Source organism: Cloeon dipterum, chromosome 1, assembly GCF_949628265.1.
Source record: "Cloeon dipterum chromosome 1, ieCloDipt1.1, whole genome shotgun sequence".
Classification (NCBI taxonomy): Eukaryota; Metazoa; Arthropoda; class Insecta; order Ephemeroptera; family Baetidae; genus Cloeon; species Cloeon dipterum.
The window spans coordinates 39470156-39540294 of NC_088786.1; the positions used below are offsets into that span (position 1 = coordinate 39470156).

The window sequence follows — 70139 nt, forward strand, 5'->3', positions numbered from 1 at the left end:
GGAAGAACGACGTGGAAGCGTGGTTTGAGCGGGTTGACGCATTCTTCATGATCCGCCGCATCAAAACCGATGGCACTCAAGTCGCTTGGATCAAACAACACCTTCCAGAAAATGTGTATCTCCAGACCCGCGACATTTTCCGTGACGCACCAGCTACCGACCAGTATAACTACGTCAAAAATGCTATCCTCAAGCGACTCGGCCCTACCAAAGACCAGAAACTGCAGCAACTCCTCGCCAAAGGAGATGATGAGAAACCGTCTGCGTATCTGCGCAAGCTTCAAAATTTGGTGGGTACAGATGGCACTGACGACATGGTGCGTAATATCTGGATAGGCCAATTACTAGACGACATGCGCAAACTTTTGGCTGCCCATGGCGATCGCACTCTCGAAAAACAAAAGCAGAGATCGCAGATGACATTCAAAACGTCACGTTGCACCACATCAAAACTACAGACGGACCACCAGTCTTCACCCGACCTCGCAGACTGGACCCGGAGAGGGAAGCCGCAGCGAAGGCGCGTTTCATGTCCTACATCAAGTCTGGCAAGATGCGACCTTCAAGCAGCCAGTGGGCATCAGCACTTCACACCGTGAAAAAAAACGACGGATCTTGGCGCGATTGTGGCGACTACCGTATGCTGAACGCAAGAACCGTGCCCGACAGATACCCGATTCCAAACATCCAAGACGCGACTGCAAAGCTAAGTGGCTGCACAGTCTTCTCAGTGCTTGACCTGCCCAAAGCCTTCTACCACATTCCCGTGAACCCATCGGACATCCCGAAGACGGCAATCACAACCCCTTTTGGCCTCTTCGAGTTCATCTACATGCCATTTGGACTTCAAAACGCGAGCCAGACCTTTCAGCGCTTCATGAATGAGGTGACAAGGGAGCTTCCATTCGTGTTCGTATACATCGACGACATCCTGGTTTTCTCCCACAACCCTGACGAACACGCAGAACACCTGCGTATCATTTTCAAGCGTTTACATTCATATGGACTTGTGCTTAATGCTTCAAAATATGCGTCTTTGGCGCATCCGAGGTAGATTTTCTTGGTTGCAGGATTTCTTCAGATGGCGCCCTTCCGCTGAACAAGCACGTGGACACCATCCTCGACTTTCCTCAACCAGAGACCCTGGGACAGTTGCGACGCTTCCTAGGATTCCTCAACTTCTACCATCGCTGGCTGCCCAACATCGCTTTGGATCAGGTTCCACTAAACCAAATTCTAGCGATTCCAGGCTTGAAGAAGCAGTCAAAAATCGAGTTCAGCAAATATGGAGTTGCCGCTTTCAACACGTGCAAGCAGAAGCTCGCGGCAGCAACCAAACTTGCCCACCCTAATCCAAATTGTCCTCTTAGTATTGTTACAGATGCTTCTGACTTTGGCATGGGTGGTGTCTTGCAGCAGAAAGGTGATGGCGTTTGGCAACCGCTGGGTTTCTTTTCAAAGAAACTTTGCCCAGCGCAGCAGAAATATACCACTTATGATCGCGAATTGCTTGCTATTTACTCAACTATTCGATATTTCAAGCACATGCTTGAAGCTAGACCCTTCTGCATTTTTACAGATCACAAACCTCTGACCTCCGCCTTCAAGGAACAAGGCAAGAACCGATCGCCTCGCCAGATCCGGCACCTGGACTTCATTAGCCAGTTCTCCACAGACATCCGCTACGTGCCAGGCAAGGACAACCTGGTGGCTGATGCCCTGTCCCGGATCGAGATCGAGGCTATGGAGAAGCTGCCAACCAACTTCGAGAACTTGGCGCGAGCTCAAGACGAAGACCCGGAGTTGCAGGAACTTCTTAAAGGAGGGACTGCACTCCACCTTCGACCCATTCCCATTCCTGACACAAACCTGTCCATCATTTGCGACTCATCCACTGGAAGAGCGCGCCGCCCATTTCTAACACGCGTGATTTCAGATTCCCTGCTTTCTCTGCTCTCCACGGACTGGCTCACCTGGGAATCAAGGCAACCGTGCGTCTGGTCTCACAAAAATTTGTGTGGCCAGGCCTCAGGAAGGATGTGCGGACATGGACCCAAGCCTGCGAGCGCTGCCAACTCTCCAAGGTCCCCCGACACGTCACGACACCATGGCAGACACACCCACTTCCTGAAGCAAGGTTCTCTGTTCTCAATTTAGATCTCATTGGCCCTCTTCCCCCTTCAAATGGTTTCAAATATTGTTTGACCATCGTTGACCGATTCACTCGGTGGTGTGAAGCAATCCCTCTGGAGGACGCCACTGCTGAACAGATCTGCCGTTCATTTCTTTCCCATTATGTTTCCAGATTTGGCTGCCCTGTGAAGATCATCACCGACCAAGGCCGGCAGTTTGAGAGCAACCTCTTCAGGAAGTTCGCCCAGCAGTTTGGAATCACCCTGGCCAGAACAACCGCCTATCACCCCCAATGCAACGGCATGGTGGAGAGAATGCATCGCACCCTGAAGGCCGCCATCATGTGCAAACAGAGGGACGAGACGTGGTTGGAAAGCCTGCCCCTCATCCTGCTGGGACTCCGCTGCCTCTACAAGGAGGACATCAAGGCGACCCCTGCAGAGCTAGTCTACGGCGAGACCCTTCGTTTGCCAGGCGAGTTCATTTGCTAAAACTGATTTTGCTGACGTCAGCGCCTCTGAGCTGCTGCGTCAGCTTAAACAGATATTCACTACACTTCGTCCTGTTTCAGCCGCGCACCACGCCGAGCCCAAGGTATTCGTCTTCAAGGAGCTGGACACCGCCCCGAAGGTCTTCCTGAGGACTGACGCCACCAGGACATCCCTTCAACCCCCCTACACTGGACCCTATGACGTGCTGGCCAGAGGCGACAAGACGTTCACCCTGAGGATCAAGGAGAAGGATGTCGTGGTTTCCAAGGATCGACTGAAGCCTGCCTACACCCTGCCCGAAGACCCGAAGTCAACCCCGGTCACCGAACCAGCGGTCGGCTATCCGGCAACCAGAGAGAAAGCAGCCCTGCCTTCACCACCATCAGCAGCTACAGCCCAACCTCAGAGATCCTCAACACCACGCCAGAAAGCTACAACACCTCATCGAGCCGCAACGCCAACTCAACCTCCGCCCGAGCCCACACAACCTCCAGTTGTCACCCGTGCTGGTCGACGCGTACGTTTCGTCGTGCCTTATCAAGCTGGACATCCTGTCTCAAGGAGGGACTGATGTGGTGACTACACAGGCAGGTGGTGCTGCGTACGCCACACATATTCGAAGACTTCAATTGCTCATCTTAATTAACTTTCCATCAAAATAGTCAATTTGCATATTTCATTATTTGTAATCAACTTAAACATTTATTCTGAACTTTATTTCATGCCATTATCTTAATTACTAAACTTAATACAATTAAATTACTCAAATCATCACGACGTCAACTCGACATTGTAATTTACCCAACTACCGTGTTAATTACGTTAATAAATTAGTGAGTTTATCCTGTTATTTGAAATCTTGTGTTTCTGTAACTGACCACAACTCCCACATAAGAAATAACAGTCTGGACGTCCGACGAAGGAATCCGGACAACAGCGGCGAATCTCTCGACTAAGATCAGCAGCCGCTGTATCAATTGGTGACGAGGATTACCGTGATAAATCGCGGTAAAAAGATCATCACGTGAGTGCAGCATGGCTACAGAACCGGTGAGCATGGCCGACGCGTCTCATCAAAAAGGCCCGCTTTTGTCTATAATGACAAGCCTCGTATTCAGGCGTTTGACCCGAACGAGGACATGAGCTTTCAGGACTACATGCAAAGGTGGGATATGTACTTCCGCTCGCGCCGCATCACAGCCCCTGAAGACAAACGAAATATTTTTGTTGACAACCAAGACGCGAAAACCTTTCGTGTGATTTTGAAACTCAGCGCGGGTAAGCCGATTGCTGAGATGTCTTTCGACGACCTGACTTCAAGGCTGGCCGTTTACTACCAACGGGTAGAACCAAAGCGCATCGTCTACCCAGACAAGTTCTTCAGGAGGTTCCATAGAAGGTGGGAGAACCGACCGCCGAGTTTATTGCGGACCTTGTTGAGCTAAGCGCGCGTGCCGGCTTCGACGATGACGACTTTAGGGACCTGTTCCTGGTGCCGAAGATCATTTCAGGACTCAGCGACGACGTGATCCGGCAGAAGCTGCTGACTGAAGACGACGACAAGATGACCTTCAAGTACGTAACGTCCTTCATTACAGCACACGATCAGGCGGCAGCAAGTGCCAAATCCCTGTCACATCCGGCTGTTAAAGAGGTCCTTAAAGTTGGGCCTTCTCGGAACAAGAAAAATTGGCAAAAGCCACCGCGACAGCGAGTTCGCTTTTAGCACGTCAGGAGCAGTCCTAGTCCTGCGAGCTGTAAGTTAAGAGGTCGGAGAGCTTAATATTTTCTAGTTTCGCTGTGTTACAGAAATTCGCAGCACTTACGGTGGGTAATTCTTGCAATTCTGATGCTTGGAACCCGAGATTTGGAGGTTCAAAAACTCAAGTCTTCTTTTTTAAATTTGGCAGTGAAATTTCTCAAAAACCAAATTAATATAAAACCAGTCAGAATCAAGATAACGAACGTATCGAAACGTGGGCATTTGTTACTCATTTGAAGTCAGTGCTACTGTTTTTTTCTGAACTGATTGGCGCAAAAAATATTCATGCAATGCAGATCGCAATTATCAAAACTCGCTTATTTATCAGATTTTCATAAGCCCATACAAAAGGTCTGTACCCTAGCTGACGCTATACTTGCGCTCATTGCGAATGTGGCATCTCGGCAGTTTCAACAAAATTCTATATTATAGCTATCAGCTCATTAGAAATCATTTTAACTAAATATGAACATCTTGTTGCTTCCTGTATTTTGTGTTCAAATAATTCAGAATTCAACAAAATCGGCTTCTCTAGTGATCAAGGATGCCACCTGATTGATTTCTTTTAAATTGTCTGGTACTTTGGCAATACTTTTAAGCAAAGTGTGGTAGATAAGACGACAAAGACTTTCCCTTTGGTTATTGTCAGAAAATTGAGTCAAGAATAAACCAAGAATGTCTCCACTTTAAAGATTCATTCTTTATTTAATTCAGTTCTAATATTGGGTCTTTAAATGCAGGTGGCAAAAGGAATAGCACACGCCATGAATCGGACATTTCACTGGTTGAATAAATCAAGTTCTTTGTTGTCAGCTTAATCCTAAAACTTATGCATAAGGTCGATTGTATTTATAAATTTGGAGATCTCGCTGGTTAGTACGGCTTGGAGCGATCTCTGCCGCCTCCAAATCTGCAAAAACAAAAATTTAGTTCATCACTTAATAAAAATTATTAATCAATTACCCGCCGCCTCCGCTTCCGCGCATGGGGCCGCCTCCACGGCCTCCACCGCCTCCACGTGGTGGTCCGCGGTCGCCGCCTCGGAAGCCGCCGCCTCCGCCACGTCCACCGCGGTCCATTCCTCCTCGGCCTCCGCGACCGCCTCGGTCACCCATGCCTCCGCCGCGGCCTCCACCTCGGCCGCCGCCTCCGCCCCCGCCCATGCCATCGGGACGGGAGGCGTTGCACCTGTTGCACTGCGTGCGCCACGCGAAGTTGGTGTTGCCGCAGTCCGGACTAGGACACTTCCAGTCGCCTTCTCGACTGCCAAAACCTCCTGAGCAAATTCAAAATTAAAATCGTGATTAGCAAAAGGAAGTTTTTGCATTTATATTTTAATTTGAATTGAAAATTTGGAAAATATGGTGTTCTTTGGATTCTACTTCTCAAGACCGATAAAATGAGACCAATTTTATGGTCATCGGACGAGCGAAAATCGCTTGTGTTGCGGAAATTTGGACGATAGTTGCCCCACCCACTTTTTCCTCCGTATCGCCAGCACTAGTCAGCTGATCACAGTTAAGTTAGTTCCATGTGATAGACCTATCCGAGCTAACTTCACTCCGAACAGCTGACTTGTGCGGGCGATACAGAGGTGTAAAGTGGGCGGGGCAACGATCGGCCAAATTTCCGCTACACAAACAAAATGTCAGTTTTCAACTTAAGCTGCAAAAATTATTTAAAAATCGGAACAGCCCGGACATAGTCCAGAGAAACTTTGAAACTCCTCAGCAATAAAAAAACCACAATTTTGTCTCAAATCTAACCTCCACCACCGCCGCCGCCGCCTCCTCCACCTCTGGAGTCTCTGTCGCCCCTGTCGCCGCCACGGTCTCCGTAGTCACGGTCGCCACGATCCCGGTCGCCGCCGCCTCTGCCACGGCCTCCGAAACTCATGCCGCCTCCTCCGCTGCCTCTGCCGCGGCCCCTGGAGCTGAAGTCGCGCTTTGTCGTCGCCAGCTGCACCTTCACTGTGTTCCCTTGGAATTCTTTTCCTAATGACAAACATTTAGAACTGAGAATTTAACAGGAAATTGATTTGTGTTACCGTCGAACCACTCGATGGCCGATCGGGCTGCGTTGGCATCGTCGTAGGTGACGGTGGCCTCGCCCTTGGACTCCTGCGTCGCCTTGTCCCTGTAGATCCAGATCCTCGGCTTGCCGCTACGCTTGTCATTCTGAAATTTAAAAATGATATAAAATTAAATGACTTAAGAAATTTAACAAAAGACTAATGAAAGCGACAGTGCAGGCAAAAAATAGTCCGGGACCAGATTTAAGGTCGCACGACCTGAGAAAGGTCGGTCACAGGGGAAGGTGAGGAACCGTTGCCCAGAATCGCCACATGAGCTCGAAATTAAACTGAAAAAACATTAAAAACGACCTGGGAGCGGCTCTCAGGTCGCGGGGTACCCTGAAAAAGGTCGTTAGAGTACCCCAGGACGAAGACCCGCACAAAATCTATCCGATAAGAGGTCGTGGTCCAAGATCGGATCAACGGCCGAATTTTAAAAAAATAAAATCATTTTCTCCAATATCGAAAAGCAAGAAAAAAAAACGGGAAAAAATTAATTTTAATTATTCTATGGGCGCGAAAATGATTAAAATTGGTTTCCAGACCGGCAGTGGTCCGGCGCTTGTAGTTGAGTCAATAAAACCCTAAAATTTTGCTGCGTTTGGAAAGAATTGAAAATTTTCGATTTCCCATCATGTAATCCTTACGGTGAAAGAGAAAAAATCACGTTTTTTTTTTAAGTTAAAAATTATCTGCTCTTAGAATATTAACCGGAATGGCTCCAATTTTGTCTTGAAAATATCCCAGATACATTTCCTGGACCAGAGATATGACCAGCGAAAGACATTGAAAATTTAGATTTTTTCAAAAATTAGGCAGGAAAAAAATCGTGAAAATTAGAAAAATGGTTCAATTTCGGAAATTTGTACAGGGGCGGACACGCCTCACCGAGGAGCTTCGATTGGTACCAGAATCAGCGCTGTCCGGTCCATTAGGCCACGTCTGGACCCCAAAAACAAAAGTTTGAAATGTCACATATGTTAAAAACAAGCCTTCAAGCGGATTTCAGGTGGGGGTACCCTGAAAGAGGTCGTTAGGGTATCCCAGGTAGAAGCTCAGTCAAAGACCTGTCCAATGAGGGATCATGGTCGATGATCGGACAAACGGCCGAATTTAATTAAAAATAAAACCATTTTTTGACTTTTTCGAAAAATTGTTAGAAAAAAAATCGTAAAAATTTGAATAATGGTCCGATTATAGAAAACCACACAGGGGTTAACGCGTCTCGTTAAGGGACATCGATTGGTGCCTCAATCGGCACGGTTCGGCCCATAGGGCCCCAACTGGGCCCCGAAAACAAAAGTTTGAAATGTCACAAATCTTTTTATGGATTTTAAAAATTAATAAATCGGCTCCTATGGGTCGTAGAGTAAAAAACCAAAGTTTATCAGACTTGCCGTGGAATTCTACATCTTTTAGAAACATTTTCGGCCACGCCCCCAAATTTTGCGTTTTTTTTTTAAATCACCTTTAGGCCAGATTCGGTTTCCAACTTAAAAAATACGCCTTCCCGCGACGAATTCGCAATTTTGAAGATTTTATAAATGGAAAAAAAATATTTTGCTAAATTTTGGGCTCGAAAGAAACCGTTTTAATTTTCACCAAGCGGCCTAGCGACCGTTGGAAGTGTTTTTATACCTTAATGATGCCGATGGATCCAAAGTGCTGAGCAATTTCCTGCTCACTGATGCCAGGGCTCATTCCCGAAATGAAGATTGTGTCTTCCTGCACGTGCAACTGGTCATTGCCACCTCCGCCGCCTCCGAATCCTCCTCCTACGAGCAGAACAAACAGTCAGAAGCCGGCCGACACAATTACTGCGCTTAACAGACTAAGGCCCTAATTATTATTACTTCTCGTTACCACAGACTCAAGCATTTGATTTGCTCTTTGCTTTGCTCAACCGATGGTGTCATTAGTACCTTTCGCTCGAACCTTTTTGTGTACCAAATCACCTTGCAAGATTAACACACTCTTTGCGTGATGCGGATTAACCTTTTTCACAACAAAATACCAAATATGTTGCGTGCATTAAAAAATCGCACCTTCGAATCGAATGAAATAATTTTTTACAACTCTGAAAGGGCCTTTAAATTACTTCTTGGACATTTATCAAATTAATTATTCGAATTTTCGCGGCACAAACAGAGAATAAATGAGAATGAGGCTGAAGTAGCCACTAGGTAGGCGTACCCGTTTCGGAAATTTGTTTCTTTTGTCGTGGAATACCAAAGAGTCGAAATAAAATCTATAAAATTGCACGCGGCTCGCATTACAAGCGTCCGCGTGCAGTTACCTTTGTTAAAACCTCCCCTGCCGCCACTGCTAAAACAGACCAAATTCTTATGAGATCAGGAGGTTTGTGGGCGATGCGTGCGCTGCTCTTCAGGCTTCTTGTTTGCGCGTCAAGTCATGCGTCGGTCAGTCAGTCGGGTGGGCGGACGCCCTGCCCCACAGGGCGTCCGCCCACCTTCCAAAGGGTCTCAAGAGTCAACAGTCGTTTTTTTTAAATACACTTAGCGTTTTGACACCTCTAGGGGACTTGGTTTTGACACCCTCTGACACCTTTTCATTGCGCAATACCTTTGTACCTTGATTGCAGATTTCTACATTTGAAAATGAGGGGAGGGACTCGAAGGGTTGAATTTAAAAAAATTACTGAATGACTGGAAAATTTACCAGGAAGCAGGAAGGATGTGATTCAATTATTATTAGGTGTAACCTCCCCTCCACCAAAGGTCGGAGGGGAAATTTCGTGCCGCGGAAATTTGGCCGATCGTTAGCCCACCCATTTTTATGAACCTCCAAATCGCGGAAAGAAGTCAGACGATTAGACGTTCAGCGTTCGTGCTGCGGAAATTTGGCCGATCGTTACCCTGACCACCTTAAAGCTCTCTGTATCGCCCACACGAGTAAGCTGATCGATGGAACTAACTTCATTCCCATCAGCTGACCCGTTCGCACGATCCGGAGAGATATGAAGGTGATCAGGATCCCGATGGGCCAAATATCCGCGACACAAACGACCTGCAGTAAACTTCGGTCCGATTAGCTGACTTCTTTAGGCGTCGCGGGAAGATGGTTAAATGGGTAGGCAAACAATCGGCCGAAATTCCGCACCACAAACGTTTTGCAACCCTGACCGAAAAGCAGGAATTTCAAAGTTACCAGACAAGGGGATACCAATAAATTTGTCAGATGTCGATGATGATATACTCTGCAACTCACTTTGAAAACACACTTTCGTTATAGAATACACCATTGCATTGAGAGAGGAATTTTCCTCTGTGAGAAATGTACTCAATCGTAATACCACCTTCTTCTGTCCGTGAAAAGAAAATGAAATTTTGCCTCACATTTATCTTCCTGATTGACTTTTGGCTTTCTTTTGGGCTCGTCAGCAAAATTTTCACTTTCGCTTAAAAATAATCAAGAGCGAGATCAGTCTCAACTTACTTGTATCCTCCTCCTCCGCCTCCACGGCCGCCTCCATATCCTCCACCTGAAGATTAAATTCGTTTAAATCATAATTTTTAAATAATAACTGAAAATTACCACCAAAACCGCCTCCACCGCTGCCATATCCACCGCCGGAGGAGCTATAGCCCCCGCCTCCGCCGCCTCCACCACTCTGGTAGCCGCCTCCGCCACCCCCGCCGCTCTGGTAACCGCCGCCGCTCTGGAACGAGTTGTAGCTTCCGCTTCCACTTCCTCCGCTGCCGCTACCTCCGCTGGCTGAAAGTCGAAAAATAATTGAAACCTAGCCAAAAATTATAAATCTAATCCTACAATATCCGCCCTGGCCGCCGCCGCCGCCCCCCTGCTGGCCCCAAGAGCTCTGTTGACTGCCGCCGCCGCCGCCGCCGAACGAGGACTGATCGAATCCGCCCCCCGAGCTGCCGCCGGTGCCGCCCCCGGAGCCTCCGAAACTGCTTCCGCCACCAGCACCACCGGTCTGTCCGGCGGGGGAGAAGGTGCTGTACGAACTGTAGCCCCCGGACTGGCCGCCGCCGCCGCCGTAGCCCCCGTATTCTGCGAACATAGCGGAAAGATTTGTTTTGACGCCGGATCCGAGTAAGAATGGGAAGTAATGGGGAAATTCGACTTGATTTTCGTGGAGAAAATATTCCGGATGAATTTGAGACCGAAATCGGCCCGTTAACGACGATGATGACCGAAATATTTAGCGATTTTACTTACGGTTGTCTCCCATTTCTAATTCACTGGTAAACAAAAACAATGGCGCCTGCCGCTTCTTTATCTCAGAAGGGGGAGGGGAAGAGGAGCTGCAGAGCTGTGGTTTGAATTCCTGGCGCGAAACGAGGAATCCGCAGCTGATTGTACTCGCATCACGTAAAATGAAGAGAATTAACTAGAAATTCAATCGACATCAATTTTCTTGAAATTCTTTGCATCATGAACAATGCGAGTCAGCTTTGTGAAGTGTCAATGACCGCGAGAACGAGGCAGTACGACCAGAGTAAGACACGCCCCCTTCCACCAGACCCAGATGATTTTTATTTATCTTCTCACTTCAGCTGTTTGCTTTTTCAGGGAGTTATTGGGCATTTAAAAGGTACGAAAATGGCATGGACAGCGACGAATTTCGGCAATTTGGCCCACTTTTCCCGGGTTTTGCTGATGAACAAGAATTTGGCACTCATCCTGCGCAACTTGTCCGTAAGTATTTGAACTGGCAGCTAATTTCGCCCTTGATTTTGCGCTTTCAATGTGTTCAACCTCTGGCTCTGCATCAAGAGCGAGTGACCTTGGAATCATAGGTGCATGCGATTGCTAATTTTCCACCTCTCTCTCTCTCTCTCCCATTAACTTCCTCACACTGCTGTTCAGTTAGTCGGAAGGTCGGAGTCTGCGGAGTTCTAGAAGCACGTACACTAACCACTTGGGCACGATCACGATGGCTAACCTCTTGCAAACGACCCTTTGCAACGTGATAATGGCAGATGACGCCGTCAACCACGCAAATAATTTCGTCCACCAGCTCGTTTTGTTTTTCTCAAGGCACATTTTAATCACCGAGTACATGATTATCATGGGTATGCAAATTAAATGTTCGCAAAAATTCGCTCAGCACCGCTTTCAATGTCTGTTCCTGCCATAAAGGATGTTCTGATTTAAACCATTGGTGGTGGTGGTAGTGTTTTTATCCTTGAATATTTTTATTTTAATTTAAAGACCGTCTCTGACGAATTTTCTGAGCCCACCAATCGATTCCTGAGGGTCGAATTAGGTTAAATCGATATTTTAAGCGACCGAAATGTCCAGTACGACGTGCGAATTTTTTTCCCGCCAAAACAATATGAATGCGAGAAGTGCGCATGCGTCAGAGCTGACAAAGAAGTCATTGGTCTCTCTGCAAGTGCTCAAACCAGCTCTCACGCATGCGCAGTTCTCTCGCATTCCTATTGTTTTGGCGGGAAAAAAAATTCGCACGTCGTACTGGACATTTCGGTCGCTAAAAATATCAATTATACCTAATTCGACCTTCGGGAATCGATTGGTGGGCTCAGAAAATTCGTCAAAGATGGTCTTTCATTGATTTTCTAAATTAATTAGAATTTTAATTAAATGAAGCCGTTTAAGTGTTTCAATTACGACGCAGAAACCTTAGAAATGTATCTGTTTGTCGGCCTCTGACCTCTTTTTTAATGCCAAAGAATATTTAGGTCTAGAAAATATCCCATTTTTCCTGCTTTTAAATTTAAAATAGTTCAAAAATTAAATTAATCCCGTCCCTGCCAGTTTCAAGGTCAACACGTGATTTATTTCTCTTGATAAAATGTTGACCCGGCTGCTTGTTTACATTTTGACGAATATTAAAAGATGGATCGAGATAAAAACACAGTTTGCCACCACCATGCACCATAGTGGCGCGCGTCAAATAATATTATTTTTAATTAAATTGTGCCATCTCTGTTGACGTGCCGATTCGCCCCACCGCCGCGTCGGATGCTCAGTTTGCTTGATTGTCATGTGGGAGTTGGTCAAGTCGGTGGCCAAACACTGCGCCCACAATGTCCTGCTGGCCGCCGCGGCCGACACCGAGCAAAAGTATCAGGTGGGCGTGTCCCAATCGCGCGAGCAGGTAAGTTTTTGCTAAAAATCGACGGTTGGTTAATTTATTTAGTAGGTAAATTAATTTTTTTATTTTTCCCAGAAAATTTTAAAGGTACTTTAACGGTCAGTTGAAATTTTCAGACGAGTTTTGTGCAAAAATAGTAAATTTGAGAAAAATTTCTGAATAGGAAAAAAACTGGAAATTTAATCAGCTTTCTGAATTTAGGCAGTTTTTGACGCTACTTAAAACTGCTGAATTTTAATCAGGCCAAACACACACCCCTTTCAAAAATCTGCAATTTTTGAAAAAATTAAAAATAACTTTCAAGACTCAAAAGAACTATTTTTTTATTTTCTCACGATTATATTTTCATAATTTTTCTCACTCCGCGAACAATTTATTTCCTTTGCTCATAAAAATTTGATTTTTGGGCCAAAAATGTGGATTTATTTACAAGCAGCAAGTTTAAGTCAGTTTTATTTATAATAAAGAAGAAAATTTAATTTTTCATCCGTCAAAAACTCACAATTTTGGGAATTTAAGCTCGATTATAGTTTAAAAATAAATTTTAAAACCTAACTAACCCGCGTTTTACACTTAGTTACCAATCGTCGGTTTTTTTTATTTTATTTCCCATTAAATTTTACCAGAAAAAATAATTTTATGCATTTATTTATTTATTTAATATATTTATTTCTTAATTTTTAATTTATTTTGAAATAATAACTTGTAATTAAATTTTTTAAACTAGATTAAATAAAAAAATATGTTTTAATCCCAAATTCACAAACGCATACCTGTTGATTGAACAATTAAGGAAAATCCTGTAACGTCGAGTGAGCGTATCTCATCTTAAAGATTACATTATTTCCCTGTCTTATATACCATATTATCAAAAAATTCCCACTCATCAAAGAGCAATTTAACTCTGAATCTGAACAATCATCCTTTTACGTCCTTTTTTATCTACAACTCTTCATGCCGAGTCACCTTCCTTGTTAATTTTTCTGTTTCGCTCGCACACCTATTACGATTTACGTTTTTCCCAGCGCTGACGTCATTGAAAATCACGCAAACACACCTTTGTTTTGTTTTGTTTTTTCTGCTGTAGCCAACTGTTTTTGTTTCAGAGTGCGGCATCGGCAGCCCCGATCACGCGGCCGCCGCCGCCGGTGTCACTGCCCCGAAGAGTGCGAATCGTCGAGGTCGGCCCGCGAGACGGCCTGCAGAATGAGAAGACCGTCGTTCCCACGCAAGTCAAAATCGAGTTCATCAACAGGCTCACGCGCTCAGGCCTCAAAACCGTCGAGTGCACCAGGTACAAATCGATGCCGACGCTTTTTGGTACTTTGCACAGCATCTTGTAATTTTTAAGAGGAATAATAGTGGATTTTTTATTTTAAAAAATTATACCATGAAAAATTAGCCTAACTTGAACAAAAAATCCAATATTTCGAATTTTACCGAGTGTGCCCACTTTTTTAGCAAAGGAAATTAATTGCTTGCGGACTGAGACAAATTATGAAAATTTAATTGTGAGAAGATAAAAAATAGTGCTTTTGAATCTTAAAAGTTAATTTTTATTTTTTCAAAATTTGCAGATTTTCGAAAGGGGTGTGTTTTTGGCCTGATTAAAATTCAGCAGTTGATAGTAGCGCCAAAAACTGCCTAAATTCAGAAAGCTGATTAAATTTCCAGTTTTTTTTCCTATTGAGCAAATTTTTCTCAAATTTACCATTTTCGCACAAAATTCGTCTGAAAATTTCAACTGGCCGTTAAAAAACCTTTAAAATATTTTTAGGAAAAATCAAAATGCCCAAAATTGAGTTTATTTATTCGAGAATCATCTCAGAAAAATTATTTTGATTTTGCGAGGAAATTCACTATCATTCCACTCTAATTTTTTCCAATTTCTTCTGCAAGAAATGAATTTTTTTCCAATTTTTCCGTGTTTTCCCCCAGTGAAAATCTCAAAATTTGCGGCTGGAATGGCCCACATTTCCTCTTCTGTGCAGATTTTTTTCTTTAATATTGCAATTTCTCCAAAAATATCTCTCTAGCAATAATTATAAATTTATTTTGGGCTGAGGTACAATCATTGCCTGCAACAAACTTATAAAAATTGTAAAAAAATGACTTGTCAATTCACCAGTTGCATAAACCCTAAGTGTTCGAAGCCGCCAACAGATGGCGCCACCGCAGACTTTCGATTTTAAGGCACTTCCGCTGCGATTTCAGACTCAATCTTATAGCTACCGTGCATTCTTCAATTAATTTGCTAGTTTTTGACGTGCTGAAAACCAAAATCGGTTCAGCCATTCGCCGTAGAAACGTTCAAAAAGATTTTTTTATTCCAAAAAATAGTTTTTCACGATTCTACGGCGATTGGCTTAACCGATTTTGGTTTTCAGCACGTCAAAAATTAGCAAATTAATTGAAGAATGCACGGTAGCTAGATTGAGTCTGAAATCGAAGCGAAAATGCCTTAAAACCGATTAAAACAAAATTTTTAAGAAAGTCTGTGGTTGCGCCATCTGTTGGCGGCTTCGATAACTAAGGGTTTATGCAACTGGTCAATTCGCTGATTTTTTTTAAATGCAACACCCTGATTTTTGTCCTGAAAAAGCTTTGTTTTATCTAATAATTTATTTCATTTTCACAGTTTTGTGTCCCCGAAATGGGTGCCCCAAATGGCAGACCACTCGGAGGTGCTCAAAGGAATCACCAAAGTACCTGGCGTCAGCTACCCTGTCCTCGTGCCCAACCTTAAAGGACTCGAATCAGCTGTGAGTATCCTTTTCCCTTCGTAAATTAAATTAAATAAAAAAATCGACACGAATTCGAGGATTACTCTGTCTCTTCGTTAGTCTTTAAGAAAAGAATTTCCTTCAAACTGGATATTTGTTCAAATCAGGGTTATTAAAATCGATTTTTTTAGGGGAAAAATATTTGTTTTCCAAAATAATTCTATTCGTCATCAAAAGTAGGAATTTAAATAAATAAAAATACTCTTTTGGCGGATTAATTTCGGAAGAATGCGGAAAACCCCAAATTACTGGTTTTTCCAGGTTTTCCTTATTTTAAATTTGTAAACCACGTTTCCAATGGTCAAATAAGGTGGGGTAAAAAAATTTCAGGTTGTAAAACGTTTTTTGACGTGTTAAAAGAGGCTTAAAGCAAAATGCACGTTTCTTTGGCGCGCAAAACGTTTGAATCTTTTGGTATAGCTACTGCGCATGCGTCGCCCCACCCCTCTGACGTCACAGCCATGCTTTTTGCTTGGCATTGGCAGCCGAGAAAAGTTGCGTCAGAGTCGGAGGGGGGACGCATGCGCAGTAGGAAAAAAAAAGATTCAAACGTTTTGCGCGCCAAAGCAACGTGCGTTTTGCTTTGCGCCTCTGCACGCACGTAAAAATAATTTTTTCGACCGAAATAATGATTTCGAGCTTCAGGAATCGGTTGAAATAGAAAAAAATGGTTTCAGTGATTTTTTTCTAATTTACTGACTTCCTTTGGTATTTTTTCTCAGCTGCTAAACGTGAGGGAACCATAAAAAAGCTCGGATCATGCTTTTTAATTATTATTAGAACCATTTTCAACTGCCAAAACCTTTGAAATTGACTAAAAATCTGAGCTAAACGCCCATTTGAGATTTTTTGTTTGTTAATTTTTTTATTATTGTATTTTATATTTTTTTATTCTACTAATTTTTTAAATATTTGCAACACAACAATCAAAAGAGCCGTAAATTTTTTTTAACTTTGCCTGAGAATGAGTTCGCTATTTTTGTACCTTTGAAACTAATTTTTATGAATAATTTGTTGATTCTATTTTTAGTTGGCGGCGGGCGTGGAGGAAATCGCCATCTTCGGCGCAGCCTCTGAGAGTTTCTCTCGGAAGAACATAAACTGCTCAATCGGCGAGAGTCTGGCTCGGTTCGGCGCGGTGGCGCAGGCCGCCCGCGAAAAGGGCGTCAGGGTGCGCGGCTACGTCTCCTGCGTGGTGGGCTGCCCCTACGAAGGGCCCATCGCGCCTGCGGCCGTCGCCAGGGTGACGAAGACGCTGCTGGACATGGGCTGCTACGAGGTGTCGCTCGGCGACACGATCGGCGTCGGCACGCCCGGCACCTTCGCGGCCATGCTGCAGGCCGTGCTCGACGCGCACGTGCCCGTCCACGTCCTCGCCGTCCACTGCCACGACACCTACGGACAGGCCCTCGCAAATATTCTCACCTCGCTTCAGGTCACTTGCAGTTTTTTTAAAAAATTATTTAAATGATAAATTCTACTAACTAATTAATATTTATTTGCTCCTTTTTGTAAAATCGATTAAATAATGCCTCTAGGAATTTTTTAAAATTTATTTTTTAGAAATTTTAGTTTCTACTGAGTTTTTGGGACATTTTCAAAACGCATTTAATGGCCTTCTCCTGCTCCAATTTCAAAATTAAAATGTGCTTTGGATTCCTCTCGTCAAGCCTAATCGAATGACACCAAAATCAAGGTCATCGGTTGAGGTCAAAGGTCATTACCGGTCAATTCACTGGTGTTCGAAGCCTCCGACAGATGGCGCCACCTTATACTTTCGTAATAAATTTAATTTTAAGGCATTTCCGCTGCGATTTCAGACTCAATCCTGCCACTGTGCATTCTTCACTTAATTTTCTTTCTCTTGACGTTCTGAAAACCAAAATCGGTTCAGCCATTCGCCGGAGAATCGTAAAAACCAATTTTTATGATATAAAAAAATACTTTCCGACGTTTCTACGACGAATGGCTGGACGGATTTTGGTTTTCAGCACATCTAAAGAATCGATTTTAGAAGAAAAAAGCACAGCAGCTGGATTGAGTCTCAAAACGCAGCGGAAATTCATCAAAACCGAAAATATACGGTGGCGCCATCTATCAATCGATGGAACAAACATTATTAAAATTTTAAATTCTACCTCCTGATTGATTTTCAATTATATTTTATGCTCTCTTTTGTAAAATAAACAAAATAACACATGTGGGAATTTTTTAAAAAATATTTTCTCGAAATTTCCATTTTTACAATTTTCCGGGACATTTTGAAAACGCAATAAATAGTCTTCTGAGGCTCCAATTTCAAAATTAAAGTGTTCTTTGGATTCCCCTCGTCAAGCCTAATCGAATGACACCAAAATCAAGGTCGTCGGTGAAGGTCAAAGGTCATTACGGGTCAATATCTATAAATTTCGAGTATTATTTCGTAGTTTCTATAAAGATTTGTAATTTTTGGCACCATCCTGATCTTCTGGTATCCTTTTAAGGTGCTTTAGAGGTGTACAAAAAATAAAGTTTGCAGGAAAAATGTACCTTTCCCCTTTCCCGGAAAATCTTGCCAAAATATGCACAAACGGGCCACTTCGGTGTTCAAAAAAATAATTTTAGGACCAAATAACCTTTATATCCAATTAATTGCCCTTAAGAACCTTGAAAATATTTTTAAAAAAATAATTCTTGTCCCAATTTATGCTCTCGACCTATTTTACTAATTAAATTTATCAAATTTTTGACTTCAGATGGGCGTGACGGTGGTGGACTCGGCTGTGGCCGGCCTGGGCGGGTGTCCGTACGCGCGAGGGGCGTCGGGCAACGTGTCCACGGAGGACCTGGTGTACATGCTGCGCGGCATGGGCATCGAGACGGGCGTCGACCTGGACCTGCTGCTCGACGCCGCCGACTACATCTGCGCCCAAATCGACCGGCCCACCAACTCAAAAGTCGGACGCGCTCTCTGCAGAAAATCATGAAATTATTTATCAGATTTATTGTTATAGCCGCCTTTCTGTGAAAGAACTCTGTAATTAATTATATGAAACATATGAGATTTATTTTATTAAATAAAAGTGTTTAAAATAATTCAGGCAATTTTTATTTTTAGAAGCGTATCGAAGATTCAAGAAAAATTTACAAATCTATTTATTCATTTTTATCTTGCAACGCGGTGGATTTTTAAAATAAACCGAAATAATTGCATTTAATTAAATAATATGATCCTCGGGAGCAGTGAAAATCAGCGTTTTGTTTCTAAAAATTTTAGCTCACCACATGTTGAAATTTTTAAACTTTTGAATAGGACCAAAAAATATATTTCGGGCGTTTAAATTTTAACTTTAAAATAATAAGCTATAGTTTATAAACAAGGTATCTTATTTAAACTTGTAAGAATACACGCGAAAAAGATTTTCGTTTAAAAACTAAAATATTATCGCTGGTAAGACCGTACAAAATTGACCAGTTGCATAAACTCTTAGTTATTGAAGCTGCCAACAGATGGCGCCACCTCAGACTTTCTTAAAAAAAATTATTTTAAGTGGTTTTAAGGCATTTCCGCTGCGATTTCAGACTCAATCTAGCTATTTTGCTTTTTTTAATTAATTTGCTAATTTTTGACGTGCTGAAAACCAAAATCGGTTCAGCCATTCGCCGTAGAAACGTTGGAAAAGATTTTTTTACTTCAAAAAATAGTTTTTCACGATTCTACGGCGATTGGCTGAACCGATTTTGGTTTTCAGCACGTCAAAAAATAGCAAATTAATTGAAGAATGCACAGTAGCGAGATTGAGTCTGAAATCGCAGCGGAAGTGCCTTAAAATCGAAAGTCTACGGTGGCGCCATCTGTTGGCGGCTTCGAACACTAAGGGTTTATGCAACTGGTCAATTGAGCTTAATTTCCACATATCAATGCATTATCTCATCTCACATTAGTTGATGCGTGTGTGTTTATTTTACCATCAGCATTATTTCTTTGAAAACCCTGTAAACCCCGTCAGCATTAACAGAGCAGCTGTTAGCGATCTTGGTTGAGATTTTTTGAGGGGAGAGATACCTTCAATTTATCAGGGTGCATTGGGGAGCCAGACCAGCTCAGTGGGTTAACGCACGAGGTGTTGACGAGGGTCTGGGTTCGAGACGGGACACACACATGCCCAATTCTCCCCAAAATGATTAGACTGGATCTATTAGAGGCATGTGTACAAAATAACCTTCCTATCACCCAATTTTTGCCTCTTAGCGTCTCTAATTTTTTGCGTACTCGTCATTTAATTGCCCCCTAAAAATTAAATAATTTAAATTAATTTTATATGCTGATGTAACTTTCTGGGAAATTCTACCCTGAATTTTTAATTGAAAAAATATAATTATTCGTTCGCGGTTTTTGACAACATTTTAAACCTCGCTCTGAGCTCATTAACAGGACAGGAAGCTCCAGGAAATATTAATTTGATTTAATTTATTCAATTTTGAGTAGAAGGCGCGCAGCGAGAAAGCCGATCAGAGGGAAAAAAGCGACATTCTACTCAGGAGACTTGGCCCCTTCGGGCGCCGAAGCGTTGAAACTGCAGTAGAGAGTCAATGAGCTCCTTCAATTATTTGAAACATGAAAAAATATATCTAAATAAATTTCATTGGTAATTTATCGCGTGGCAATCAATCCAAGAGACGAAGAATTTCATGGCGAGTCTGAAAAATTCTGGTTTTCCGTCATACGACCCATAGGAGCCGAGTTATTAATTTTTAAAGTCGGAAAAACGCGATGTGGGACATTTCAAACTTTTGTTTTCGGGGCCCAGGCGGGGCCCTATGGGCCCAACGGTGCTGATTCAGGTACCAATCGAAGCCCCTTGGTAAGGCGCGTCTACAAATTTGTGGTTTTCCAAAATCGGAACAATTTTCGAATTTTTAAGAATTTATTTCGTCCGATTTTTTGAAAAAGTCAAAATATGGTTTTATTTTTATTAAAATTCAGCCGTTCATCCGATCATGAACCACGACCCCTCGTCGGACAGGTCTTGGACAGGGCTCTAACCTGCGGTACCCTAATGACCTTTTTCAGGGTACCCCGACCTAAGATTTTAAATCAATTTAGTTCGTCCAGAAATTTTTAAAAATAAGTGTCTCGACTCGAAATTGTTTTTAATTAAAATTTAATGATTGCTTAGGCAGATCAAAGAAAATACCTGTGTTAAACGTTTTATTTTGATACGATATTAAATAAAATAAAAAGAAGAGAGGATCTGCTTCCTAAATTTATCACTCAACACACACACGCGGCGGAGAGCTTGCTTCGCGTTCGCGGCCGCTATTAAAATTAACTCTTTGCATTTCGTGACGCAGACGGTGTCTCTAGGCGCGGCAGGACCGCGAGTTACGCGCAGACGGACACAGCCGCACGCTGAACTAAATCGGGACACGGCAGTCCGAGAGATCCTCTCTCTTCTCTTCTCTTCTCTCTCTTCTCTCTCTCTATCGCGTGTGTGTGAGTGCGTGCGTGCGTGAGTAAAAAAAGGAAAGGCAGCCGCAAAAGTGCATGGCCTGAAGACGCATGTGTCGCCCTGATCGTGGACAGCAGCTGCCCTTCTGCCCTACAGCCCGCGGACCCGAGACCGGCGGCCTCGGGCATTTTGGCCGCCGCCCGCCACATGCGCTCCTCCACTCCGCAGACATGCTCCCCCACTGCTAAAAACAGAAATTGTGAGTCAAAATGATTGAACGAAACCCTGAAATTATTTTTTTCTAATTTGCTGATTTTCGGTGAAGGCGATTTTAGACGTTAGACCAGTAAAAATAAGCTTTAATTAATTTTAAACTGTTAAATACTTTTAAATTGACCAAAAATCTCTGCTAAACGTCCATTTCTGATTTTTTGGTCTGTAAATTTTCATATTTTTGGCTGTGATCGAATTTATTTTAAATTTTTTGGTTAAAAACTGACCTCTTTTTTGGCTAGAAAATTCAGTTCCGTATTTTTCATTAGTTTGAAAAAAGTTTGTACAAAAAAAAAACATTTTTTTTTAAATTTGACTTATTAAATTTTTAAATTTTTCAAAGCTATCGATGGATAAAGTAGTGTATAGTTACTTGTGTCTCTACTGCGAGATTGATTGATTTTCCCAATATTTAATAAAATGACACGTTTCAAACAAAGCAGAATAAAAAGCAACCGAAAATTCCAATTTTACTGCGTTTAATATTTTTTTAAATCATTAATAAAAAAAGGAGATGAAAAACAATATTTTATTAGATTTCTGCTTGTTAATTATGCGCATATTTTTCCTTTTTTTTTATCACGTATTGAAACTTCATTATATTTTTTCCTTTTCTGCATTTAATTTCACCCTGGAAAAATTTTAAACCCTTAACTCGACGGATTTTTGGACAGGTTAGGGTTCAAAGCACTAAAAAAAGGACCTAGCGGAAAGGAAATTGCGCAAAATATGTAAATTGACCTTCCTAAATAAAGAAAATCTTAAAAAAAAATCATTTTTCTCAATTATTTAATTAATTAAATGGCAAAATAGCCGAACGTACTGGAACACTGCAATGAAATTTCGTTTTGTCCATGAAAATTGATTCAAAATGTTTATTTCAAAATTTTCGAATTTAAAATCAAAATTTTTCAATTTGCAAAAAGCACATTTATAGGTTCTAGATGACGTTTTAAAATTTTCGAGCTGACTGCCAGCCAGGTCGTGTAGCTTAAATTTTGCCGCTATTGAAATTTAGTTTGCATTTTTGACTAACACGATTTTTTCATTGATGAAACAAATTTTTAAAAATAAAATTTCATTTTATTTAGGCAATTTTGCTCTACGATTAACTATTAAAAACTACCAAAGCCCGGAACCAATTAACCAACCCATTTGGGAAATTTCGGATTTTTTTTCTTGAAAGTAATAAACAACCGATTCATTGATTTTATTTTAATGTGTTTAAAAAGCAAAAATTCAGCGAAAAAAATATTTTTTAAAATTAAATAAATGATGAAAATAAAAAAGAATTACTGCTTGAATTCCGATAGTATTTTTTTCAAATTTTGTCAGGGCTGGGCATGGGAAAAAGTAGGTTTTTTGCAGGTTTTTCTTGGCAGTCTTCCCCGGGCTTTTTTTTCAGCTATTGAATTTTGCCAAAAAAAATTTTATACATATTTAATACGAAAAACCACCGGGGTCAGGTTGCGATCTGTGTTGGTTCCCGCTGGTCAGAAGTCAATATGGCGTCGAAATTTAAATTCTTTGAATATACGCCCATTTTCTAGCTGCGCAGTAGATTTGTGGGCATCTTAAGCATGCGCAGTATGTTCAAATCGCTTCTCCAGCTCACAGGGAGGCTGAAACTAACTTCTGCGCATGCGTGAACCAAATCAAAACCTTCTGCGCAGTCAAAATTCCCACCAGGGGTCCGGGTTGCGATCTGTGTTAGTTCCCGCCGGTAAGAATTCAACATGGCGTCAAAATAATGGAGGCTTTCAAGTTGCTTAAAAAAGTTGTTTCAATATTTGCCCATTTTGAAGCTGCGCAGTAAACTTGTGCGCATCTTAAGCATGCGCAGTAAGTTCAGATCGCTTCTTCAACTTACAGGGAGGCTAAAACTCATTTCTGCGCACGTGTGAACCAAATCAAAACCCTCTGCGCAGCCGAATTTTCCACCGGGGCCAGGGCTGCGATCTGTGTTTGGTTTCCCGCCGATTAGAAGTCAAAATGGCGTCGAAATAATGGCGGCCAATCAGGAGACAGTCAAGCGGCCAATCAGAAGGGTAAAAAAGGGGCGTGCCGAGCTAACAATTTCATTCCCGCGAATTTCGTTGCATTTCCATTGGCCTGATGCACCATCTAACGGTTAATTCACGAATTACCGGGCTAATCAGCTGTTAATAAAAACAAAAACATCAAATTTCCCGCCGTACTCTTCCAGACGCCATGTCTGCGCGTCGCGTGAATCCGAAACCTGTTGGAAAAAAATCATTTATAAATAAAGAACGCTTTGTACATAAATCCGAGATTAATGTCTAATTAAATTTTTCTAATTATTAGTTTGAAGAGAAGTGAAGATGCACTCGTCATTCATCAAGACCAAGGGCGGCGACCCGCTGTGCCCGCTGGGCTTCCACCCGCAGGTGCGCTGGCCGACGCGCTGCAAACGCTGCTTCAGGTGATTTTCACAAAAAACCCCAAACACCCTCACTGCAAACCCTTATTTTTCTCTCTTTTATTTCCAGGGACTACAAGGAGCACGGCGGCAACCGGAAGGACGACTCGTCGTCGTTGGCGTCGCTGCGGCGCGACGGGGTGACGACGGCGTCGACGCCGGCCCTGTCGTCCTGGTCGTCGCAGCCGGCCGTGCGGTCAGTCCTTTTGCTTTTGCACCTCTAACCTTTTCTCTCTTATTTGCAGCGGAAATTCCGCGCGCGGCTCGCTTTTTCTAAATTTAGCAGGCCGCGCACAGATAGCGCGTGAGAGCCGTCACCGTCACGCATGCACTCCATATTTCTACTTTAAAAGAGTAAATATTTACCTTTTCGTCAATGACTCGTAAGTTATTTTTTTAAGCAGGAAATTTAAATTTATTTTTAAATAAAAATGGGAAAGCAAGAAGTATGGGAATTAAGATTAACAAATTTAATCGTTTTTTTGTTTTTATACATTTTTTTGAACCTCTTTTTAATTTGCAAGTATTTTTAAATTTTTTTTTTAATTTTTATAAACGGCTCAGGGTGTTTGTATTTTCAAATATTTAAGCAAATTTTATTATTATATCAGGACAAATTTAAAATTTGGTTAGTATTTACTTATAAGGAAATAAAATTAACATTTTTATTTACAAAATTGTACGTTTAGATTGAAATTTAAATTCATTTTGACCAATTAATTTGATTTCTGGTCAATTTAGTTTTTTAATTTCGCATTATAGTTAATTCTAGTTACTTTTCTGATTTAAATTTAAAATAAAACTGAAAAATAAACGATAATTTGTGAGTTGAGCGATTTATTTTTACCTGGAAAAGGTCCTGCATATATATTTGACATCAATTTAACTTAAAAAAATAATCTTTCCTATTTTCTGATCCAAATTTTCTTTTAAAAATGGCTTGTAATTTATTTGGTCCACTTTAGATTTTTTTCGTAATTTTCGATGGTAATTCATCGCGTGGCAATAAAACCTAAATGACGTAGAATTTTACGGCGAGTCTGAAAAACTTTGGTTTTCCGTCGCACGACCCATAGGAGCTGAGTTATAAATTTTTAAAATCTAAAAACCACGATTTGTGACATTTCAAAATTTTAATTTCAGGGCCCAGGTAGGGCCCTATGGGCCGGAGGGCCCCGATTTAATACAGATCGATGCCCCTTGATAAGACGCGTTCGCTCGTGTGAAGTTTTTTTAAAATCGGACCAATTTTAGAATTTTTACGATTTTTTTTCTTCTCATTTTTCGAAAATGTCGAAAAATGGTTTTATTTTTATTAAAATTCAGCCGTTTGACCGATCGTCGACAACGAACCCTCATCGGACTGGTCTTGGATTGGGCTTTTACCTGGGATACCTTAACGACCTTTTTCAGGGTACCCTGACCTGAGATCCGCTCCCAGGCCGGTTTTTAACATATGTGACATTTCAAACTTTTGTTTTTGGGGCCCATATGGGGCCCTATAGGCCGGTTGGTGTCAATTAAGGAACCGCTCGATGCCCCTTATTTAGGCGCGTCTGCCCGTGTGCAGTTTTTCAAAATCGGACCATTTTTCGAATTTTTACGAATTTTTTTCTTCTAATTTTTCGAAAAGGTCAAAAAATGGATTTATTTTAATTTAAATTCGACTGTTAGTCCGATCGACGACCACGAGCCCTCATCGGACAGGTCTTTGATTGGGCTTTACCCTGGGATACCTTAACGACCTTTTTCAGGGTACCCTGACCTGAGAATCGCTCCTTTTCAAAAGAGTTTTTTAATTAAATTGATCGAAACGTGAAAAATATAAATATTTAGCAGAAAACCTCAATAAAGTTCATCACGTGCACCTTGAAAATCGTTTAAATTAATTTTCCAATTCAAAAAACTCCTGAAAATTTTATAAAATGATTCTCTAGTGAATTTTTGGTGTTTCGAGTCATGGTGTCGGAGCGTTGTTGGTGTTGTGTTGGCTGGCAAATGTTGCAATATGGCCATTATTTTGTAAATGGAGGCCGGCCGGCGGCCGGTCCGCGTTGCTCGAGACTCGGTGTCGGTTTGTGCCAAGGCTCGGTGCTATTCTTGGCTCTCTCTCGCTCACGTCGCATCCCTCTCTTCTCTATTCATACCCGCGCGCACGCAATAAAATCTGTGATCGCCAATCTGACGACGCGCGCGCTGGACCTCCCCTCCGCGCCACAGTGTGCAACACGCGTGGCTGGCTCATCGTCCTGCATCCGCCGTCCGCCACCGAGCTGGACGCCCATCGGACACGTGCGTGTCCGCCGCACGTTCCACGCGCTCAGATTTGTTGATGATTTCCTCCTGCCAGACAAATTTAAATTTAAAAAAATAATTAATTGCCGACTGGAGAGGACGTGCCAATTTTCGGCTATCTCTAGATGGAATATTCCTGGTGATTCGCACACCGTTGGATGGAAGGGATAAAAAATAAAACGATTTATAAATAAAAAATATTTATTTTTTAATTGAAATTAATTAAAAAAAATCCTAGCAATCGATGTGTTTCATCGTGGGGACGTGTATTTTTAAGTCAGAACCCAAATCCAGGCTATAAGTGAATTTATAGCAAAAATAATAATGCCAAACACTTTAAAATAGCGCATATTTGGGGGCGTTGGCGGGGGTGGAGGCGGGCGGGGGTGGAAAAGGAGCCTAAAAGATGTAGAATTTTATGATAAGTCTAACAAACTTTGGTTTTTTACTCTACGGCCCATAGAAGCCGAGTTATTAATTTTTAAAGTCCAAAAAACGTGATTTGTGACATTTCAAACTTTTGTTTTTGGGTTCCAGGCGAGGCTCTATGGGCCAAACAGTGCCGATTTTGGGCACCAATCGATGCCTTTAAATAAAACGAGTTCATCCGTGTGTAATTTTCCAAAATCTGACCATGTTTGGAATTTTTACGATTTTTTTTCACTCCAATTTTCAAAAAAGTCGAAATTGTCAAAATAAATGGTTTTATTTTTATTAAAATTCAGCCGTTCATCCGATTGTCGACCACGACCCCTCGTCAGATAGGTCTTTTATCGGGCTATTACCTGGTGGTACCCTGACGACCTTTTTTCAGGGTACCCCGACCTGAGATCCGCTCCCAGGCTTGTTTTTAGTGCTTTTTCAGCACTTTCGGGCACATTTTGCGATACTAGGTGGATTATTTCCTCCATACCTCTCACAGACCTTCCTCAGGTCACGCAACCTGAGGATTTTTTTTCTTTTTGCCTGATTTGAAATTAATTTCCCTTTTGCAGATCGAGAGAAAGCAGCACGAGCAGCAGCGGCTTCAGCTCGTCCTTCGAGTCGGACAGCGCGCGGACCAGGGCAACCAGTGCGTCGTCCAGCGACCTGAGCAAGTCGGTCGACTCGACCGACATTTCCGTGACGCTGCCGAGACGGGCCGCCGCCTCATGGACCAGCACGCCCGATCTCAAGAACATGGACGAGGAGACCACCTCGGTCACCATCAGGATGCCCAGGGTCCGCACCAGGGCCGCCGTAGCCGCGGCGGCGCATCAGGAGACGCCCAAGGAGGAACCAAAAGCAGCAGAAAAAGGTTTGTACCATTTTTTATTAAATATACGAGAGTTTCTAAAATCTTGTATTTTGCTGCCGCAGTCTCATTACGAAATATTTTTTAAAGACTGTCTCTGATGAAGATTCGGAGCACACCAATCGATTCCTGAGGGTCGAATTAGGTAAAAAATATATTTTTTCCGACCAAAAGTGCAGCGCGAGGTGCAAACCATATGTTTCCCGCCAAAAGAATTAAAACGTATTTGCGAGAACTGCGCATGCGTGAGAGCTGGCTGGATCTGACAAAGAAGTCATTCGTACAGGTGGTCTCTCTGCAAGTGCTCAAACCAGCTCTCACGCATGCGCAGTTCTCGCAAATAACGTTTTAATTCTTTTGGCGGGAAACATATGGTTCGCACCCCGCGCTGCACTTTTGGTCGGAAAAAATATATTTTTTACCTAATTCGACCCTCAGGAATCGATTGGTGAGCTCAGAATCTTCGTCAAAGACAGTCTTTTAATTGAATTCACCCTCTGAAAAACTGTTTTTCCCATTTGAATTTTAATAAATTTCGTTTGAAAATTGCAGAACCAGACTACAGATCGGCCCACTACACATTCAGACGCCGCACCCTGGACCTGACGAAAACCGAGTCGACGGAGAAGAAACCCGAACTGACGAGTTCTGCGAGCGTCGACTCGTCGGACCGGCCCAGGGTGAGACGAGCCCTGACGCAACCCTTGGTGGAGGAACCGCCAGTTGGGGCCAGAAAACGCGTTTCCGCCCCCGAACCGGCAGCTCCGCCACCCAAATCGGTCTCCAGCAACAAAGCAGGTACAAAAATATGAAATATTAATTTTATTAAATTATTAATTGGGTTTTCTGGGCAGATTTGGACTTTATGATGAAGGTGAAATCGTCGTCCGCGGCGAAAAAGACTGACCTGACGACGCTGGCGGTGCCCAGTGCGAAGGGGCGCGAGAAGAAGACTAGCAGCAGCAGCAGCAGCGACGACGAAACCGACGAGTCGGACGATTCCAGCAGCGTCGCCTGCACCGAAACCACCGAGACCACCATCATCGACCGCAGCAACGACGATGAAGTCGCCGTAAGAGAATAAATAATCTCCATTTTTGCTGGAAAATAATTAAATTTTAGGAGCTGAAACGCGAGCTGGACACGTGGAAGGCACGCTGCGAGAAGGCCGAGAGGGAAAAGAGCGACATTCTGCTCAGGAGACTCGGCGGAACCAGGGAAACGGCCCCTTCGGGTGCCGAAGCGTTGAAACTCCAACAGAGAGTCAATGAGCTTCAGGTAAAGACGCAGAATTTTATGGCGAGTCTGAAAAATTTTGGTTTTTCATCGTACGACCCATAGGAGCCGAGTTATAATTTTTAAAGTTAAAAAAACGTGAATTGTGACATTTCTAAAATTTATTTTCGGGGTCCAATTGAGGCCCTATGGGCCGGACGGTGCCGATATTGGTACCAATCGATGCCCCTTAGTTAGGCGCATCCAGCCGTGTACGGTTTTTCAAAATCAGACCATTTTTCGAATTTTAACGATTTTATTTCTGTTGATAATTCTAAAAAGTAAAGAAATGCCTTTTTTTATTTAAATTCGGCTGTTAGTCCGATCGTCGACCACGACCCCTCACCGGACAGGTCTTGGACGGCGCTTTGATCTCCGGTACTTATATGACCTTTTTCAGGGCACCCCGACCTGAGATACGCTCCCAGGCCGGTTTTTAACATTTGTGACATTTCAAACTTTTGTTTTCGGGGCCCAGGCTCGGCCCTATGGGCCGCACGGCACCGATTTTAGTACCAATCGATGCCTGTTAGTAAGGCGCATCCGCCCGTGTGCGGTTTTACAAAATCGAACCATTTTTAGAATCTTTAAGAATTATTTTCTTCGGATTTTACGAAAAAGTCCAAAAATGGTTTTATTTTTATTTAAATTCGTCCGCTTGTCCGATCATGGACCACGACCCCTCGTCGGATAGGTCTTTGATTGGTCTTTTATCTGGGATACCTTAACGACCTTTATCAGGGTACCCCGACCTGAGATCCACTCCCAGGCTTGATTTTAATGCTTTTTCTAAAGATTTTTAAATTGAATAAATTGAAACATGAAAATATAGACAATTTAAGCCGAAAACCCACAACTAAATAAGCTTTTTTGGTAATCAAACTCGTGCGCCTTGCAAAGAGAGGAATGCTGTGCCGCGAAACAGTCTTGCAGTGCAAGTTGCATAATATATATCACGCCTTTAATTTTTACAACCAACTCAAAAATTATAATTTTCATCTAGCAAGCTGCCGAGGACTTGCGTGACGAGCGGAAGAGTCTGTCGCTGCGGGTGAAAGAGCTGGAGGAGGAAAACGAGTCTGCAACCTCTCGAGAACCGGAAATGCGGCGGACAATCGAGGATCTGCGCAACAAACTGTCGGCGGCGGAGACGCTGTGCGAGGAGCTGATGGACGAAAACGAGGAGATCAAAAAGGAAATCCGCGACCTCGAGGAGGAGATCGACGAGATGCAGGACAACTTCCGCGAGGAGCAGGCCGACGAGTACACGTCGCTGAAGAAAGAGCTCGAGCAGACGGCCAAAAACTGCCGCATTTTGCAGTTCAAACTGCGCAAGGCCGAGAGGAAGGCCGAGTCGCTCGAAGCGACCAAACTCGAGCTCGAACGCCAGCTTGGCGACAAGGGCGGAAACGTCCAGTCCATGGAAAAGGTTAAAAAACAGTTTAAAACTAATTTCGAATTAATTGCACATTAAGAACGTCTTTGACTAAGTTTTTGAGACCACCAATCGATTCCTGAGGGTCAAATTAGGTAAAGTAGATGTTTTTTGCGTTAAAAAAGTCCAGTGCGACGTGCGAACTTTTTTCCCGCCAAAACAAATATGAATGCGAGAGCTGGCGCTTGCGTCAGAGCTGGCTGGATCTGACAAAAAAGTCATTCGTACAGGCGGTCTCCCTTTAAGTGCTTAAACCAGCTCTGACGCAAGCGCAGCTCTCGCACATCGTTCATACTGTTTTGGCGGGAAAAAAGATTCGCACGTCGCGCTGCACATTTTGGTCGGGAAAATGTCCACTGTACCTAATTAAACCCTCAGGAATCGATTGGTGTGCTCAAAAACTTCGTCAAAGACGGTCTTAAAAATATCAAAATGGCGTCTTTTAGGGTCTAGCCATTTTTTGGAGCGAATTAAACATCCAATTACTATAAATATTTCAGATTCGGCAGTTGGAAAAAGACTTGAAGCTACAATCCGAAGTTTCCGAGCGTCTACAGAAAGAGACGGAGGATTTGAAGGCTCAGTTGGCCAGGGAGAAGTTGAAATCGGCAGCCAGCAACAAATTGGCGCCACCTGCCGCCGAGCCAGCCAAGAAACGAACCCCCATGCTCGGAAAGTCTGCTTCCGGAGAGGTGAATTTGGTTTTAAATTTTGCTTTTATTTAAAATTTAACTGAAGACGGTCACGAGAGCGTCTCTGACGCGAGGAGGCTCTCAGGATGACCCTGTGCAGCTGCTGCGGGACCTGCAGGACGCCATGGAGAGGGAGGCTGACATGCGCGAGCAACTCCGATTCGCTGAGGAGGAGGCAAGTATTTTATTTTCAATCTTATTTTATGTAAGACAAATTGGCACATTTAATACGACTTTTTTGTCGAGGACAATCGAACTTTTAATTTTCTGGTCAAGGTGTGGGCAAAATTCCTGCACGACTTGTTTTATGATCTCGATACACAAGAAAAAGAGCAGCAGTTGAGCACCGACGCGCCTCCTCGACGGGAAGACGGCGATGGAATGGAGTCTGCAGAGCCGCAAGAGGAGGAATCTCAAGAAGCGGAAGTGGACAAGAGGAGAGTGGTGCGGCTGTTGATGCAGATGCTGGTTGGACAGCGGAAGCCCAGGTCGTCAGACCACGACGTCGAGTTTGATCTGTGCCTGTCGAGCCTTTTCTTGGACGAGGGGAAGGAGGAGAAGGTGGAAAAGGACACGGAGGAGAATGGAAATGAGCATGAAGGAGAGGAGAAAAAGCTAAAGGTTGGAGAGGGGAAGGAGGAGAAGGTGGAAAATGAGACGGATGAGAAGGCAAATAGGAAGAATGATAAAGAGCAGGAAGAGGAGGAGAAAATGTTAAGGGTTGGAGTGGAGGAGGAGGAAAAGGACGTCAAAATGAAGGAGGGGAAAGTGGAAACGGAGACGGAGGAGAAAAAGGAAAAGGCTGGAAAGAGGAAGGATTGGAAGAGGCAGAAGAATGGACCAGATAAAAACACAAATGAAGAGGAGAAGGTGGAAAAGGAAGAGGAGAGTCAAGAAATGGAGGAGAAGGTAATGGAGGGGAACACCGTTCAGGACGAAAACCAGAAAAAAGAGTTAGGAACGGAAGAGGAGAGGGACGACCCTGACGATATTCACCAAGAGGAGGGGAAGAAAGAAAAGGACGGGGAAGCAGTAGCAGAGGAGGAGAGGGCGTCGTCGGTGGGCTCGATGCTGTCGTGGGTGGCGCAGAGCCTGGGCAGCATCCTGCCCGTGGGCGCGAGCCTTGCAGCCCTGCGGCCGAGCACCCCGAGTGGTCTCCAGCAGCCGCTGCAAGGTAAAAACGCAGGGCCGTGCTTAGTCTTATAGCCGGGCGTGTGCTTTCTCTGTTCGCAGGGCCAGAACATGCGCAAGAAATGCTCCAGATTGGAGGATGATAACGATTCTCTAGCCATGCAACTCAAGAAAATGGCTATGAAGGCTAGAAGTACGTGTACTTAATCGACTAACAAAGATAAAAACAAACTTAAAAAAATCAACCAACCAACCAACACACAACCTGACCGAGACACTCTTCTCTCTGCCGCTTTCTTGATTTTTTAAAACTGCTTCTTCTCGTTTTTTTCCTAATCCACTAACTGGTTCACGTCTTCTCTCCTATTTAACAAAATGAAACACATATTATGAAATTTCCTTGAGCGTATTTCTGGACTCGGAAAATTACAACCTTTTGGCATTTATAAGAGGAAAAATTGTCAATATTGTCAACTCCTGATGTCCAACGAAACTGATGCACCTCCCCGCATGAAATTGGATATGCATAAGATCCTGTGGGATATCAATATAGGGTTCTTTAGGATGTTCATATCCATAGGATCCTTCAGGATTACCATAGGATCCTTTTGGATGACCATAGGATCCTTCAGGATGTTCATATCCATAGCATCCTTTAGGATGTCCATTGGATCGTTCAGGATGACCATAGGATCCTTCAGGATGTCCATAGGATATACGGATGATATACTTTTGAACTGCCTATGTCATCGGCGGATATCCCCTCCCAGCAAGAAATTGGGTATCCTTTTGGATAACCAAGGGTTATTTTGGGATGTCCTAAAGGATATCCAAAGGATGATATCCCGGCAAGAAATTGGTTATCTGCCTATGACTTGGCTGTTCAAAAGTATATCATCCGTATAATCCATTGGACATCCTGAAGGATCCTATGATCATCCTGAAGGATCCTATGATCATCCTGAAGGATCCTATGGTTATTCTGAAGGATCCTATGGATATGGACATCCTTTGGAATGTCTATGTCATAGGCGGATATCCAATTTCTTGCCAGGCTGATGTATAAAGTTCTAGATTAATTCCCTGTACAGGACTTCAGGGTCACCAACTAGCTAAATTAATAAGTTGGTGACCCCGGCAGGTTGACACCCACTTGGTGACCCAGAAATAACCGCAACAAACCAAAATTTCATCTAAGAAATACGCTCGCTCTATATAATCAGATTAATTCACCCTTTTTTAATTGAAAAAAAGCACTTTCGTCGTGTGTTTCATTTTTGGTTCGTCCACAATCACTCTTTCTCATGCACCGGAGTTTGCAGAACGTCACACATTCCTTTTGTTTTCTCGAATAATCTGTCTATCGCTCGTCCGCACGTGTTAGTTTTCTGCAGCCACGTTTCTCTGGCCTGTTGCAGGGCGTCCGAGTCCGAGCCCTGGCCGCCTGTCCACCCCGGAGCCGCTGCTGCACGAGAAGGACGAGGGCATCGCCGAGGACGACGACCCCTCCGAGCTGCGCCTGCAACTCGAACTGAACGAGCAGGAGGCGGCCGTGTTGCGCAGGAAGGTCGAGGAATTGGAGAAGCTCAACGAGAGTAATCAGAGGAAGATGAAGGAGCTGCAGGAAAAGGCCAAGGCTGCGTCCACGCCCACCTCCCCCAGGACTGTCAGGAGCGACCTCAGACCCGCCACCAGTTCTGCAGCCGTGCTTGAAAAGAAAATATCGGTATTGTTTTATTTTAATTTAATATTTACTTACAAGAGGAGGAATGCTATGGCCTAAAAGAAGTAGAATTTTACGGCGAGCCGGATAAACTCTAGTTTTTTACTGTACGACCCATAGGAACCGAAAAACCGCTATTTGTGACATTTCAAACTTTTCATTTTTGGGCCCAGGCGGGGCTCTATGGGCCCGATGGCACTAATTCTGTCACCAATCGACGCCCCTTGATGAGACACGACTGCTCGTGTGCAGTTTTCAAAAATCGGACCATTTTTCGAATTTTTACGAGTTTATTTCTGCCCAATTTTCGAAAAAGTCGAAATTTTCAAAAAATTGGTTTTATTTTTATTAAAATTCGGCCGTTTGTCTGATCGTTTACCACGACCCCTCATCGGAAAGGTATTTTATTGGGCTTTTACCTGGGAAACCTAAACGACCTTTTTCAGGGTACCCCGACCTGAGATCCGCTCCCAGGCCTGGTTTTTAATGCTTTTTCAGTAATTTCTAGCACATTCTGCAATTCTCGGTGGTGATTTTTCATCCTTACGTGTCACCGACCTTCCTCAGGTTGCGTGACCTGAGGAATATTTTTAGTTTTTTATCGGGCGCCGTCGCTTATATACAATTTTATTTTTAAATCGAACGCATTTAAATTTTTAACAAAATCAGTACCTAAAATGAGACAAATTGTCAGGTTTTGGAGGAAGAATCGTCCGAACTGAGGAAGAAGCTGATCGAGAAGGAGCGAGACTACGAGCGGCTGCAGACCGAGCTGACCCTGGCCCACAAAAGGAGCAAGACGAGCGCCCGCAGTCGCTCCCTGGACAGCAACGAGCAGGCCCTCGACCTCAAACGGCAGCTGCAGGTGCCAAAAATCTTAAAAAGAATAATTAGAAAAATTTAATATGATTGATAAATTATTTAATTTAATTTTTTTAAATATGAAAGCTATTTATTTTTAAAATGAAAATATTTTTTTAATTTAATTATATTACATCCTGCATGAAATTATTAATTTTTCGTTTAATTTGTTTCAAAACTAATTTAAATTTTTGCTGCTTTCTGACACATTTTATGTTGTCAAAGGCTAAAATGTCTGATAAGCAAAGGATTCTTATGTTTTAAAATTTAAATTATTTGATTTTCAAAATTTCAAAAAAAAATCAATTCAGGTGATCGAGGCCGAGGCGAACGTTCTTCGCTCCAAAACGCAAGATTTGGAGGCCGAGAACGAAAAGCTGAGCACCGAAAACAAAAAACTGTCGATCAAAGCGGCGCGGGGAGCCACCCCTGCCAAGGATCCATCCGAAGGGAAGGAGCTGAAAGAAAAGGTCGTTATTTTGGAGAGAGAATTGGCCGAGCTGCGGAGCAAGGAGAAGAAGCCGGCGGTGCTGGCGCCGAACGCGGCGGCCGTCGAGGTGGAGCGGCTCAAAAACCAACTGACCAAAGTGGAAAAGGAGAACGAGCGGCTGAAGGAAGGGGGCGCCCGCCTCAGGACCAGGACGCCCAAGCGGCCCACGGACCTCACCACCAAACTGCAGATGAAGAAAATGGTCGACGAGCTGGAACTCGAGGTTGCAGAGCTGCTCGCCGGGCTCAGCAAGGCGCAGGAGGGAAAAGCCGACGCATCCGAAAAGGTTCGTAATTGTTTTTTTAATGATTTTAATTATTTTTCTCTGGTTTGTTGAATAGCAAACGGCGGCGGCCGGCAAGGAATTGGAGGAAATACAGAAGGAGAGGGACAGTCTGAAGGCAGAGCTGGCCAAGACCAAGGAGTCGCTGCAAAAGGACAAGATGAAGTCCGACACGGACTTGAAGAAATTAAAGTCGGATGTTGTTAAGAGCAAGGAGGAGGTTGCGAAGCTCCAGGCTGAAAATAAATCGATGAAGGAAAGCTTGGAAAGCCTCAAAACTAGCCAAGGTGAGGCCTTTTTTAATTTATAAAATTTATTTATTTAAAAAAAAACGCTAAATTCAGCTAATTGAAACCTTTAAACGCCAAATGGAGCGTAAGCGTGTCAAAGTCACCTTGCGGCCCATATAGGAGAATTTAAAATAAAAATAGAATAAAAGAGAGGGACTTTTTTGGAGATTTTAGGGACTCTTGGGGTGGCGTGGGCGGACGGGGGCCACTTCGGGGTCTATTCCACGCAGAATTTTACTGCGAGTCCAAGGAATATTGGTTTTTTATTCTATGACCCATAGGAGCCGAGTTACTAATTATTAAAAGTAAAAAACACGTGTTGTGGACATTACAAAATTCTGGTTTTTGGGGCCCAGCCGGGGCCCTGTGGGCCGGAGGGTGGTGATCCTGGTACCAGTCGATGCCCCTTGATGGGACACGTCCTTCCGCGTGTGTTTTTTGTAAAAATCGGACAGTTTTTCAAATTACTACGATTTTTTAAAGGCCCGAATTTTGGAAAAACTCAAAATTTAAAAAAAATTATTTCACCATGACTCGAAATTTTCCCGCTGATTCCGCTTAGCCATCTCGAATAAGTTTCAAATGAAGAATATTTTGTGGGATTTTAAAGAAAATCTAGACAGCCGTTGATTCTACAAGCCCGAAAATAGTGTTTTTTTCACCCATTTCAGCAATATATCTCCGGTCCAGCTCTAAAATAAAAAAAATCGATTAAATTCGCTTTCTAAAGAATTTAATTACTCGTCTTTTAACATCAAATTTAATCATTTATTCCGAAAATTGAGGGACTAGTAGGGTTTTGGACATTTTAAAAATTATAAGAATTAATTTTTGCTAAATTTCGATTTTCAAGAGTCAGCAAAGAAGACGCAGGAGGAAAAAGCACAGGTTCTATCGGAATTGGAGGAGGCGAAGGCGTTGGCGTCGGCGTTCCAGCGGGAAAGCGAGGAGAAAATCAAGGAGGAAGGCAAGAAGAACGAGGCCGAGCGGGCGAAACTGCAGAAAGAGCTGGCGGAAAAGACGAAAAAACTAATGGAGGCGGAGAAAAAGGCCAAGGAGACCGACGAGAAGCTGAAGAAGGCCGAGAAAATCCTCAGCGGCAAGAAGGACAAGCTGGCCAAGGCTGAAAAAGATGTAAGAAAAGAATTCGCTCGATCTTTAATTCAATTTCAGCAAATTTTCGACTTTTCACAATTAAAAGCTGGAAGCCGAACGGGAAAAAGTGAAACAGAGCGAAAGCACGCAGAAAGAAGTGGCGGTCGGTTGGCTGCGCGAGCGCGACGAGCTCAAAGCAAACGCCACCGAAATGTCCCGAAAGGTCGAACAACTGCAGGAGCAGTTGTCCGGACGCGTCCGAGAGGTCGAAACTCTGGTACGATAAATCGCACCTGAGTGGTAGAACAAAAAATTAGCTCCCCTTTAGCGTGTGGTTTTATTCCTAATTAAACAATTTCAACCCTGCCTTTGATGCGTTTGCCTGCGATTTTTGAAACTCTGCGGAAAATAATCAAATTTTGTACATCATAAAAAATAATTTAGGATTTATTAATTGATTTTAAAATTTCATTTTATTAATTTTTAATTGTAAAAATCATTCTTATTTTAATTTTTTCTTATAAAAATTAAATTAAAATGGCTTGGAGCTGGAAATTAAAATTAATAGAGCACTTTAAAAATAATTAATTCATGAAAATGTAAAAAATTAAGAAATTTCGCTGAAAATTAAAATATAATTTTAGGTTTTCTCTAAACTTGCACATTTTAGCTGGATTTGTGTGGTTTGCTGGCGTCAATTTTGATTTTAAAAGTGCCGAAATGCTTTTAAACCTGACTAATTTAAATTTAAATAAACAGGAAAACAGCCTGGTAAGCGAGCGGGAGCGAGTGTCCGAGCTGATGAGCTCGAGCGAGTCTTCGAAGCGAGCGAGCACCGCCGCCGTCGAGAAACAGTTGGAGGCGGCCCGCGAAGAATTGGCCGCCGCCAAGACCAGGGCGGCCGAAATCTCCAGCCAGCTCGAAAAGGCCGAGAAAGCCAAAAAGGAAGCTGATGATAAGGCTAAAAAGGAAATCTCAGATCTGCAGGTTTGTTTTCTTTTAATTTATTAAATTTTTTAGATTTGAATTTAATTTTCACAGAAAAAACTAAGCGACACTGAGAGTGGCAGGTCAACCGAAGTGAAGAAATTGGAGCTGCAGGTGAAAGAGAAGGAGCAAGAGGTGCGGTCGCTCAACAACCAGCTCAAATCTGCCCAGCAGGACAGCGGCGCCTCCAGCAAGAAAATTTCCGAGCTGCAAGACGAGTTCGGAAAGAAAATTAAAGGTTTTTACAATTCTAATCGATTCCTCAGGGTCGAAATAGGTGGGGTAATTGATTTTTCTGATAGAAAAACGTTTTCTGACGTGTAAAAAGAGGCGCAATGCAAATCGCACGTTGCTTTGGCGCGCAAAACGTTTGAATATTTTGGTCGCTACTGCGCATGCGCCCCCCTCTGACGTCACAAGCTCTCGCAGCTGCCAATGCCAAGCATGAAGCATGGCTGTGACAGCTACAGCTGGAGCTTGCGTCAGTAGAGACATCTGCGCATGCCCAGCAAGTCACGTGACTCTAAAACCCGTCATTTTATTTTCCAAGAGTCTCTTTGCTAACTCCCCTGCATGCTCTTGACCAGTGAGATGGCGAGATTGAGTCACGTGACAACTGGAACTTCGTTTGTTTCTCTTGCTGGGTATGTGCAGATGTCACTACTGTCGCTATTTCCAGCTTTATTAGAGACCAGAGAAGCAGACGCAGTTCTAGCAGTAATGTAACCAAATCCCGCCATCTCATTGGCTAAGAGGAGGCACACGGGTTATACTTGCTTCTCCCTCCTCTTGCAATACCCCCACTCTGAGAAATGTGACATGCGCAGTAGAGTGCGTGCCAGTGCTTGGAGGGGAGAAGCCAAGAGAGATGCGCCAATGAGATGACGGGATTGAGTCACGTGACTGTTCGAACTGCGTTCACTGCTCTTGCTGTGAATGCAGATGTCTCTGCCATCGCCTGCTGGCTGTAACGTCAGAGGTGTGTGCAGTAGCAATACCAAGAGATTCGAACGTTTTGCGCGCCAAAGCAACGTGCGTTTTGCTTTAAGCCTCTGCTTGCACGTAAAAAATCATTTTTCGGTCGGAAAAATGCTTTCTCCCCCTAATTCGACCCTCAGGAACCGTTAGGAATGTAAATCAAGCGGCTTAAGTTGGTCTTTAAGCAATTTTAGGCAATATTTTGGAATTTTAATTTAGTTTGAAGACAAATTAAAAATTTTCAAAAAAAAAATTCAGAGTTGGAGAAAGATTTGGCGGAGGAAAGACACGAATACGAGGACCTGACGGTGCGTTACGAGCAGTTGGAGACGGAGCACGTGGTGACCAAGGCGCAGCTGACGATGGACAGGGAGAAGGCCGAGGGCAGCGTCGACATGGCGCATAGAGAACTGACCACCTTGGAGAGGGAGCTGCAGACCCTGAGGGAGACCTACAACGCCAAGCAGGATGAGTGGATCAAGGAGAAACTCGACATGCAGGTATAATTTTAAATTTAAAAAAAATAAACAGACAAATATTTAATTTTGGTAATTTCGGCTCAGGCGTTGGTGAGGGACTTGGAGGACAAGGTGCAGCGCAGCGGCGGCGAGTCTCTGGACAACAAGCGTCTGAAGGCGCAGCTGGACGAGAAGACGACCGACTTTGACAAGACGAAGCACGAGCTCGACGTCATGACCGACCAAAACTCGAATTTGCGCAAGGAGGCCGACGATTTGCGGCGCAAACTCGAGGACTACGAGCGCGTGGCCAAGATCCAGAGGAACATGACCGCGGACTCGGCGGCGCTCGACAAGGAAATCAAACAGCTCAAGAGCAAGTACGTCCGAATTTTTAGGCTGTATTTTTAAAAAATTAAAATTCGATGGGATTTTTTTTAGAATGGCGGCGGAGGAGAAGTCTCACAAGGCGGAGGTGGCCCAATTGAAGCTGCGATACGACAGCAGAGTTGCTCTGATCAGCGAGGAAATGCAGACGCTGCAGAACCAGGTGTCCAAGTTCAAGAAAGAGCGGGATTCTCAAAGGTTTAATTTTTATTAATTTAATTATTAAATTTATTAATTGATTTAATTTCCAGGCATATGCTGGAAGCAGCTCAAAAAACGATCGGCGAACTGAAAGCCTCAGGAAAATCCTTGTCGACTTCCGCGTCCCACATGGAGCCTGGAGATGAGGTGAGAGAAAAAAAATCGAAAAATTCATTTTCCCTGGTACAAAAATCGGTCAAAATGCAAATATCGACATGAAACCAGGCCAATCGATGCCTCTCGGTGCGAAATAGAGGGCTGAGCAGTCAAAATCACCTTCTGACTCATTGGTGAATTTAAAAAAAAAATGTGTATTTTTGCGCGGGATTTTGGTGATTTAATGGTGGCGGGGGTGGACGGGGGTTGCTTTTGGGTTCATTCAACGCAAAATTTTACGGCGAGTCTAATGAACATTGGTTTTAACCTCTAAAATTAATAGGAGGTGAGTTATAAATTTTTAAATGTTGAAAAACGTGGTATGTGACATTACACAGTTTTGGTTTTTGGGGCCCAAATTGGGCCCTATGGGCCGCAGAGCAATGATTCTGGCACCAGTCGATGTCCCTTAATGAGACACGTCCGCCTGTGTGCGGTTTTTCAAAATCGGGCCATTTTTCGAAATACAACGATTTTTTAAATTGCTGATTTTATGAAAACCTTCCGAAGGTGATGAAAAATAGTTTAGGGGTTGAAATTTAAAATTCAATGAAACTGCCCCTCTGAAAAATTTCATTACGCTACTTTTGGCACCAAATTCTCCAAAATATCTTTGAGAAAAGCCGAGATATAAGGGTTTCAAGTTCGAAAATTGGCCTTTTTATAGAATTAACATGAAAAGTGACAATTTTTCGGAATTTTCGACATCCACTTGGAACTTTTCGGTTTTCTTGCTATGGATTAATTAAAAATGACACCAAATGAAAAGAAACCGAGTTTCAAGTCCGTCAGTGCCATAGAAAAATTAAAATTATTTAATTTTTAATTTTTAACGAATTACATCTCGACACGAACGCGATAATTCAACGGGTTGATGGATTTCAAATCATGACGTCTCAAACGAATCGTCTCGCCAAGCCCTACAACCTGATCTATCCTGATGACCTTTTTCAGGGTATCCTACCCTGAAATTGGTCCAGGAGCCACTTTTCGTGATTTTTCCTTCGCCATTCTTTTGCGTTCAAAACCACCCCTTTTTTTCTCATGTCGATTTTTATTAATTCAGTCTGAAGAAACCCGCACTAAAGTGGCCTCTCTGGAGCAGTCCCTCGCGTGCATGGAGGACGAATTGTCCGACGCGAGGCTCGAGGCGTCCAAGCTGAAAACGGAACTGGTGTCCGAACGCTCCGCCTGGGAGGTGAAAATCAGCGAAATGCAGTCTCGACTCAATGAGGTAATTATTCAAATTAAATTATAAAATCATATCCCTTTAATAACTTATTTATTTAACTCCAGTTTGAAGAGGACCGGTTGATCAGTTCGGGAAGGACGAAAATTCCTGGAATGCGGACGCGAATCGAGCTGGCGTGGCAGAAGGAGCGCGACGAGCAGCACCGTTTGCTGCAGGAAACGTCCACCCTGGCGCGCGACCTTCGGCAGACGCTCTTCGAGGTGGAAAGGGAGAGGGACAAGGAGCGGCTCGAGTCGAAACGGAAGATCGACCAGATCAAAAGGTCCATGGAGGAGGAATTGGAAGAAAACAGAAAGAAAATCACAGAGGTACTTTATTTTTTATCATAGAGGGAAATAAATTCACAAAACTTGTTATTAATTAAATTTTTCTAACTATTCGGTCCTAAAATTTATAGATTTTAACCATTTTGATCTGCTTAAAAAATAAAATGGCAGTAATTTTCGGTTTTTACGACAGTATATCACTCTTTTGGTATCCATATCTCGCGATTCAGGAAAAAATTCGACAAACCCCACGGTGAATCAACGCAGAATTTATCCAGGAACATTTTGAGACCAATTACAAGGCGATCGGATCAAAATCCTAGGAGGAGTAGAATTTTGAAGTTTGAAAAACGTCCTTTTTGCTCTTTCTCCGTAAGAATATTTTTGGAGACGTAAAAATTGCCCCTATTTTTCGCCAGGGGACCAGTTCAGGGTTCCCATCCCTTTCATTGCATGCACAGGTATAACATCGGTCTGCAAACCGATTTTCAGATTTTTCGCGCCCATAGAAAAATTAAATTTCATTTTTTTGCCTTTGCAACACTTTTGCACACCCGAAAATGGTTTTATTTTTCTTAAAATTCGGTCGTTCGTCCGATTGTCGACCACGACCCCTCATTGGACAGGTCTTGGACGGGGCTTGGACCTGCGGTACCCTGACGACCTTTTTCAGGGTAGCCCGACCTGAGATCCTGACCAAAACCCAAATTTATTGCTTTTACAACCGCACCGATACTCTTTCACGATTTTTCACCCTCAACTGTCACTAACCTTTCTCAGGTCGCGCCACCTGAGGACTTATTTAACGCGGATTTTTGCTTATTTTTGCCTCCTATAATAAAAAAAAGTCTAAAACAAGTACAAAATTAATATTTTTTAATTAATTCTAGATGCAGTACGATTTGTTGGAGTTGCGCGACGCGCACGCCAAGGTGCGCACGACGAACGAGAAGCTGCGTCGGGAGCGCGAGCGTCACGAGAAGGAGCGCGACGAGAACAGACAGATGACGAACGCCAGGAAGCGGCAGGACGCCGACGAGGAGCGAAAGGTCAACGCCCTGCTCGAGCAGGTCGACGAACTCATGCGGCTCGCCCCTGACCTCTTCCCCCAGAGGGACGCAGGGGGTGGTTCCTCCCTCCTGCCCAAGGCGCCAAACAGGAGCAGCAGAGTGAGTAAAATTTATTTTTTAGAGTGAAATTGTCGGAATTTACGACCCTTTTTCCCTTTTTCAGACCAATCTGTCTCGGGAACCTTCCCCTGCAACCGGAGGACGAGGTGAAACCTGATTTAAATTTTTTTAAACATTTCTAGAGGTTAGAATTACATTTTAGAAGCGTCTGTGGGAGTGGAGGACCGGAAACAGCTGCTGCAGTCGACCCTTTCCAGACTGACGGAGGCGACCTCCGAGCTGCGAAGACACCAGAGGCTCGGCGAGGACGAAAAAGACAGGGAACGAGCTCGCAGGACCCTTGGATTCAGAAGGTTTGTATTATATTACCTGAATTAAATTATTTATTAATTCGATTTTGGTTCAGAGCCGCGTCAACGGAGGCTGATGCGCCCGAAGAGTCGAAAAAGGGCAAGGCGAACGGCTCAGGGAAGAAGGGTCTTTTCCGGAAGTCGCTCTCACTCGAGCAGACGGGTGGAATGGCACAAGACCAGGTTAGATTATTTGTTGAAAATTATTCGAATTTTCCGGGATAATCAAAAAAGTAAAAATTCCAATTTTCTCCAAAATTTCCGTGGCTTGACCACATTTTCTTGGCACATTTCGATTTATCTGGTCGAGATCTGTACAACAACGTGAGAAACCTCTCAGGGAAACTCTTTGTTGTGAAATAAAATGAGATTTCAAGTAACGAGACAGAAGTTTCGAGTATGGAGAGAGTTCTGACTTTGCGGGCAACTTTTCTAAAAAATTTGCTCGGCTAATTAAATCAATTTTGGCTTCAAATGAATCCTAAGGAATCCGTTCATGCACTGGCATCAAGCATTTTCACGATTTTGCAGTATTTTTATTGTTATAAAATTTTAAAAGTGTCTCACCAATTGTGAATTGTTCGAAATAGAAAATCTGGAAGGGCGAGGGCGGCAGCAACAGCAGTCTGGACGTGGGCTCCGAGGTGTCGCTGGATTCGCGATTCCTCAACATGCCACGCAGAGAGGTCAGTCTGGACAGGCTGTCCACCGACTCGACGCAGAGCGACATCGTGCAGGACAAGAAGAAGAAGGGCTTCTTCGGCAAGCTCAAGAAGCTCGCCAGCTCCAGAAGCATCGACAACGACGCCGACCGTCAGGTACACAGTTTTAATTTTATTTGAATTCTTTATTTAAAAAAAAATACTTTTTTCTGATTTAGCAGACTGGTGGTGGATCGTTAGGCGGTTCTGGATCTGACATTAGCGTCGACATTTCCACTGCAGATTCAGGCAAAAAAGACAAAAAGGGCAAACTGATGGGCCTCTTCAAGAAAGGCTCGGCAAGAAGCTCCAGGTATACCAATTTTATGCGTTTAAAACACGTCGTAAATCAGTTTTATTTTATATAAATGATCTTTAAGAAACCATAAACATGTTATAAAATGATGATTTCTAATTTCCTTTGCTCAAAAAGGGGGCGTAACCGGAAAAATCGAAAATTTTGATTTTTCCCAGCTTTTGGTCACAATTAAATGAACAAAAGTTGGTCAATTAGGGTTTAGTTTTCATGTAATAACATTTTTAAATAAAATAAAAATCATTTTCAGCGTGGAGAAGAGTGGTGGGGCGGCGGAGGACTCGATGGCGGGCAGCACGGACTCGCTGCAGCGGCCGCTGCGTGCGTCGAGCGCGTCGCGGCCCCTGGCGCCGTCGAGCGCGGCGCCAGCGACGCCCGCGACGCCGGCGCCGACCGCCAAGCGCTACGTGCGTTAGCTGTGCTCTCCCTGTTGTCAAAAAACTGTCTCTGTTTGCGTTACACAAGCATTGTGATATATTCAAGAAGCAAAAAAGTGCCTCCATCATTTTATTCATTGTTGTTTTCTCTCTCTCTTCTCTCACGTTACCATGTTGTGCGATTCCTCGCCTCTCTCTGCCACGATCTTGTTACTGTTCCACTTCTCTTATTGTAAAAATCATTAAAATGTTGAAAAATCATTTGCCGATTCAGTCAGGTGAATTAATAAAGAAAGTACGGTGACACTCGCGTGTTTTTTGTTATTTTTTCCTTAATATTTTGAATTGAAAAATTTATATAAATTAAAAAAGAATAGGAACGCAATTTTCTGTTCTGATATTTTATTAAAACTGAAAAAAATCTGTCTAAAAACGACTTTAGCATGCGATTGAAATATTTTATAAAAATCACCGGGAGCAGAGGATTCAAGCGACGCGCAGACAGCAGACATGGCGGCTGGTGGAGTGCGGCGGGAAAGTTACAAACAAGCTGATTAGCCCGGTAATTGGCGAATCGACCGTTAGATGGCACATCAGGCTAAAGGAAATGTAACAAAATGCGCGGGAATGAAATTATTAGGTAGGCACGCCCCTTTTTTCGACGCTTCTGATTGGCAGCTGGACCGTCTCCTGATTGGCCGCCATTATTTCGACGCCATATTGACTTCTGACCGGCGGGAAACCAACACAAATCGCAATCCGATGGTAATTTCAGCTGCGCAGAAGGTTTTAAATAAGGTCACGCATGCGCAGTGATGAGTTTCAGCCTCCCAATGAGATGAGGAAGCGATTTAAACATATTGCGCATTCCTAAGATGCGCACAAGTTTTCTGCGCAGCTTCAAAGTGGGTGAATTTTCCAGCAACTATAAAAAGTTAATATAATAAGCTCCTTGAAAACCTCTATTATTTCGACGCCATATTGAATTCTGAGCGGCAAAAATCAACACTGATCGCAACCCAGGCCCCGGTGGGAATTTCGACTGCGCAGAAGGTCTTAATTTGGTTCACGCATGCGCAGTAATTAATAAGTTTCAGCCTCCCTGTGAGATGGAGAAGCGATTTGAACACACTGCGCATGCTTAAGATGCGCACAAGTTCACTGCGCAGCTAGAAAATGGGCGTATATTCAAACAACTAATTTAAGCACCTTGAAAGCCTCCTTTATTTCGACGCCATATTGAATTCTGAATGGTGGGAGCTAAAATAGATCGCAACCTTAATTGGTACCCGGGTGATAATAATTAATTCGCGAGAATTATGTTCAAAAAATCAATAGAAGGGCCCAAATAATTTTCCAATTTTTAGTATCAATATTAATATTAGTTAATCTACACACTGTGGGTATATTTCGACATTTCCGAAACAGTGAAATGTTTGGTAATTTTTCCCAATTAAAATGAATAAACGAATTAAGACATATGTTTACATTTATTAGGAGCAGAATGTTTTTTGTTTGATTAAATATTTAGTAAAATTTTAGTTGTATTGATTAAATTTTTAGTAATATATTTCAATTAAAACCAACCATAAGTTAAATAGATCTCGAAGCGACAATTTTTGGTATAAATTGGACAAAATATATTTCATTATTGCATGCGTCTACATTTATTATTATTTTTTTTTATTTCAATGGGGAAATTCGACAAACCCCACAATCAATCGATGTAAAATTTATTTTCAAACATTTTGAAACAAAATAGAAGCCAACTGAACTAAAATCCTACGAGGAGTGTAGCATTTAGAATTTTGAAAAATGCGATTTGTGCACTGCTTTCTTTACGACGGGAAATGGATGATTTGCCATATTTTCTGCTCAGTTTAGGGTAACCACCTGTTTCATTGCATGCGTTGGTCCAACATCGGTGTGCAAACCAATTTTCAGATTATTCGCGCCCATAGAAAAATTAAAATTAATTTTTTCCCAATTTTTTGGCTTCATTTCAAAGGCGAAAATGGTTTTATTTTTCTTAAAATTCGGCCTTAAGTCTGATCATCGACCACGACCCCTTATCGGACAGGTCTTGGACGGGGCTTCAACCTGAAATATCTGAACGACCTTTTTCAGGGTACCTTACGACCTGAAATCCGCTCCCAGGCCGATTTTTAATGATTTTTCTGTAATTTTGAGCACATTTGACGATGCTTGTTGACGATTTTTCACCCTAACCTGTAACCGACCTTCCTCATGTCAGTTAAAAAGAGGCAAAAATTTTGTTGTGTAAATTGGACAAAATATAGATTTAAAAACTTAACATTAAACATTTTAATTTAATTATACGCAGATACAAATAAATTAGATATAAAAAGGCTTCATTTATCCAGAATTAATGAAATTCTTTAAATTAAATGCCTCTTGTTTTTTCCCATAAATATTTGTAATAAAAAATGTGTAACAATAATTTTTCAATGATTTCCTGTTTATTATTCCTTTTTTTACGCAATTAAGACGCAAGATAATTTATACAATCATTCTATATCGCTGCGGCACTATTATTTCTCAAGTTTTTACCAACGTGAACGTTGGCCAATGCCAAGAGGTGAGGAGGAAATAAATTATTTAATTAACTCAGCAGTACAATTTCAGTTGTGCTTGGACAAAGAAGGTGGATTGAAGCAGCGATAAAAGTAGGTTCTTTAAATAGTATTATTGTAATCTACGCGAAATTTATTTTTATAGACTCTCTGTTATGTATTAAGTCAACTCATTTGACAGAAATTGTTTTTTTAATAGAAAATTCAGGAAAATAACTCCAAATTAATCTAGGGCAGCTTTATTGATTGACAATTCCAAGATTTTAAGCGTTTTCCGATTAAATTGTTCCCGAATTTCTATAAAAATCATTTTAAAAGAATTAATTTATTATTCTGGTCAATCTCCGTGGAAAATAATTGAAATTTTTACTCTCTTCTAGAAGTAAAACAGCCTTTTACAGGATTGAAATAGTTGAAATCCAATTAAAAATGTTTATTTTTTATTCCCAGAGTGGAAAATCCTGTTTATTTATCCTTAGCATTCATCATGCTACGAGGAATCCCGATGCGCGAGCTGTTTCTCCTCTCCATTCTCGGTATGGACTTTAATTTTTTTTATAAATCATGCTGAACATTTAAAACGTGATGCAGGGTTCAACTTTGCATGCGGGTACTTGTCCGTGGTACACTCCAAGAATGGCACCAAAGCGTGCCTCACTGATGATCACCAACATGCGATCGCTTTCATCAAACACTGGAATCAACCAGGTTTGTTTTATGACTTTAATATTATTTATTTTAAAGACGGTCTCTGACGAAGTTCCTGAGCACACCAATCGATTCCTGAGGGTCGAATTAGGTAATATGGATATTTTTAGCGACCGAAAAGTGCAGCGTGACGTGCGAACGTTTTTCCCGCCAAAACAATATGAACGAATTTGCGAGAACTGCGCATGCGTTAGAGCTGGCTGGATTTGATAAAGAAGTTATGGTCTCTCTTCAAGTGCTCAAACCAGCTCTCACGCATGTGCACTTCTCGCAAATACGTTCTTACTGTTTTGGCGGGAAAAAAGTTCGCACGTTGCGCTGGACTTTTTGGTCAGGAAAGATGTCGATTTTACCTAATTCGACCCTGAGGAATCGATTGGTGGGCTCAGAAACTCCGTCAAAGACGGTTTTATTGGTTAAAATTACACAAGTTGATTCGTTAATGAATGTAATTTTTTATTTCATAACGGCTTACAAATTATTCGTGTGTACACCGTTAATTTTGTAAGATAGCGGCGTTGTTATTAGTCAATAATGCTTCCTGTTTATCATTTCAATGTTATAGTTTTCGCTCAAACAAATAATTTTTTTTAATAAACAGAAGCAAAGAAACAGCCTGATAACATCACCGATGTGGAAATCTTTGGTCTGGACGGAAATACGGTCGAACTTTCAAAATTCGACTGCAATTTGGTGAAAAAAGACGGCTGCGAGCAGTGGCAGACGAACAATTTCGAAATGAAATCCAACAACTACGATAATTACCCGCCTGTCACCGACTTCCGTTGGCACGGTATATTATTTCAAATGTTTATTAAAATAATTATGTAAAATAGTTTTCGTTTTATAATAGACCTGCCAGTTTATTCCGGGAATAAAGATACTTTGCTGCTGATGAAGAAATTCAGTATGAGCAAACCAATCACCGCACATTTCTCAATGTTGACCAATGATCTCTACCAAGTTCTCTTTATCGACCGGATGAGGCCAGATTATGATGAAAGACTCGGGTTTAGCCTGAGAAGAAACATCCCTCACAAATTCAATAAAATTGGTTTCATCAGCGACGTTAATCGGAATAACAGCTGGTTTTCTTATGAATCTATGGTACGTATATGCAGTACATATGTGAAATATTAAAGCTGGAAGTACACTTTCTAGTATAAGAGAACCTCCATGCAAGACCACTGGAAAATCACGTCACTTAATTTCACGAGTGGAATGGAGGTTGAACCATCGGAAAGTGACACTGAACTTGGGGATGGCCATACTTATTTTAAAATAATGAAAAGATAGTATGTTAAAGTTGAAGATTTACTTCAATTGATTTAATCTAATATATTTATTATAGCTCTGTCCTTGGGGATTATCTCGTTCCAAGCATCAGGGTGTTAGGACCTACTCTGGTGAAGTATCATACTTGTAAGATTTCCGAATGTATTTCCGTTATGCCCCTTACAAATTTTTCTGGCGACTGCGCTGTGATTGGTCAGAAAGTTTCACAGAATAGATTCACAGTCAGACTATTAGTCGCAACCGTGACCGCGGACAATTCAACAACCGAAAAATTCTTGTTGGAATAGTGCCATTTTAATCTGGAAAGAATTCAAGCAGGCGACAGTAGAGACATCTGCTGCTGATGGCGAGAAGAGAAACACAATACATGCAGTTTCAGCAGTCACGTGACTCGATCCCGCCATCTCATTGGCTAAGAGCCATTGCGCATCTCTCTTGGCTTCTCCCCTCCACTCTCTCCAAGAGGAGGGAGAAGCAAGAAATGCGCGCGCAAGCTCTTAACTAACGAGATGGCGGGATTGAGTCACGTGACCCTCAGCTGTGTCAATGCCGGCTGTGACGTCAGATGGTGACGCTTGCGCATTAGCAATCAAAAGACAGTGGAGGGGAGCAGGAAGAGTGATGCGTGCTTTTGATCTTGGCCAATGAGATGGCGGGATTGAGTCACGTGACTGTTTAAACTGCTTTTTTAGCTTCCCTCGCTGTTACCGCTGTTACCTCCTTTCCAGACAAAAAGAAGCAATTTTCAGACGTGAATTTCTCGGTTGATGATGTTGTGAATTAAAACTTTTGGGGTTAATTCTCTAAAAATCTTTCCAGACAATCTGCTCGTGCCCACCAATTCGAATGCTTCGATGGAGCGAGTGCTGGAATTAGAGGACATAAGTCCATTGTGCGTTGACGTCGTTTACCTTTTGAAAAATAAACTCAGCCGTTCGGAAAGCGTTTTGAACGTCACACTGACGTTGCCGAATGGCCGAACGGAGCATTTCACCGAAGCCCCGAACAAAGCTGCTGCCACCTGGCACGTGGCTAGGTTTGAGAATCCGAATCATCGATTGCTGGGAAAGGTGACAATCAGATTGGACGTTGGATCGAAAGATGTGGAAATTGGTGGAATTAAATTCTGCCCAGGAGGTGCCTTTTCATTTGTATTCTCATGATTTTTTTTACTTTTAATTTATACTCATGCAGGTTACTCGTTGGTCATTCCCAAGGACCACAGCGTACAGGATAATTGTCAGATAATGGCTGATGAATCCAAGTTAGCGAACACAGAACTCAGTCATTCTTCTGGATATTATAGTCTAAGTCAGGGAATAAGAGACGACCTGCTCGAGAAAGATGCTAACGACGCGTTAAATAGAAAAGGTTGATAATTTGAAATTGTTTAAATAGTGATTTTAATTGATTTTAAATCAATTTTAGTGGCAGCAAGTATGGAAATTTGCGAACGAGTGGGCAAAAAAGAGTGTTTGAGGCTGCACGCGCATAAACATTGCTTTGCAGGCTATTCAGGCGAAGACTGCGAAACACGTAATATTTATTTTTACGCCTTATTGTTAGAAACAAATCTTCTGACTATTTTTTCCTCACCAGCTTGTTCTGGCACCCAATTCGGAGTGGATTGTGCTGAAGACTACACTGCTGGCCGTTGTTTCAACGACGAATTCAGTCGGCATGACGGATCTTGCAAGGTTGCTTGCGCTAACGAGACGCTTAGTTTTCCAAATTGCACATCTCGTAGGATATAATTAAAAATAAAATTATTCTCATATTTATTTCTTAATGCAGCAATTCGAATGACGAACTCTAGTGTGGTGAGCGTTTCGAGAACTTCCATTAAGTTGAGGATTCCAGACAGCATCGAGCTCGATGGTCATGACCACATCGCTGTGCGTTACAAAATAGTATGTATCATAAACCTATTTTTGGGCAAAAAAAATCCTGGGAGCTTCCATTTGCAAAAGAAAAATATCTATTTACCACAAAGAAGACTGAAATTTTTCTAAACCACCGGGGGAAGGATTCACGCGACGCGCAAACATGGCGTCTTGTAGAATAAGGCGGGAAATTTGAATATTTTTGTGGTTTTTCTTTACTCACAGCTTTTTAGCCCGGTAATTGGTGATTCGACCGTTAGATGGCAAATCAGGCTGTTGGAAATGTAAAAAATACGCGGGAATGAAATTGTTAGTGCGGCTTGCCCCTTTTTTACCCTTCTGATTGGCCGCTGGACTGTCTCGTGATTGGTCTCCGTTATTTCGACGCCATATTGACTTCTGACTGGCGAAAACCAACAAAGAATTCGACCCGGACCCCGTTGGGAATTGCGACTGCGCAGAAGGTTTTGAATTGGGTCACGCATGCGCAGTAGTGAGCTTCAGCCTCCCTGTGAGATGGAAAAGCGACCTAAACATACTGCGCATGCTTAAGATACGCATACGTTTACTGCGCAGCTTCAAAATGGGCGAATATTCAAATAACTATAAATTTTGACGCCATATTGACGTCTAACCGGCGGAAACCAACACAGATCGCAACCTGGCCCCCGTTGGTTTATCCCAATTAATAAAATTAGGAAAAACTATTATTTATCAGTAGAGTGAGAAAATTTAACTTGCATTTTTTCCTTGCAGAGAGATCGTGATTGGTGGTGGACCACGGCTCATAGCGTGAATGAAGGTCGATTTATTACTCTAAAAAAGCTGGAACCAAACGCGGAATACGAGATCGCTATCGGTGCGTACGAATCCAAATTGGAAATGTCCCTGGAAAAAGAGATAACTGGTGAAAAGATCTATGTTCGGACATGCAGGCCGATTGGTGAGTTTGAATTTTTAACAAAATTAAATTGAAGAATTTCATGTTTGTCCTCCTTAATAGATGGCTCAAATCTCGAGATCCAAATTGACGACTCGGGTGCAGCTCTGTTCACTGCTGCAGTCGACGAGGATTACTGCCACCTCGAATCTTTCAACCTTTTCGTCACAACTTATGAAAACAGAACCGAAAAGTCGCACAAAAGGTTCCCCATGGTGAACGAAACGCACTTCGAGCATAAACTACCTTCATGCTCTTCTGGATCCTACTACGACGTGACGCTCCTGGATATTAACAGAAACGAAGTCAACGCCAGACTCAACTGCGCCTCCGAAAACCATTTATCACTTTTATCACAGCCCAAAAGTAAGTTGAAAGTTATAATAATTAAAAAAACCTAAACAATGGATTAAAGACTGTCTTTGACGAAGTTTCTGAGCTCACCAATCGATTTCTGAGGGTCGAATTAGGTAAAGTGGCCAAAAAGTCCCCAGCGCAAACTGCGAACTTTTTTCCCGCCAAAACAATATGAACCTATTTGAGAGAAGTGCGCATGCGTGACAGCTGGTTTGAGCACTTGCAGAGAGACCACCTGTACGAATGACTTCTTTGTCTGATCCTGCCAGCTCTCACGCATGCGCACTGCTGGCAAATAAGTTTATATTGCTTTTGCGGGAAAAAAAGAACGCACGTCTCGCTGGACTTTTTAGTAGGGGAGCGGTAGTACAGCCGTCACAGACCGTTTGTGCAACAGCTGACTGGCCGGCAAGCTACCCTAGTTTTGACGCATGCGCCAGGCTTGACCAATCAGAGCGAAGAACAGGTTCGTACTGCTTTTGGGCGCGAAAAACACATTTTATCTATTCTTCGTACGTCACACTGTACTGCAGGTTGGAAAACTTGGTCCCCTAACCTAATTCGAACCTTAGGAATCGATTGGTGTAATGAAAAATTCGTCAAAAAACGTTTTCTATAATTAAATTAAATCCACAATGCATAAAAAAATTATTTATTCACTTGTTTTTTTACTTTCCAGATCCAATGGTTCCCAACCGATGCAAACCGATCGGTGAGTTGCACTTTTTAATGTTTTTATCATTTTTATTTTAAACAAAATGTATTTTATTAGACGAGTCGTCAGTTAAAATCACCATTGGGGATCCATTTAAAGTGGTCATCAGCAGCTCCGAGACTAACGCCGCCGCAGACAGAATGAAACTATGCACACCCGAATTATTGAAAGTTTCCAATCCCGAGACGAAAAAGATCCATTTCACCAAGCAAGTAAAAGGTTTCGGGTCCGAAATTGATTTCGGAGATTGCGCCCCTGGCTCCGAGTATGACGTCACTCTGGTGGACGAGCAGGAAAACGAGTTGACGGTCGAACATTTGTGCCTGAAAAGCGAGCACAGAAGTGAGTTTTTTCATATATGTTTTACGGAGTTAATTTTTAATTTTTACAATTCAGTTTTTCAACGAATTTCACCGCGAGTCAAAAAAATTGGGGCCAGGAAAATCGAGCTTTATGTGTTGAAGAATACGACCGTCAGTGGTTTAAAAGCTAACCATTCCGGACAAATCGAAGTCCAGTTCTTAGAGCAGGTTGATCGTTTTATTTCACGGTAATAGAACTAGTTTGTTGACAACTAAATTTTTCTTCAGGGTCAAAATAGTGATGCGTGGAAAAGCGTGACTTACAACGTAAGTTCAACGGAGGAAACTCTCACTCTGAACTCGCTCAAGCCTGGAACGTCTTATTTGATCCGATATGTGTGGATCGCACCAAACCACCCCACAATCAAGGGAAAAACCATAAAGCAGAAAACGCTTCCCTGCATCCCAATAGGTAAAATATAAAATTGATTATTTTTATACATAGTTTTCATTGAAAATCGACACTGGAGATGAAATATGTTTTATTTACCGTCTTTAACGAAGTTTTTGAGCTCACCAATCGATTCCTGAGGGTCGAATTAGGTAGAGTAGACATTTTTTCCGGCCAAAATGTCCAGCGCAACGTGCGAATTTTTTTCCCGCCAAAACTTTTGCGAGAACTGCGCATGCGTTAGAGCCAGCCCCTGCTCACTCATATGGCGCGAAAATGCGCCAGCTAAGAAGTTCTGCAGCCACACACAGGTGGCAGGTCGATAGCTTTTTAAGCCAATCAGAGGCCGTCTCGGAGTTTGTTGCCTGTTACGCCCACGAAAAACTCTGCACTTACGCCCCTCTTCGCCTCCCTCTGACCGTGGGCGTAACCGGCAACAAATTCCGAGACGGCCTCTGATTGGCTTAAAAAGCTATCGACCTGCCACCTGTGTGTGGCTGCAGAACTTCTTAGCTGGCGCATTTTCGCGCCATATGAGTGAGCAGGGGCTGGTTAGAGCTGGCTGGATGTGACAAAGAGGTCAATCGTACAGCCGGTCTCTCTGCAAGTGCTCAAAACAGCTCAGGCGCATGCGCACTTCTCTCCAAACACGTTCATATTATTTTGGCGGGAAAAAAGGTTCACACGTTGCGTACTCTTTAGGGTCGAAAAAAATATCTACTCTACCTAATTCGACCCTCAGGAATCGATTGGCGTGCTCAGAAACTTCGTCAAGGACGTTCTTTTCATTTTAAATAATATTTCAGATAAAAATATGGTGGAGATGAAATACGAAGTGCCGATAACTATGGTGACAGAGGTACAAGCCAACGTCACGGAGCTGGAGGATTTGTGCCACGTGAGGAATATGAGGCTGACCTCAGGTGGAAGGACCTTATTGGACACCAGGGTGTTCGAATCGGTGTTCACGTGGAATTATACTCCATGCGACCACGGCCGTGAATACATCTGCACGCTCCTAGACGAGCAGGGCAACTCCGTGATGGCGAACGGCACGTGCAGGTCCAGCCACGAAAACGACCTGCCTGACTATGTGCCCCACATGTCCTCATCCTCGCCCTGGGCCAACCTGACGCCAAAGGCCGCCCTTGGCACGTTCTTCATTCTCGCATTTTTCCTCTCGCTTTGCTGCTGCGCGTTTAAATGTGCCAGATGTTTGTGTTGTTGCTGCTGTTGTAAAAAAGTAATAAACAAAATAACTTAGTTCCTGTTTAAAATGGGGAATTTACAGATTATTCAATGTCGAATATATGTCCCTATGCGTTTATTTTTGTATGCATCGCTTTTAATAAACAATTTCCAACCCAAATGCATTATCTGTATCTTAAATTTCCACGTTCTAGAGAGGTCCAACAGTTGTAATTTGCTTTCCAGTTTGCTAGAAATCAAAAAGACAAAATTTATAGGTAAAATTTTACAAAAACCGGCTTGTTTCCCAGGAAATTAATTAAATTGGCGTGTACTTACTATGCATTTGACGTAATAGCTCTTGCGAAATTAAGCAGCTAAAGTGAAAGGTGAAAGCCAGCTGAGCGAACGGAAATTAGGCTAGCCAGCCGTCGTCGTCTGTTTGACAGTGTAGGGGCGTGGCGCCACCGTCCAGCTGCACAGCTGCAGTCGCTGCTGCTCAGTGATAATTAAATGGCGCATATGGCTGCCAAAAGCCTTAACGGCTTATTAGAGAACGAAAGCCAGGAAGCCGCCGATCAAAACTTACATGTCTACGTTTACTTTTGATGACAGATATACATTATGTTGATGTACATTCACAATTTTCCCGCTGGTGCATTAAATCACGTTCATTTATGTCCTAACGCAAAACGAAAAAATGCAAGAAATAACCAGTAAATTGCGTAAATGCGTAAATTATTAAAATATCATAGGAGAGTTGAGTATCTGAAAAGCGATTAACGCGCTGATTCGTTGCCTCCAAAAACACGATAGAGGTAAGAAAAGGAGTTAATAACATAACTCGAATTTTTAAGTAATTACTAATAGAAGCTATTTTAAGAAATTATTTCAATTGAAAGCGCAATTTAATTTAAAAAAGAATCCAACAAATAGTGGAAAATATGAAAAAACAGAAGATACCGCAGCTTCAAATTTTCTTCTCCTTGTCGCACACCCCACAGCAAACGGAGGAGGAGAGATGTTGTAAACACATGCTTGACTCTTGACTTCACACCTTCACAGTTCTCAGGACTCAGGATTATGCGAATAATGCATGCAGAAAAGTTCCGCGTGAGAAATTTTCTTGTAAGTGACTTCTGACCCAATCAGGAACTAACTCTGGGCATTAAAATTTAAAAATATTCTTGGATGAAGAGTCATTTAAGGAGTCCAGAGTCAAGAGATGTCGCCAAGCAGAGTCAGAAAAGGAAAAACTCCCATTCAAAAGCCGCTGTGCAGACTGTGCGAGTGTCCGACGTCGGACGGCCACGTCCTCGCGTCGCAGGTGGACGGGTTCAAGCTGAGGAAATGGGCCATGGAGGTCATGAACCTGACGGAAGAAGATGAAAACCTGCCGGACGTGGTCGAAGAAGACGCTTTGATCTGCTATTTTTGCATCTGGCAGGCAGAGTGAGTTTTTCAACTAGCTAAACATTTATATTTTGACATTTGAACTTGGTTTTGTAGATTTGGGGATGAGTCTGGAGACGAGGCTGTGGCTTGGTGGCCGAAAAACCTTGATTTGGAAGAAAACGCAAAGGTGCTGCGGGAGAATTATTCAGGTACTTGGGAAATTTTAATAAAAATAATATACAGTGTAGTTTCCATTGTTAAAAATTAACAGTTGGAGATGTAGAGCAGTGTTGGGTGCAGTTGGAAGAGGCTGATCTCGCCAAATACGAAAAGAAAATTCCTAAAAAAAGGAGTAGAGCGTGTCTTTACTGCGGCAAGAGATTCAACGAACTTATGAAGCACGTCAAACTGATGCACAAAGAAGCCATCAAATGCGAAATTCGGGGCTGCACAACTTACTTTCACACCATGGAGGAAAAAGAGCAGCACATGCAGCAGGATTTACACAAAAAACGTGAAAAACCACGGGAAAGCAAGAATTTTCGGTGCAAATTTTGTAAAATCGGCAAATTGTGTTCCTCACTAAATTCGTGGAGGAAGCACATGTTTCGCAAGCATCCAGGACTGGTGGCGTGCACGCGTGTCGGTTGCAAAGAGTATTTCAAATCCAAGCCTGACATGATTCTCCATATCAACTCGTTTCACAAACAAGGCATGAAGCAAAATCTTATGCAGTGCGAGCATTGCGAGTATTTCACCACTGTGAAGTCTAACTTGAGTATACACCAACAGTCGAAGCACTTCCCAAAGATGTTCAAATGCGACAATTGCGACGCCAGATTTGGCTCGAAAATCCTGGTTACTATTCACTACAAAAAATTTCATAGATTCGACAAGTGCAAATCTTGTGGCCAGGACGTTGCTTACGGAATCAAGGCAGTCCACAGAAGAACATCTGTTTGCTCCAAATGCAAACTCCATTTGAAGTGCTTTGGTTTGTATCAATTGCATCGGAAGAGCTGCAAACAAGCCTCCTATATATAGTTGCAAGGAGTGTGGAGAATCGTTCAACGTGTTTTGGAAGTTGAATCGCCACGTGAAAAAATTTCACCCTAAAACCCCAAATATTCGCTGTGACCATTGCGACTATTCCACATTTGAAAAGAGATACATGGAGGGGCACATGCAATACAGACATTTACCAAAGACAATTAAGTGTGGAGAGTGCAACCATTTGTTTGCCTCTGAATCATTTCTCAAGAATCACATGTACAAGAGCCATGAAGACGTTCGTTGCGCAGAATGTTCCCAGGAGATGAGCCGTCGAGCCATGTATGAACATCAGACCATCAAGACTTGCCGCCGCTGCGAGTGCGTATTCAAGTGCCGTGGACTTCTTAAGACGCATGTCTGTCAGTAGCGTAATAATTTCTATTGTGACAAGTGCCCGAAAATTTGTAGGGAAAAGAGAAGTTTGTATTCTCATATTGTCAAGAAGAACATTGATGTATAAATAAAATGAATACCGGGCATGAAAAAGAGTTGCGTATTAATTTAAAGAAACTACCAGAAATGTATTCATTTTACGATAATTTTTCTTTTTTTTAAACACGAAATTTGTGCAAAATTTCTTTTAAATTAATATCGAATCTAACAATTAGGAACAATGGATTTTCCAGGTTACCGTTTAAATTGAGAAAAATCAGCAAAGAATCATGTTTGCTACTTAAGTACAATTTATTTATAACGAATTTTCCTCAAATTTTTACACTGCATGAAGGATCGCTGAGATGAGTAATCAAATAAATCGAACATTCTTTTATTTTTTTCCTGGAAATTTGTCAACATCTTCAATTTAACTGTTCTGTTGCGGTCCACGCGGTCCTGATTACAATTTTGCATAATTTTAAGACACCGGGAACGTAACCGATTTCCGAGTGCCAGTGAAGTCCAGCAATTGTAATTTGCTTTCCGGTTTGCTAGAAATCAAAATTGCGTCAGGTGCAATTATTTTAATTGCTATTTGCTCGGTCAGGTTAATGTCATCTTCCCAAATTTATTTCAAAGACAATAATTAAAGGTATATCTTTAAAAAAAACGGCTGTTTCCCAGGAGACAAGTATTTTTAAAAACATCTGTTCTAATCCGTATAAAGTTTTACCTTGGTAAATGAAAATTTCCGTAATGGAGAGCCAGTTTGTGATTTATTTCTATAGAAATTTAACTTATTAAATTTCCATCCGAGTCAAACAGTTCGGAGATCTAATACGACTTCTTATCTTTTGCATCCTCATCATTTCCAACTACAATACACTTGGATTGACAGTTCTCTATAGATTTTGAATAATATATATTTGCATGTACTTTAAGTATTTTTTTGTTCATCCATTCCCATGTCTTCAACGTCCCAAAATAGATAATATTAAGCCAAGCCCGCGGCCACCACCTTTGAAGGTCCTCATAATTATTGCTTCTCCTTCGCAGTTTTCCTTTTTACTTATATTTTTCCTCTTTTTTTCAGGGGTATAGCTTGTTGGAATAAAAGCATCTAGTTGTATTTTGTTTCAAAATATTTTTGTTTACATTTCACACAAAGGTTAACACTCACCATGTCTATGTATATACATTAATAAGAATAATAATATTAGCACAGGAATCGAAAAGAAATAAATTAGACGGTAAACCAGCATTAGCAAAAGTCGCGCGGCTACAGAGAATTCATCGTAAAAAGGTCTGTTGCGAGAAGCGCCAATCCACCGACATTTGCTAATTTTCTTTACAAAATTTTATTGTTTCCTTATATGTTGTACTCTGGAGTCAACAAAATATCATTCCGGGCGAGCGAGCGAGCGAGCGAAAGCCGCACGATTTAATATAGAATCCTGAGCCGTTAATTGGGAGCTGCGTCCGAGCCGTGGCCCAAGTGCTGCTGTTGACGAAGCATCAGTAGCTCATTTTCGAGGTCACGCTGCATGTGCTCGGGCAGCGAGCCGGCGTTGTTGCCTAACATTGATTTCAGCAGGCTCAGTTGCTCAGTGAGGGATTCGACATTTTTCTCCAGTTCCATGTTCTCATTCGCGAGGTTTGCTACCGTTTGCGAGATCTCCCTGGAGCGCAGCTTTTCCTTTTCCCGCCACTTTCGCACGGCGATGTTATTCTTCAAACGAAGCTTCTGGTACTCTTTGCTCGACTTGTCCATTGTTTTGCCGGTGCCGTTTCGGGTGGCCCTCTGCGAGAAGCCGCCCGCACCCTTGAGCGCCGAAAGGTGCCTGTGTGACCCGTTGCCGCTCGTCAGCGTTCTGAAAACCGGTCCGTTCGAGTTAGTGCCGATAGTGCCGCTGCTGTAAAAGCCAGGGCCCGTCGGCGAGGCGTACGGCACGGCGCCGACTGGACACTGCTGCAAGTCATTGATGGCGGGCACGTTGCTCGCCTCGTTGCCGTACGAGGCCCCCGAGTGCACGGGCGAGTGGTTCAGGTTGGCCGTGTTCGTTTTGCTCAGGTGCGGCGAGCCCATCTGATTCGACAGAATGTCCGAAAAGGTGTTGTCGAGGTCTTGCAAGTCCTCCATCAGCCGCTGCAGCTCGAGCGACACGTCCTGAGGATCAATCTCAGCAAACTCCATGATAAACGCAGGCGAAACGAGTGCACGATGAACTTCAACAAAGGTCCAGTCTGCTGCGCGCACACGAGACAACGAACTATTCCTTAAACTGACAGAAGTGAAATGAGCAAGTAAGAATGCCGATCCTACGCTTTTCGTGCCCTCCCACCCCCCGGCACTAATCGCACCACGCCAACGAATGCATGCACCACCATCCCCACCATCTACATATAGCGTTTAAACCAAGAACTTTCTTTTCTTGGTAAAAACATTACGTAAGTTATATAAATCATCCCTTGTCAAATAAATTGATCTCCAGGTAAGAAAATGACAAGTTTGATTGATGAGATGTGCTTCAAACAAAAGGAAAGTTGAAGGTCGCTACACAAAAGAGCGCAAGAAACGGGAAAAAGAAAATATAATACATCGAAGTCACGTAATAGGACTCGCGCGCAGGCAAGCAACACCTCTGCTTATCCAGTTCTCCGCAGGCTTTCAAACCAATTTTCCCACAACAATATTTGTGTCACTTGCAGCCCACTGTCTCTCGTTGGAGGTATTCGAGTGAGTGTTTCCCGGCTGGCAAAATGTGGTGAAATATAATGATCGACACGAACTATTATTGAAATAGCTTCAGTGAAATTTACTCTGAACACCGCGGGGTAGATCAAAATGATTAATACACCACATGTTGGGCCTTTTGTAAGTATGCTACTGTAAAAATTAGCTGTTTGTTCTATTATTTAAAAAGCAGGAATTAAAAAGATTAGTTTAATTTTAGCTGACTTCTGAAAAAATAGCTCAATTTTTGGCCTAGCCACGTTTTGCGAGTACATAGTGCGCAATTTGGTGTCGAGAGCAGGCCCGGACCTGGCGAAACCCCGGCTGGCCGACCAGAATGCCCAATAATGCCAAGACTTGACTGTCAAGGTGTCAAGCGGCCCGCGTTTGAGGCTGTCGCGGCCCATATTTAATTAAGTGGCTTTTCTGTGTTGAGACTGGGGCTGGAGGTAACACAGGCTCTTTTAATTCAATTCTTTGTTTTGGCTAAAATTATTCCATAATCAATGGAAAAAAATCGTAAAAATAAAGTTTATACTTTCGTTATGCTTGTTGCATTTCCACCGCCGGCCCACCGCTTTTTGGCCGTTCGGCCCGCTCCTCATTAAATTCATAATATTTGTAATATTTTTGTTGAGGAATGAATAAAAAGGAAAAACCAATGCATCATAACCTGCATTTCTCCATATTTCCATACTGGAAAAGAAATGAAACTGAGAACTTGATCAAGTGCTATATGTATGTACCATTTTGCCGGTGTTACATTAGAGCGCATTCATTATGTCCCGACTCCTGACGCGTAAAAAGAACCACAAATGATGAGATAATTCTTTAAAATTATCTGGATTTCGCGCCAGTCAAAACGCATTGAACGCTGATTGGTTGCCTCCAAAAGCATAACAGAGGAAAGATGAGGAGTTAATAGCGCATAACTCGAATTTTTAAGTTTTTAAGTAGAAATCTAAATTTAATTTAGATAATTATCAATAAAAAGAGCAAAGTAATAAAAAAGTAAAAAAACAAATATTAAAAACGTGAAAAAAAACATATAATAGCCAAAATTTTAATTCTCCTTGTCGCACACACCACTGCGAACGTGGCCGGAGTAACGGAGGACAGGTGTTGCTTGTAAACACAAAAACACATATCATGGCTTCTCAGGAAGATGCAAGCAGCAAAAGTTCCGCGTGAAGAAATTCGCTTGTTTTTGCTGAGCCGACCCAATCAGGAACTGGGCATAGAAATTTAACGGTTAAAACCTTTTTGGGAGAAGCCATGGAGAGAAATTCCAGAACCAGAAGCTTGAGAAGTCGAGAGATGCAGCCGCCAAGAGTCGGAGAAGCAAAACCTGCCATTCAAAAGCCGCTGTGCAGACTGTGCGAGTGTCCGACGTCGGACGGCCACGTCCTCGCGTCGCAGGTGGACAGGTTCAAGCTGAGGAAATGGGCCATGGAGGTCATGAACCTGACGGAAGAAGACGAAAACCTGCCGGACGTGGTCGAAGAAGACGCTTTGATCTGTTATTTTTGCATCTGGCAGGCAGAGTGAGTTTTTAGACTAGCTTAAAATTTTTATTTTGCCATTGACACTTGTTTTTTAGGTTTGGGGACGAGTCTGGAGACGAGGCTGTCGCTTGGTGGCCGATAAACCTTGATTTGGAAGAAAACGCAAAGGTGCTGCGGGAGAATTATTCAGGTACTTTTGGAATTTTTCATAAAAACATTCATCAGAGTTATATCTATTGCTTAAATTTGACAGTTGGAGAAGTTGAACAGTGTTGGGTGCAGTTGGAGGAGGTTGATCTGGCCAAATACGAAAAAGAAATTCCTAAAAAGAGGAAATGTGGCAGTGAGGTGTGTCTTTACTGTGGCAAGAGATACGACTATCTGATGGATCACGTCAAATACATGCACAAAGAAGCCATCAAATGCGGAATTCGGGGCTGCACAACTTACTTTCACAACGAGGAGGAAAAAGAGCAGCACATGCAGAAGGATTTACACGTAAAACGTGAAAAACCACGGGAAAGCAAGAATTTTTGGTGCAAATTTTGTGAAAATGGAAAATTGTATTCCTCACTCAAGACGTGGAGAGTACACATGATTCGCATCCATCCTGAACTGGTGGCGTGCTCGCGTTCAGGCTGCAAAGAGTATTTCAAATCGAAGCCTGAAATGATTCTCCATATCAACTCGTTTCACAAACAAGGCACAAATCAAGATCTTTTCCACTGCAATCATTGCGAGTATTTCACCACATTTAAGAGTGATTTGAGAAAACATGAAGAGGCGAAGCACAAGCCAAAGGTCATCAAATGCGACCATTGCGACGCTAAATTCGGCTCAAAGAGAACAGCGAATAGGCACTTCAAAAGATCTCATAGATTCGACAAGTGCAAATCTTGTGGCCAGGACGTGGCTCTCGCATACAAGGCAGTCCACAGAAGGACATCGATTTGTTCCAAATGCAAACTGAAATTCAAGTGCTCTGGTTTGTATCAACTGCACAAGAAGAGCTGCAAACAAGCCCCCTATAGTTGCAAAGAGTGTGGAGAATCGTTCAACGTGTGTTTGAAGTTGAATCGACACGTGAGAAAATTTCACCCCAAAACCCCAAATATTCGCTGCGACCATTGCGACTACTCCACATTTGAAAAGAGACGCATGATGGGGCACATGCAATACAGACATTTACCAAAGACAATTAAGTGTGGAGAGTGCAATAAATTGTTTGGCTCTCAATCTATTCTCAAGCATCACAAATACAGGCTTCACAAATACGTTCGTTGCGCAGAATGTGCCCAGGAGAGGAGCCGTCATAACATGCATGAACATGGGACCATCAAGACGTGCCGCCGCTGCGAGTGCGTATTCAAGTGCAGTGGACTTCTTAAGACGCATGTCTGTCTGCAGGGTTATAATTTCTATTGTGACAAATGCCCGAAAATTTGTAGGGAAAAGAGAAGTTTGTATTCTCATATTGTCAAGAAGCACATTGATGTATAAATAAAATGAATACCGGGCCGTAAATCTGAAAAAGAGTTACGTATTTATTTAAAGAAACTACCAGAAGATAGTCCCTTTTACGGTTATTTTTCATTCTTTTTTTTCTTTTTAAAAAGTGTGATACTGAACTATTTCGAATATAATATATTTCAAATTACAATAATCTTGGATAGCTTAACACACGAAATTTGTGCAAAATTTCTTTTAAATTAATATCGAATCTAACAATAAGGTACAAGGGAATTTCCAGGTTACCGTTTAAATTGTTGAGAAAAATCGGCAAAAAATCATGTTTGCTACAAAAGTACGATCGCTGAGATGAGGAATCAAATAAATCGAACATTCTTTATTTTTTTCCTGGAAATTTGTCAACCTCTTCAATTTAACTGTTCTGTTGCAGTCCACGGTCCTGATTACAATTTTGCATAATTTTAAGACACCGGGAACGTGGGCGATTTCCACGTGCCAGTGAGGTCCAGCAATTGTAATTTGCTTTCCGGTTTGCTAGAAATCAAAATTGCGTCAGGTGCAATTATTATTTTAATTGCTATTTGCTCGGCCAGGTTGTCATTTTCCCATATTTATTTCAAACACAATAATGAAGGGTATATCTTTGAAATAAAAAAACGGCTGTTTCCCAGGAGATAAGTATATATTTAAAAACATCTGTTCTAATCCGAATGAAGTTTTATCTAGGTAAATGAAAATTTCCGTAATGGAGAGCCAGTTTGTGATTTATTTCTATAGAAAATTAAACTTATTAAATTTCCATCCGAGTCAATCAGTTCGGAGATCTAATACTGGCTAGTCAATGTCAGAGATGGCAAAAAGTGGTAAGTTTAGTGACTCGATGAAATGCTCAAATTGCTCAACGGGCTGGGAGGCTCACCGGTGCCGACTCGCTACTTGCTGGTTTGCACCTTTCCAGCATGCGTGGTTTGGCTTCACGGGACGAATGTCTAGCGTTTCAATGCAGTCCTCGGTGCGGAGGCAAGTGGCCCTTGAGTGGGCTGGGTCCCTGAAATGTGCGGCCTGGTGCGCCCGTAATATCCGTTCGCGGTGTTATTGGCACCCGGGAGTTTCAGCATTCTTGCTTAGTGCAGTGCGCGCTCTTCCCGGTCCTCGGACAGGGCTAAAAAGAGCATACAAAAAAACGAGGAAACCTTTAAAGACTGTCTTTGACGAAGTTTCTGAGCACACCAATCAATTCTTGAGGGTCGAATTTGGTAAAGTGGATTAGTTTTCGACCAAAAGAGCTAGAAACATTTTTCCCGCCAAAACGCAATATACACGAAAACTGCGCATGCGTCAGATCTTGCACACGCCAGCTGCTAGCGGCTAACACATGACACCTCCCCTCTTCTCGGCCCTACCACCCACCAGCTCAGACAACAGACGATTTCCCGACCTCTGCCGCACGGCATCACATCGAACAGTGCACGCCGAGCGCTCTTCACCCGGCCGTAAAACGATATATGAAGGTTCCTCTTCTTTATTTCCCTCTAAAATATCCTTGTGGTCTTTTCGGTGGATAATATTTTTAACACGGTGCTAGATATTGCGTGTTCTTAAAAAATTAATTTAAAGGGGTGTATTGATTTAAATCTCTTTCGGCGAAACAGTCCAAAACGCCGGCCATAAATGATGTATAGGGGGTTTCTCTCTTTCCTCTGATATCTCTCGGTTTTCCTTATTTCTCAAAGATTATTTTTATTTCCTAATGTGACAAAGTTACTGATAGTGAGATCAATGTTTTTACTCTTTGGTTTCACCGTAAATTTATTTTTCTAAGTGGAACACACAACATTGGTTGTTAGTAAATTCTTTACAATTTTCTTGAAATATCTGCTCTAGTGTATTCTTTTCTGAAATATTTCTGCTGCCTCACTCAATAATGGCCATACCTACCATTTTTCAAACAGAATTTTTATTTATTTCTTTATAGTCTCGAGGTAAAAATATTTTCCTCGTCATGACAGAATGACGCTTTCTCTAGTTGTAAGGATTTCACTCTTTTCGGCCATTAAAATTTTTCAGCTGTATAACGTTTCAGCTCTCATTCTTTGTAATAGGTTTTTAAAAATTTTAACAGGCAATTCTGCAAATTTTAATATTAGTTTAGAGTGAGGCAAGTTGAAAGAGCGATACACATAAACGTGTTGCTGATATTTCACAAAATAATGAACCTTCATTTTTTGCGTAGGCCAGTTTTATTTTGCCTGATACGGCATTAAACGGTCAATTTGCCAATTACCGGGTTAATTTCATGTCAATTGCATTTTATATTTTAAATGATCCCGCCGTACTATTCCAGACGCCATATCTGCGCGTCTCCTATTCCCACCCCGTGTTTTGAGCTGAATTCTTGTTTAATTTCTCAAACATCCAGGAAAAGAGTGGATCTGCGCAGGGTGAACGCGCGTTGCGTCAGCCAATCAGCGTCAAGGATTTTGAGAGCTGCGTGATCCCTATATTTTTGCTAAATGCTGTATTCGGGCATTGAAAATTAACGGTTAAAACCTTTGAGATGTGTAGAGAAATTCCAGAATCGGAAGCTTGAGGAGTCGAGAGATGCAGCCGCCAAGAGTCGGAGAAGCGAAACATGCCATTCAAAAGCCGCTGTGCAGACTGTGCGAGTGTCCGACGTCGGACGGCCACGTCCTCGCGTCGCAGGTGGACAGGTTCAAGCTGAGGAAATGGGCCATGAAGATCATGAACCTGACGGGAGAAGACGAAAACCTGCCGGAGGTGGTCGAAGAAGACGCTTTGATCTGCTACTTTTGCATCTGGCAGGCAGAGTGAGTTTTTCAAGATGATATAATTACAGCTATTTAATTGTTGCGCGTGTCTTAGGTTTGGGGAAGAGTCTGGAGACGAGGCTGTGGCTTGGTGGCCGAAAAACCTTGATTTGGAAGAAAACGCAAAGGTGCTGCGGGAGAATTATTCAGGTACTTTGGAAATTTTTAAAAATAATAAACATAGTAGTTTCCATTGTTACAAATTTACAGTTGGAGATGTAGAGCAGTGTTGGGTGCAGTTGGAGGAGATTGATCTTGCCAAATACGAGAAGAAAATCCCTAAGAGGAAAAACGGCAGTGAGGTGTGTCTTTACTGTGGCAAGAGATACGATCATCTGATGCATCACGTCAAATACATGCACAAAGAAGCCATCAAATGCGGAATTCGGGGCTGCACGACTTACTTTCACACCGAGGAGGAAAAAGAGCAGCACATGCAGCAGGATTTTCACGAGAAAGGTGGCAAACCAGGGGAAAGCAGCAAAATGAGTTGCAATTTTTGTGAAATCGGCAAATTGTATTTTTCGCTAAAATCGTGGAAGCAGCACATGAAACGCGAGCATTCAGAACTGGTGGCGTGCTCGCGTGTAGGCTGCAACGAGTACTTCAAATCCAAGTCTGAAATGATTCTCCATATCAACTCGTGGCACAAACGTGGCATAAAGAAAAATCTTTTGCAGTGCGAGCATTGCGAGTATTTTACCACTGAGAAGTCCAAGTTGAGGCTACACCAACAGTCGAAGCACTTCCCAAAGATGTTCAAATGCGACAGTTGCGACGCAAGATTTGGCTCGAAACGCCTGGTTAATTCGCACTACAAAAAATTTCATACATTCGACAATTGCAAATCTTGTGGCCAGGACGTGGCTCACGGGTACAAGGCAGTCCACAGAAGGCCATCGGTTTGCTCCAGATGCAAACTCGAATTCAAGTGCTCGGGTTTGTATCAATTGCATATGAAGAGCTGCAAACAAAACCCTAATAGTTGCAAAGAGTGTGGAGAATCGTTCACCTTGAATAGAAAGTTGAAACACCACGTGAGAAAATTTCACAGCAAAACCCTGAGTTTCCGCTGCGACCATTGCAACTATTCCACATATGAAAGGAGCCACATGGTGAGGCACATGCAATACAGACATTTACCAAAGACGGTTAAGTGTGGAGAGTGCGACAAATTGTTTGGCTCTCAATCTATTCTCAAGAATCACAAATACAAGTTTCACAAATATGTTCGTTGCGCAGAATGTTCCCAGGAGATGAGCCGTCAAGCCATGATTAGACATCGGACCATCAAGACTTGCCGCCGCTGCATGTGCAAGTTAAATTGCTCAGGACTTCTTGAAAAGCATGTCTGTCCGCAGTGTAATTTTTTCTATTGTGACAAGTGCCCGAAATTTTATTGGAAAAAGAATGAACTGTACGGTCATATTGTCAAGAAGCACATTGATGTATAAAGGTGTACCAAATTAAAACGAATAGTGGCATTCTCAAAAATTGCTGCCTATTTTAATTTAAAGAGACCTTGCAGTGTATTTTGCTTTATTTTCTGTTAAAATATTTGTGAAATTTACTTGGTTTTCAACTAAATTCAATGGATTATAAGTTTTTTTATTCAGCTGTTTTTTCGCACAAAAAACCAGTGGTTTATTTTTGTGCATTGCAACCCTGGAGACGACTCCAATTATGGGTCTTGAGACTCGATTTTGCGACATCAGAGGTCAAGAGGCATCAGCATGAGCCACACGGAACAGAACTTATAGTTTCCCGAGGCGTCCGTGCGGCGCCCTGCAAACACAATTCGGTACCCTTCCCATTTCTCTTTTGCTGCTATATAATTAACAGTTGATGGAATATCCCGCATTTGTGCTGTGCGAATCTGTGAATCGCAAATAAAGGACAGCCACTGCACTGTCAACTCAAACCAAGTTTCCAATTTAAAAGTAAAAAAAAAAATAAGTTTTTTGCTGCCTCCAATAATTTTAAAAACTATTCATGTATAATTTAAACTAAATTGAGTTTGTATCGCGGAGAGCGCAAACGCAGGCAAGCTGACTTCGCGGGCGGAGCCAGACGGCACAAGTGCGCATGCGTGGTTTGCAGCACTTAAGGAGAAGCAGCCAGAGTCAGCAAAAGAGGGGAAGAAGTGGGGGGCGAACAAGCTACATTTTCCCCCTCCCCCACTCCTTCCACTTTTGGTGTCTGGCTGCTGCTTCTCCTACTCTCACTCTCGTTAGTCTGTAACTGGCAGTGACGGGACGATGTCGTGCGCGGTGCCGGTCTGCAGCCACGCTTCAGGATTGACAGCCAGCGACCACCAGGCAACTGCAGAGGACCACGGCCACATTCAGGGTGAGTACAATTTCTTTTTTCATTTCTTTCTCAGCAGGGTCATGCCCGCCTGTGTTTTTGACGCTTGTGGGTGTGACCCTGCTGTTTCCCAATTCCCAAATTTCAAGTCAGGGGTGAGAAAATGTCACTGCGGTGCATAAAAAATATCTCATCATACCGCATGCCACTATTCTTGGGGATTCAAAGGGGAGTTGTTTTCACACGTAACAGCAGTGACATGCGGCTTGATGAGATTTTCTCACTGCAGCGCAGTGACATTTTCTCACCCCTGACTTGCAGTGCAATGCATCACAGGCCCCATCATGTGAGACGTCGAAGTTGAGCGAGAGATGATGCTCAGTTTGGAGTCGGGACTCTGCGTTTTCGCGGCGTCGATGATGCAACTTGGTGCAGCGCAACGCCTTCCTCCTTACGCAACGCCGCGCTCCCTTCTGGATGCAGCTCAACCCCCTCGAGGCCGTCAGCCTGATCATCGGCCCGCTGGACGTGCAGAGCAGCGAGTGGCTGGTCGGCAAGACGAATCTGTTCATGCGGAGGAGCGCCGGTCGCAGTTGGTGCGCCTGCTGGTCATCCAGCGCTCGTGGAAGCGCTACAAGGCCGTCAAAGGTGAGTCAAAAAGCATTTTATTGTCTAATTTCTTTAATCCGGCGTTGGCAGAGTTCGCGAGGGTTCGATGGGCGGCGCTGACCATCCAGATCCAGCACGGCATCCTCTTCCTCAGACAGCGCCGCGCCGCCGTCGTCATCCAGTCGCACCTCCGCGCGGCGTCTTCGCCAGAGAGGTTGCCAGAGCCCTCAGGGAAATGCGGCGCTTAGAGCATTTCCTACTGTCAACATTTCAAATTTATTGTTTGAATAAAATGATTGTCAAATACGAATCTTTTTTATTTAATAAATCAAGTCAATAAATTACGAGAGGATTATGCAGTCCATTATTAGAAACAAAATTTCGCAAATTTTCTTTTATCTTCAAATTTAATCTAAAAATAGAGAAGAAGTGGCTATAGGTTTTTGAGAAAACCCAGGATACAGGCATGTTTTGAAAATTTGATTCCCAACTGTAAAACCACGATTTATTTTACAATTTGTTGGATATTCCCAAGAAATTTTCGCACCATATGTAGGATCGCGATGAGTAGGATTTAAATCAATAGATATTTCCATTTTTCTAGACATTCGAAAAACAGGACAGAAAAATGCTAAAATTTCGTTACGTATTTAAAATCTGTTTCGCATAATTAGGGCTGCGAATTTAAGACGGATATTTTCGGGAGACTGATCTTAGACTGAATTTTGAATGAACTTAGGCTGTGGTGAAAATTATTCACTCATTTTCTATTTCTTCATTCACTCAGCATTTATTTCCTTTTCACAAAGTGTATGTTTCCTTACTTGTTTTTTTCCATCAGTCATACAGTCATTCCAGGTTTGGCCAATGAGATCGTTTGTTATTTTGACCAATGAGATTGCACTATCTGTGTAATAAATAGAGCTCCGTACGTGCAACTCGGACATTCTCTGACTGGCCAGCACACAGAGTACACCAAGCAGTGCTTTGAGACTACAGAGCTACATACGTACAAAAGCAATCCAACCGCTGCTGCTCTCACAATCAGCTGTTTGCCAGCCGTTCTCCCAGCTATTGCATCGGCGCAAGCAATACAAGTGCCCACAACAAGATAGAGGTAAGATAAGGAGTTAATATAATATCTCTTATTTTGAAGTTTTACAGTACAAATCTAAGTTATTTTAGAAAATTATTAAATTGAAGAACAATTTTATTGAAAAGAAATCAAACAAATAGTGAAAAATATGAAAAAACAAAAGATATTTGCTTCAAATTTTCTTCTCCTTGTCGCACACGAAGCATAGCGAATGTCAGTGCAGTTGTCGTCGACGCTCGTAAACACATGAATTCGCAGGACACAGGAAAATCTCAGACAATGCAAATTCAAGCAGTAAGCTCCGCTTGAGTATGACTGCTGACGACCCAATTAAGGAACTGAGAATTGAAATTTAACGCTAAAAACCTTTATCGGGAAAATATTCTTGGATGAAGAGTCATTTAAGGAGTCCAGAGTCA

General features: G+C 42.6%; 4 protein-coding genes across 10 annotated transcripts; 2 read left to right on the top strand and 2 right to left on the bottom strand.

The window, feature by feature from the left end:
• Nucleotides 1–5066: 5066 nt before the first annotated feature.
• Nucleotides 5067–10822, bottom strand: caz (cabeza). Of its 3 annotated transcripts, none has more exons than XM_065484546.1 (11): nt 10661–10822; nt 10250–10492; nt 10016–10195; nt 9917–9962; nt 8757–8782; nt 8099–8235; nt 7349–7402; nt 6434–6563; nt 6153–6380; nt 5350–5662; nt 5067–5296 (listed from the first exon to the last, which is right to left on the bottom strand). In XM_065484546.1, exons 1-11 carry the CDS (start codon nt 10671–10673, stop codon nt 5260–5262), a joined length of 1407 nt encoding a protein of 468 aa, XP_065340618.1. In that variant the 5' UTR covers nt 10674–10822; the 3' UTR covers nt 5067–5259. The 3 variants fall into 3 exon arrangements, with proteins under 3 accessions (XP_065340618.1, XP_065340612.1, XP_065340628.1); XM_065484540.1 differs by having other exon boundaries at nt 8757–8785; XM_065484556.1 differs by lacking the exon at nt 7349–7402 and having other exon boundaries at nt 8757–8785; nt 10661–10821.
• Nucleotides 10823–10968: 146 nt separating this feature from the next.
• On the top strand, nt 10969–18421 carry Hmgcl (hydroxymethylglutaryl-CoA lyase). Of its 3 annotated transcripts, XM_065484569.1 has the most exons (7): nt 10992–11140; nt 11312–11517; nt 12439–12566; nt 13670–13857; nt 15202–15325; nt 16377–16781; nt 18082–18421. In XM_065484569.1, the coding sequence occupies exons 2-7, from the start codon at nt 11379–11381 to the stop codon at nt 18310–18312; spliced, it is 1215 nt and encodes a 404-aa protein (XP_065340641.1). In that variant the 5' UTR covers nt 10992–11140; nt 11312–11378; the 3' UTR covers nt 18313–18421. The 3 variants fall into 3 exon arrangements, with proteins under 3 accessions (XP_065340658.1, XP_065340649.1, XP_065340641.1); XM_065484586.1 differs by lacking the exon at nt 11312–11517 and having other exon boundaries at nt 10969–11140; XM_065484577.1 differs by lacking the exons at nt 11312–11517; nt 12439–12566 and having other exon boundaries at nt 10987–11140.
• Nucleotides 18422–20805: 2384 nt separating this feature from the next.
• On the top strand, nt 20806–44220 carry LOC135936824 (uncharacterized). 3 transcript variants are annotated; one of them, XM_065479797.1, is made up of 32 exons: nt 20807–21037; nt 23377–23494; nt 23562–23687; nt 26782–27083; nt 27633–27878; nt 27935–28152; nt 28203–28358; nt 29359–29784; nt 30291–30482; nt 30529–30657; nt 31716–31806; nt 33032–33339; nt 34031–34201; nt 34509–34973; nt 35029–35257; nt 36114–36394; nt 36462–36632; nt 37115–37342; nt 37397–37580; nt 38579–38820; nt 38884–39158; nt 39220–39363; nt 39417–39513; nt 40589–40756; nt 40819–41082; nt 41931–42209; nt 42274–42316; nt 42373–42523; nt 42577–42703; nt 43111–43338; nt 43401–43534; nt 43788–44220. In XM_065479797.1, exons 2-32 carry the CDS (start codon nt 23394–23396, stop codon nt 43951–43953), a joined length of 6342 nt encoding a protein of 2113 aa, XP_065335869.1. In that variant the 5' UTR covers nt 20807–21037; nt 23377–23393; the 3' UTR covers nt 43954–44220. The 3 variants fall into 3 exon arrangements, with proteins under 3 accessions (XP_065335884.1, XP_065335869.1, XP_065335876.1); XM_065479804.1 differs by having other exon boundaries at nt 20808–21037; nt 43404–43534; XM_065479812.1 differs by lacking the exon at nt 36462–36632 and having other exon boundaries at nt 20806–21037.
• Nucleotides 44221–58633: 14413 nt separating this feature from the next.
• LOC135942955 (uncharacterized) lies at nt 58634–59365 on the bottom strand. The gene has a single exon (XM_065489320.1). It carries the CDS (start codon nt 59363–59365, stop codon nt 58634–58636), a length of 732 nt encoding a protein of 243 aa, XP_065345392.1.
• Between the last annotated feature and the right edge of the window lie 10774 nt (nt 59366–70139).

What these genes read in the sequence shown, in the direction of transcription:
- caz (XM_065484540.1), bottom strand. An exon ending in CGGCGGCCAGGGCGGATATT is followed by an intron (nt 10,196 to 10,249) that starts GTAGGATTAGAT and finishes TTCGACTTTCAG; the next exon opens with CCAGCGGAGGTAGCGGCAGC. An exon ending in CGCGGAAGCGGAGGCGGCGG is followed by an intron (nt 5,297 to 5,349) that starts GTAATTGATTAA and finishes TTGTTTTTGCAG; the next exon opens with ATTTGGAGGCGGCAGAGATC.
- Hmgcl (XM_065484569.1), top strand. Translation starts at nt 11,379, where the DNA reads ATGGCTAACCTCTTGCAAACGACCCTTTGCAACGTGATAATGGCAGAT. An exon ending in TGTCCCAATCGCGCGAGCAG is followed by an intron (nt 12,567 to 13,669) that starts GTAAGTTTTTGC and finishes TTTTTGTTTCAG; the next exon opens with AGTGCGGCATCGGCAGCCCC. An exon ending in TTAAAGGACTCGAATCAGCT is followed by an intron (nt 15,326 to 16,376) that starts GTGAGTATCCTT and finishes TTCTATTTTTAG; the next exon opens with TTGGCGGCGGGCGTGGAGGA.
- LOC135936824 (XM_065479797.1), top strand. Translation starts at nt 23,394, where the DNA reads ATGCACTCGTCATTCATCAAGACCAAGGGCGGCGACCCGCTGTGCCCG. An exon ending in GGTCTCCAGCAACAAAGCAG is followed by an intron (nt 27,879 to 27,934) that starts GTACAAAAATAT and finishes TTTTCTGGGCAG; the next exon opens with ATTTGGACTTTATGATGAAG. An exon ending in AGGAAATCTCAGATCTGCAG is followed by an intron (nt 37,343 to 37,396) that starts GTTTGTTTTCTT and finishes TAATTTTCACAG; the next exon opens with AAAAAACTAAGCGACACTGA.
- LOC135942955 (XM_065489320.1), bottom strand. Translation starts at nt 59,365, where the DNA reads ATGGAGTTTGCTGAGATTGATCCTCAGGACGTGTCGCTCGAGCTGCAG.